The sequence below is a fragment of the Apium graveolens genome, chromosome 2 (genome assembly GCF_009905375.1).
Source record: "Apium graveolens cultivar Ventura chromosome 2, ASM990537v1, whole genome shotgun sequence".
In the NCBI taxonomy this organism is placed as follows: Eukaryota; Viridiplantae; Streptophyta; class Magnoliopsida; order Apiales; family Apiaceae; genus Apium; species Apium graveolens.
This window is the reverse complement of record NC_133648.1, coordinates 313,678,383-313,750,471: the sequence shown is the minus strand read 5'-3', so window position 1 is coordinate 313,750,471 and position 72,089 is coordinate 313,678,383. Positions and strand designations below refer to the sequence as shown.

At 35.9% G+C, this 72,089-nt stretch overlaps 5 protein-coding genes across 5 annotated transcripts; 1 reads left to right on the top strand and 4 right to left on the bottom strand.

Annotated features, from left to right (window-relative positions):
- Positions 1-32,386: 32,386 nt before the first annotated feature.
- LOC141708781 (ADP-ribosylation factor 1) lies at positions 32,387-37,676 on the top strand. Its single transcript, XM_074512557.1, has 9 exons — positions 32,387-32,547; positions 32,712-32,902; positions 33,004-33,042; positions 33,217-33,279; positions 34,532-34,550; positions 35,464-35,575; positions 36,099-36,146; positions 36,668-36,798; positions 37,347-37,676. Exons 2-9 carry the CDS (start codon positions 32,800-32,802, stop codon positions 37,378-37,380), a joined length of 549 nt encoding a protein of 182 aa, XP_074368658.1. The 5' UTR covers positions 32,387-32,547; positions 32,712-32,799; the 3' UTR covers positions 37,381-37,676.
- Positions 37,677-38,562: 886 nt separating this feature from the next.
- LOC141708780 (xylose isomerase) lies at positions 38,563-45,039 on the bottom strand. The gene is made up of 21 exons (XM_074512556.1): positions 44,891-45,039; positions 44,637-44,724; positions 44,418-44,525; positions 44,252-44,326; positions 44,032-44,161; positions 43,858-43,949; positions 43,336-43,386; positions 43,100-43,176; positions 42,964-43,018; positions 42,780-42,881; positions 42,490-42,541; positions 42,045-42,090; positions 41,906-41,961; positions 41,245-41,296; positions 40,442-40,521; positions 40,263-40,333; positions 40,137-40,177; positions 39,780-39,879; positions 39,630-39,701; positions 39,423-39,500; positions 38,563-38,804 (listed from the first exon to the last, which is right to left on the bottom strand). The coding sequence occupies exons 2-21, from the start codon at positions 44,706-44,708 to the stop codon at positions 38,769-38,771; spliced, it is 1,446 nt and encodes a 481-aa protein (XP_074368657.1). The 5' UTR covers positions 44,709-44,724; positions 44,891-45,039; the 3' UTR covers positions 38,563-38,768.
- Positions 45,040-46,442: 1,403 nt separating this feature from the next.
- LOC141708779 (putative lipase YDR444W) lies at positions 46,443-53,673 on the bottom strand. The gene is made up of 11 exons (XM_074512555.1): positions 53,190-53,673; positions 51,825-51,892; positions 50,945-51,015; positions 50,655-50,846; positions 49,467-49,627; positions 49,304-49,359; positions 49,158-49,210; positions 48,947-49,076; positions 48,300-48,397; positions 48,006-48,112; positions 46,443-47,050 (listed from the first exon to the last, which is right to left on the bottom strand). Exons 1-10 carry the CDS (start codon positions 53,501-53,503, stop codon positions 48,041-48,043), a joined length of 1,215 nt encoding a protein of 404 aa, XP_074368656.1. The 5' UTR covers positions 53,504-53,673; the 3' UTR covers positions 46,443-47,050; positions 48,006-48,040.
- Positions 53,674-66,341: 12,668 nt separating this feature from the next.
- On the bottom strand, positions 66,342-67,062 carry LOC141706409 (pathogenesis-related protein PR-1-like). The gene has a single exon (XM_074509174.1). The coding sequence runs from the start codon at positions 67,003-67,005 to the stop codon at positions 66,508-66,510; it is 498 nt and encodes a 165-aa protein (XP_074365275.1). The 5' UTR covers positions 67,006-67,062; the 3' UTR covers positions 66,342-66,507.
- Positions 67,063-68,230: 1,168 nt separating this feature from the next.
- On the bottom strand, positions 68,231-69,949 carry LOC141706408 (flavonol 3-O-glucosyltransferase F3GT2-like). The gene has a single exon (XM_074509173.1). It carries the CDS (start codon positions 69,862-69,864, stop codon positions 68,500-68,502), a length of 1,365 nt encoding a protein of 454 aa, XP_074365274.1. The 5' UTR covers positions 69,865-69,949; the 3' UTR covers positions 68,231-68,499.
- Positions 69,950-72,089: the final 2,140 nt, after the last annotated feature.

Genomic DNA, 72,089 nt, shown 5'->3' with positions numbered 1-72,089 from the left:
ATGATTTTGTCCTTTTTGGCTTGTTAAGGATTGGTAAATTGAAGTCAGGAATTGGTAAGTTCTCTCATTCTATTAGCTCATCCTTAGGCACAATAGGTTCACCATGAATGTTCCTGTAGGGATCCACCACCTTGATATCTTCAAATACCACAGAGGGCTTTGATGCTTGAGTTGTTGTTGGAGTGGATTTCTTGGGAAACTGATTCTCCAATTCTTTATCAACAATGTCCAGTTTCCTTTTGGTTTTTTTAGCCAATTCCTTGATTCTTGGAGCTTTCTTCTGTTGTTCAACTTGCTTATTTGGATCTTGTGATTCAATGATTTCAGATGGCTGAGCAGAGATTTGTTGTGATGAATTTACAGCATGTAACTTGGCCAAGATAGCAATCTGCTCTTTCTTTTGTTTAGCCTTTTTGGCATCTAGAACAGCTTGCTTCTTTTCCTATTTCAATCTAGCATTTTCTTCTCTCTTTGCTTGAGCAAATTGAGGATGACCAAGCACCACACAAATTTCTTTCCCATTCCTGAAAACTTTAGCAATTCTATTTTTCAAAGGTGAATCAGCTGGATCTTTGTAGAAAGCAATTGACCTTGACAGAAGCTTCTTTTCATCAGGCTTAGGTGTCTCATACACAGTATCCAAAGGGTTCTTCAATGATGATTTTGGATAATTCACCCTTGGTTTCAGAATTATTTCAGCCTTTGGAGATTTGATGCAGGATGACTGTCCTCTTTCCAGATAGTTCATGCTCATCTCATTCACAAAAATTTGCTTGACTTGAGAATGATGGATGGCTGACTTTACTGGCTCCTTGACTAGTTCAAATTTCTTTTGTATATCCTCATCGATCTTCTCCCAGTTGAGTGGACTCAACTTCTTCTTTTCAGCTGCTCTAAAGTTGGCTGCTGCTGCATTTATCAGATCTATATTGTTTGTAACTGGTGGCTTTGAGATAGTAATTGAAGGCACAATTACTTTACTGATATGAATTTGAAGCTTCTCCCCCTCACTTGGTCCTTTCTCCCCCTTTTTGTTATCATCAAGTTGATTAGAGGAGGGGGTTTGAGCAGCCACCAATTTTTGAAGTAAATCTGTCTGTTCGGCTTGATGAAGATGGATGGCTGTTAAGGATGCTTCCATGACTGACATTCTTGTATCCGAGGCATCTATCTTGGTTGCAAGATCAGAATTTTTCCTTAATTAGCTTTTGATATCAAGCATTGTGGCTTCTGAAAGCTTAGAATCCATCTTGTCTGAAATGGCCTTCTTCATCTCATCAATGTCACCCTTGATGGTGTTTACATCCCTAGCATGTTGGAAGCCTTGAATTTGTTGAAGTTGCAGGGAGGCTAGATATGCCTGAAGGAGCTTCTTGGTACTGACATTTGTGGTGGTTTGAAGAACAGTGTTTGTTTGATTGATTAGTTGGATTAGGGTTGTCTTGAAGTAGTGCTCATCACAGTGCTTTGAAAATGCTCATGATGGCATACCTGATCTTGAACTGGAACCTACTTCTCCCCTATGTCCATTGCTTCATCTTCACTATCCCCACTTCCATTACCAAAGAAATCAGCTGAACCACCAGTCTCATAATCCACATCACCAGCTGTAGAGGGAAAAGCTGTGATGGCATCCTTAGCTCTTAGCATAGACTGTGTGGTATGCACCCGATTGAGCATCCTTTCTGCATTGCCATTGCCCTGTTCAGCTAGAAGTTGATAAGCTGGGACAGGATGAGTAAATGCCTCAGCATCAAGGGAGATGGAATCTATAACAGCTTAAGGTTGCTGAGATAGTCCCTCCCTGTCTACATCCTGGACATTCATTGACTCACTAACAATGACATTCATCCTTATAGCTCCAGTCGCTGCATTTTTCTCGTTTTCTCTCTTTTGTTGCATCAGGGTCTCACCCTGGCTCCCCACCCTCACACCCTCACCTTCACCATCTAAGGTGGGACTCCTCTCACTTTCTTTTGCCAATCCTGAAGAAGTGGATTGCATAATTTCACTCATTTCCTCTCCTTTTTCCTGGGAGCAACCCAGACTCTCACTCAAAACACTCTTCTCTCTCAATCCTAATAGTGACTGTGCAACCACTAAATCTTCTGCACTAGAGATAAATGAAGTTTGAAGCTGTGCAGAGGTACTCGATGGATGAGTGATATCCATCGGGTGAGTGGTTTGGCTATTCGACGGATAACTGATGTTAAGCTTATCCGTCGGGATACAATCACTACTCGACGGATGAACAATATCCATCGAGAGAGTAGAAATGAATGAACTAGGAATAGAAACTATTGTGGACTCTGTGCTGATTGAAGATATTTTGGGCACAGATGATTCAACAGTTCCTGAAAGAATTGGCAAGTGAGCCAACAAATCATCTAAAAGATGAAGCTCACTTGCACTAGATTTTGGCTTTCCCAATAAAGTTAAAGAAGGGGAATCAGGAATTGATGTATTTATCATATCCACATCTAGTGAGTTTGTGGGTGAGTTTGGTGTTTGAGGTGCTTCTATTACTAGAGATTTTGGCTGTGACTCCACATTTATTGGAGTCACGTCAAGCTGAATTTGTGAAGATGCAGTGACTGTGTCTTTAGCACCAGTTTGCACAGTGTGTGTACCATGTGCATCCCCAAGAGTTTTAGATTTCTTCTTTCTGGCATAAGTGTGGGGTGAGCTTGTGTCCCTAACCCTCTTGGCCTGTGCTCTTGGTTGAGAGCTTTGTTCAATAACTACATCATTTTGGGAGGATGCAGCTAGAAATGAGCTATTATCTTTTTTAAGTACTGCAGTTTGTTGGGAAACTGCAGTGTGGCTAGGCTGGGAACCACTCACCTTTCCATCCTTATCCTTAGGGTTTCTTTTTTTTTCACCCCTTCCCTCACCTGTCTTACCCACCTGCACACTCCCCTCTTTGGTTTTGGTGGATTTTGCAACTGGCATCTTTTGAGAGATACCAGAGGGGGCTTTCTTTGATTTGGATTTTAAAATATTTGCAGGTTTGGTAGCTTGGGTAGGCAATTATTGGGTCATTGACAAAGTTGCCATAGCCACACTAGAACTCAAAGATATTTATGAGGTTGGAATAGTGGTAGGGATAGATGAACTTACCTCACTTACCTGAGGTGCTTCCATTACAGGGAAATAGAACAGTGGCACCTCCTTGTGATGATTGGCCCTGTTCAAATCTGCAATGAGCTTTCTCTCTTGAACCCAACAATCTAATTTGTTGTTAGGGTTCTCAAGCACAATATTCTCAGAGAGATGGTTAGCTAACATCATAAAGAATCTAGCATAATACACATTTTTACCTCTCTTATTTAACTCTCCTAGTTTAAAACCCAACTCAAATAAAACAAGGTCACTGAAATTATAGAATTTATCTGTAACTAGCATGTAGAGCATGTTAAGCATGGAGATATTGACTGAATCAAAATTACTGATTTTACCTGAAAATACCTTAATCACTACATCACATATAAAACTCCATTCTTTCTTAAGACCCAATCTCCTAATATCACTTAACTTAGAAGTAGAAAGTGCATAGTTCATGGAATTAAGCATATTGATTATATCAGTGTCAGTGTGTGGTGAGGTCACAGTGTTATCAGGAATCTTGAAACATGCTTTTATAACATCACTGTTGATACAGAATTCTTTACCTTAATGGTTAGAGTAATGGTCTTATCTATTGAGTTGTATATAACAGTGGTCCACATCTCTTCAACAACTTCACAAAAGATTGTGGGAGATTCGAGCATGGCATGGCTAAGCTTGCAACTATTCACAAAGTCCATCATCTTGTGATAGTCACTAGATTGCTGAATACCCTTGTTTACTAATGCAGTGAAATTGTTCTTCTCATAAATAAACCCAGTTTGAGACATAATCTTGACAACTGGCGCCATTGTTAGAGAATAAAAGCTTAAAGAGAGAGAGAGAGAGAGAGAGAGCAAGTGCTTTGAGAGAGAAACAAATTTGAGCAGTTGATTTGAGAATGATAAAAGAAGAGCAATGAAATGAAATAAGCTTTTATACTGTCTCAAAATTAACTGTTAAAAATAATAAAGTAAAATAAAGTAACCAATGAAAATTGCCTAAAAAAGCCGTTTAAAAATAAACTGTAAAAATTCCACCCATTATCCATCGTGTTATGCTTAAAAACTGTAAGTATACTCGATGGATAATGTGCAGGGAATTAACAGCTGAGATTAAGACAATTCGACGGATGAGGATAAACTGTTATCCGTCGAGTCATAAAATATTCCAGAAAAATAATTAATTTTTATTAGCAAATAGTATACCGACGAATGATCAAACTCGATGGATAAGGATCATCCGTCGAGATGCAAATTTTTACTTAGCCAAAATTTCATCCAAGACTGAAAAGTCAATTAAATTTCTAGCTGCATTTCAACTAGCAAATTATTTCATAAAGATTTAAGAATAATTAAGCATACCTAACTCACTTACCAACCTTGTAAAGGTGGATTCATCCAGTGGCTTGGTAAAGATATCTGCAAGCTGCTTCTCACTTGAAACAAAATGTAGTTCCACAGTACCATTCATTACATGTTCCCTTATGAAGTGGTACTTGATATCTATGTGCTTTGTCCTTGAATGTTGTACTGGATTTTCAGTGATGGTAATTGCACTTGTGTTATCACAGAAAATAGGAATCCTCTCAACTTGCAAACCATAGTCTAGCAATTGATTTTTCATCCATAAAATATGTGCACATCAACTGCCAGCAGCAATATATTCAGCTTCAGCTGTAGAAGTAGAAACTGAATTTTGTTTTTTACGGAACCAGGACACAAGCTTGTTTCCTAGAAATTGACAGGTTCCTATTGTACTTTTTCTATCAATTCTACAACCTGCATAATCTGCATCTGAACAGCCAGTTAGATCAAAACCAGAATCTCTAGGGTACCAAATGCCAAGTTTTGGTGTTCCCTTGAGATATCTGAAAATTCTCTTTATAGCTACTAAGTGAGATTCTCTAGGATCAGCCTGAAATCTAGCACATAAACATGTAGCAAACATTATCTCTGGCCTACTAGCTGTTAAGTATAGAAGTGAGCCAACCATACCCCTATAACTTGAAATATCCACAGACTTTTCAGTAGTGTTTAATTCAAGCTTAGTTGCAGTAGCCATGGGAGTTTTTGCAGATGTGCAATCCATTAGATCAAACTTCTTTAAAAGATCAAAAATATATTTAGTTTGATTAATGAATATTCCATCACTAACTTGCTTAACTTGCAAACCAAGAAAGTAAGTTAGTTCTCCCATCATACTCATTTCATACTTACTTTGCATTAATTTGGCAAACTTTTTGCAAAGTTTCTCATCTGTAGAGCCAAAAATAGTGTCATCTACATAAATTTGAACAAGTATCCTAGAGCCATTAACATTTCGAAAGAATAAAGTTTTATCTACAGTACCTCTTGTGAAATGATTTTCCAAAAGAAACTTTGATAAAGTGTCATACCAGGCTCTAGGTGCTTGTTTTAGTCCATAAAGTGCTTTCAAAAGATAGTAGACATGATCTGGAAAATTTGGATCTTCAAAACCAGGGGGCTGGCTGACATAGACTTACTCCTCCAAATCTCCATTCAGAAAGGCACTTTTGACATCCATTTGATAGACCTTGAAATTGGCGTGGGCTGCATAGGCTAAGAAAATTCCGATGGCTTCAAGTCTTGCAACATGAGCAAATATTTCATCAAAATCTATTCCTTCTTGTTGACAATAGCCCTTAGCAACCAATCTAGCTTTGTTCCTGACTACTATGCCATTTTCATCCATCTTGTTTCTGAATACCCATTTGGTGTCTATTGATTCTTTCCTTTAGACTTGGGTACCAGCTTCCATACATTATTCCTTTCAAATTAGTTTAGCTCCTCCTGCATAGCTAAAATCCAATCAGGATCCAACAAAGCTTCTTCTACCTTCTTTGGTTCTTCTTTGGAAAGAAAGCTGCTATATAGAAATTCTTCTTGAGTTGCTCTCCTGGTTTGAACTCTAGAAGAAACATCACCAATTATGAGCTCAAATGGGTGATCTTTTGTCCATTTTCTTTGTTGAGGTAGATTAGCTCTTGATGAAGAGGCCTCATTGTTGTCTTGATGTGTGATTGAGTTTTGATTGTTAGAAACTCCCCCTGAATTTGTGGATCTTTGATTTGAAAAAGGGGAACTTTCTATTGGTGATCTATCTTGACTTCCTGCTTCTCTTGATAACCCGACGGATGGTAAATTTTGAGTACCGACGGATGAAGCAGGTTGCCTTCCGACGGATAAGGCAGATTGTCTCCCGACAGATGAAGCATTTTGCAATTCGACAGATATTGAATTTTGTGCTTCATTGGTAGTAGATTTTTCTGCATTATCCTTTGATATTGTTTCTTGATCATTTTCATCATCACTGTCATCACTAACCATCTCCATATTGTCAAATTTGAGGCTCTCATGGTAATCTCCATCTTGAAGTCCTTCAATCTTTTTATCATCAAATACAACATGTATTGATTCCACAACAATGTTGGTTCTTAGATTGTAGACTCTATATGCTTTACCAACAGCATATCCAACAAAAATTCATTCATCTGCTTTAGCATCAAACTTTCCATTTTGATCAGTTTGATTTCTCAGAATATAGCATTTGCAGCCAAAGACATGAAGAAAATTTAGAGTTGGCTTCTTGTTCTTGAACAATTGATAGGGAGTCATGCATCTTGCTTGGTTATCCAGGGAAATATTCTGAGTGTAGCATGCAGTACTTACAGCTTCAGCCCAGAAGTATGTTGGCAGTTTAGATTCTTCAAGAATTGTCCTGGCAGCTTCAATAAGTGGTATGTTCTTCCTTTCCACTACTACATTCTGTTGTGGAGTTCTTGTTGCTGAAAACTCATTCAGAATCCCATTTTCCTCACAAAATGCTCTCATGACAGAATTCTTGAACTCAGTTCCATTGTCACTCCTGATTCTTCTAACTTTAAAATCAGGATGATTATTGACTTGTCTTATGTGATTGATGATGATTTCACTAGCCTCATCTTTAGACTTTAGGAAATATGTCCAAGAGAACTTTGAGAAATAATCTACAATTACTAGGCAAAATCTTTTCCTTGAAATTGACAACACATTGACTGGTCCAAACAAATCCATGTGTAGCAGTTGCAAAGGTTCTTCAATTATTGAATCAAGTTTCTTCCTGAATGATGCTTTAATCTGCTTCCCTTTTTGGCAGGCATCACACAGTCCATCCTTAGAAAACTCCCCTAGAGGAATGCCTCTAACCAGTTCTTTCTTTACTAGCTCATTCATGGTCTTGAAGTTTAGATGGGATAGCTTCTTGTGCCATAGCCAACTTTCATCCTGACTTGCTTTACTGAGAAGACAAGTAACAGATTCTACATTAGATGAGTTGAAATCAGCTAGGTACACATTTCCCTTTCTCACACCAGTGAGAACCACTTTGTTGCTTCTTTTGTTAGTTACAACACAGGCTTCTGAGTTGAAAGTTACTGAGTTGCCTTTATCACAAAGCTGGTTGATACTCAACAAGTTGTGTTTGAGACCATCCACTAAGGCAACCTCCTCAATGATGACATTGTCCTTTGAAATCAAGCCATATCCCACAGTATAACCTTTGCTGTCATCTCCAAAAGTAATACTTGGGCCAGCTCTCTCCTTAAACTCTGTGAGCAAGGTAGAATCACCAGTCATGTGTCTTGAACAACCACTATCCAAGTACCAAAGATTCTTTCTGTTTCCCTGATTACTTGAAGAACTTGTTTCTGTTTCATCAGACTTAGCCATTAGGGCTAGATTGACATAGCTGACATCTTCATCTTCATCCAGACCATCAGCTGCCCAGTCATTCTCTTGTGTAATGAAAGCCCTTTCCTTTTGTTTGAGCAGCTCAAAGTATTTTTGCTTATAATCCACTGGCTCAAACTTTTTCTTGCTTGAATCTGGCTTTCTACACTCACTGGCAAAGTGCCCTGCCAAGCCACATTTGAAACATTTGAATTTTGATTTATCCACCATGTTTCTATTTGGCTTGGCTGCTCCAAAGTTCTTTTTGAACTTGAGCTTGGCAAACCTTCTGGAAAGAAATGCTAAGTGTTCATCAATGTCTTCCATATCATCTTGGCTCAAAGATTCTTCACTTTCTACTGCAAGCCCCTTGCCTTTGTTCTCACAGACCCTTGAAGTTGATTCAACAGCTTCCATCTTCATATCCTTCTCCTTATCTAACTCAGCAACTAGTGCAATGGACCTTCCTTTCTTCTTTCCTCTCTCCATCCTCTCATCTTGCTCTATTTCAAGCTCATATGTTTTCAGGATGCCATACAGTCTCTCCAAAGTAAACTCCTTATAATCTTGTGAGTTTCTCAATGAGACTGTCATTGGTTTCCATTCCTTTGGAAGAGATCTAAGGAATTTCAGATTGGAGTCTTTTGTCTGATAGACCCTTCCATGCAACTTTAGAGCATTTAGCAGTTTTTGAAACCTACTAAAAATGTCAGTGAGTGACTCACTTTCTTCATTATGAAAATGCTCATATTGCTGAATCAAAAGCTGCATCTTGTTTTCTCCAACTTGCTCAGTGCCATCACAGATGATCTGTATTGTATCCCAAACATCCTTGGCAGTTTTGCAGTTGATAATGTTGTCAAACATATCACCATCAACTCCATTAAACAGGATATTCATGGCCTTTTTATCCATCCTGACTTGTTCAATGTCAGGATCAGACCATTCATGCCTTGGCTTGGGAACAGATGGCTCATTGCCAGTTGCAGCTCTCATTGGTACATGGGGACCTCTTTCTATGCAGTCCACATAGGCCTCATCTTGAGAAAGCAAATGAAGATGCATCTTTACCTTCCAATGATGGTAATTATCTTTATCCAGAAAAGGAATCTTGACTCCAACATCCTTCTTGTTCATCTTGTTGTGTTGTTTTGATCTTTAAACTCTTTGTTCTTCAAGAGCTTGCTCTGATACCAATTGTTAGTCCCTTAACAATATAACAAGAATTACAGAAGGGGGTTGAATGGAATTCTTGAAACTTTTTCTTGAATAAAAATTGTTCTAACTCAATTATATATATATATATATGTGTGTGTGTGAATTGATTAGCAGAATGCAGAATAGTTACTTGAAATGAATCAAAACACAAGTAATTAAAAATAAGAGTCTTTAAAAACTTTCTGGTGGATTTGAATGATTCCACCAGAGATATATAATATATATCAAGAGAACTCTGTGTGCAAAAAGCTCACAGCTGCTTACATAATGATAACAACTAAGAACGAGAGAAATGCTAAGAGTACAGCTTACAAATGTTTCTCTCTTGGTTGCTAGGTTTCTTAGTTACTATTCTATTTGCTGCTTCTTGGTTTATATATCACCAAGATTACAAAGTAATTAAACAAGATAATAAAATAAAAACTATCAAGTCTAATACAATGCTACTTCATTACTCTATTCCAGCATCTTTGAATATCTTCATAATAGCATGGAAATGGCAATGTTTTTTTGTTCTCGAAAACCCAGTTGAATAGGCTACCACATTTCATTTGCATACACTCGACGCATGTGACTGTGTTGTCACTGTCAACAGATATTTGAATTCTTTATCCGTCGGGTTTATGATCATCCGTCGGGTTGTTGATCATTCGTCGAATCAATTGTTGTTCATTCGTCGGGTAGCAATCAAGCACTTGACTCCATTTCATTTATGCAGAATTACAAGACATCATCTATGTACAATTAATCAACCTTTTCTGCATATCTAGTTACAGTCAACATGACTTAAGTACTACTACAGATTCTAAACAATGTGTATGCAGAAATGTGCTACAGACTTATTGTTACATAAGCTACTCACTCGAAGGATAATAAATCATCATCCGTCGGGACTAAAATGAGTTCTCCGTCGGGACTATTAACCTTATCCGTCGAGTGCTACATTTTCACTAAGTAAAATCTACCAAGGTGTTTTGTTCATGAAATCATCAAGTACACAACATATACACAACATGAAAAAATACAAGTTGCTGAAAGGGCCATCTGGAATTGTTTCAAGCAAAGTGACTTTCTACCTTTAAATTGGTGCATCTCAGATGAAGATTATTTTCAATAACTAGCTGAGGAAATAGTTAGAGTCTGGGTTGTAACACTAAGGGAAGTAAGAATCTATTATGAAGATGGGTCCTTCACATTTCTTGGTTGTACCTTAATGGACTATCTCTCCCCCACAGAAATCAAGAGAGTGATAAGTTTGCTAAAAGATAAGGATACTGCTACAAGAGCATGGAGATCTGTTTTGGATGAGTGCTTGATTGTAAGGGAGGAAAGAAAAGCAAAGAATGAGACTGCATATGAAGAAAGAAAAAGGAAGTATGATGAGGAGATTGAAATGTTCATAAAAAGATCAGAAGAACTCAAGGCAAAAGGAATGAGTAGAATTTCCAAGGATGGAAAAATGTTGAATGTAAAAGCTGGCAGATTTGCAAAATTTAGGATTGATATACTAGATGGCTATCCAAAGCAAGGCAGACTTAAGCTTGTGGAAGCTCTAAGTGGGACTCCAGTCATAGAAGAACTAGAAATTCTTGTGTACTTAAAGGATCTCATTAGAGAAGAAACAGAAGCAAAAATAGTCTTTACCTAAATGTATAAATGATTGTAATTGTGTCAATTTTTATATGTTAGTCTTATTTTCCATTTTAGCTTGGGGTTAGTCTTGTTACATGCATAAATTTGTGATAAGCAATCTTCTCATAAATTGGGGGAGATTGTTGTGTAAGACATGCTTGTACAATAACAAGACTAAGTCAAATTGACAACCCTAAGTAAGTTGTATGATAATCTATATTTTCATTATGTATTGTAATTCTTAAGTCTGTAAAAATGTTCAAGGGCGGACTGGAGTCTTTTTCTGTAAACTGTATCAAGCCTAAGAATTTTATCTGGAAGAAGATCAAGAAGATCATGCCTCAACAGAATTATGAAGAAGCTTGGAGTTCAATAAATCTGTTTTGGGAAAAATATTCTAAGTCAAGTTCTCTACAAGTCACCGACTAAGTATTATAGAGAAGTCATTCAAGAACTCCAGAATGACTTATCGAGAAGTCAGGAAAGCTACTAGAGAACTCAGAGATATCGACAAGCCAAATTGAAGACATGAAGATTGGAGATATCGACAAGTCATTTCTTCACTAGGGAACTCTAGAGATATCGACAAGTCAAAATATCACTAGAGATCTCTGAGATATCGATAAGTCTATTTGCCACTAGAGAACTCAGAGATATCGATAAGTCAAAGTGAAGACATGAAGATGAGAGATCTTGACAAGCTAAATTCTCTTATAGAGAACTCAGAGACCTCTACAAGTCAAAATAACTATAGAGTGATTAGAGATCTCGATAAGCCAATATACTTATCGAGATGTCAAGTTCTCTATATGCCTAACTGGAGATCTCGAGGTAAATCTCAAAGTACAAATTGCAGACCAGTTCAATATTCAAGATTATCAAACAACAAACAATTTAATCAGTTGGATTGACAAGTCTACAAAAGCAGCTTGAAGAGTACAAGATCAATGGCCAAGATTAACTGGCAAAGTAAAGTCACAGGCGTGCAAGATTAGTAAAGATACACTAAGCCAGAAATAGAAAGATTTGATTATCCAAAAATAGGGTTTAGTACATGATGTTGCATGCTGTGTAATAATCAGTGTTTACTGTTCTATAAAGTAAACACCGGATGGTTTGTTAGATGTAACAATTTAGATCAGAAAAATCTTGTATTCTCTTAAGGAAGAAGCTAAGCACTTTATTAACAAAGAGCCTAAAAATTTTGTAGCAAGATATTCTTAATTTTAATATAAAATTAAGTGAGTTTTGAAAGATCTGTGTTATAACTGTTTTATGTTTAAACTTCAGCCTTAACACATTTCACTACAAGGTTTAATTTACTTTGTTCATCGCTATTCATAAATTAAGAAAAGTATAAAAATACTAAAACACATTCACCCCCCTCCTCAGTGTGTTATTCATTACCTAACAATTTCAAACTAAACAAAATATCTTATGAATTGTTAAGGGTACTCGCTCATCAATTAATATCTGAAGTTTAATCATATATCTTATATTCAATCTTTCGAAATCAATTTCGTTAATAATCCAATAACTATATAGATTGATGATATTTTTTTGTTGTTGAAAATTTCATATTTACAAACCTAAAGTTTATTTAAATTTGAAATATTCATACACATACATATGACACATATACATATATGTATATATGTATATAAAAATTTGTTATGTTTATATTTCATGTTTAATTGGCATAATAACCTCTGCGAGGCACGTGCCATTTTCTATATTTTTTTGTACACCATACTATTATTTTTGTAAAATTCTTGATCGTTTCCTTATTGGTAAATATTGTATAACGTTTAAAGTATATCAAATACAAGTTGAGTGTTTATCAATGTGTATATTTTTCATGTAAGTCATTAAAACGTACACAACGTTTCTAATATAACTCATTAATCAAATTATATTTTTTCTTGTTTGTGTCGTGTAACTAGTATTTAAAAAATGAATACAAGCAGTGTAGTCACTGTACGTTTAGAAGGATAAAATTTGAAGTTAATCTGTACAATGTTGTGAGTATGTTCATAGAAAGTAAACTAAAAATCAACATATATGCTTAGAGTCGAGTAAAATATTTGAATTTTGGTTAAATAGACCCTGAGTAATGAGATATTTTATTACTTAAGTCATTACTAATTTACAACTACCTTGCTTAATTTAAAAGGATTAGTAATGCATAACTAAAGTCGTCAAGACCTGCCATTCTAATATTCAACAAAGTAGAATTTACACTACCGTTAATATAAGTTTATTTTATGAAAAATGTTAACATTTATGTTGATTTTATGTCATGTCTAATATATTAATTCATTAAATAAAGTTGACCCGATTGTGTCCTTAGTTTTTAATCTAATCTATTATACAAAGTTTTATAAGATGTCAGATAGTTGTCAGTGTCATAATTCATCAATTAAAATTGACATAATCCACCTAGTTTTTAACACATTGAAAAAAACTTAAATTTAATTGATCATTCTCATTTTCACAACATAATTTTTTTTGTTATTCTATTCCAGTCTATTAATAAATTTGAATAAAACATTAACATTGAATCTTTTAAAATAAGTAAAGATAAAGTCACATGTGCGGGTGTATGTATGTAAATTATTGTTTGTTATATTATTCAGTAAATTATGTTTGTCTTGTTTATTTATGTGATAGATTTCTTAGTTATGCATATGTCTAATCGTTAGCCAATTAATTACTCAAATAACATGAATTTATAATTGTTAAAAAATTATAATTATTTAAGAAATAAATTGCGATTATTCATATATTATAGTCGTAGTAGCACTGACAATCAGTCAATATCTATTTTTACTCAATAGAGCATTAATCATGGATGCGACATAAAAACAATTTATATATCGTAAAGACTAACTACCCAAATTCTCAAGCTTTTTTTCCAAGAATTCGAAGATAATTTTGTACTATAATCGTCATTTAAATCATTTTCAAATTTTTTTTTGTTTATGATTCTAATATTTTTTTTATAATAACTTGATAACATTGTATATTATTTTTTAAAAATTAAATATTTTTCAATACGATAAATATTTTTATATATTAGTTGAACTTGTTAATCCTTTCAAATTATCAACTAACATTACTTTTTTTTAGATAGCATAACATGGATTAAATCAAATGATACAATACATTATAGTTTTAGCCTTTTTCAAATAATTCAAAATATTTGTAGGATATTTTTAATATTAAATATTATTTTCATAAAATTATGACACTAACCTATCTAAATATCTAGTACACTTATATATTATTTATATAAGTGTACCTATTTTCAATATTTTTAAAAAAATAATTATAAGTACAATTTAAATTTTGTATTAAAAATATATATTAAAAATGTAAGAGACGTACTTTTCAAACTAAAAATTATTTAATAAATAAGTTAATGATCCATTTTATGTATTATACTTGACTTTATATCTCAAATTCAATTATTTAAAACTAACTGTACAAATATTTCAGTAATTATGCTTAAAGTTTAATAAATTATTGTTATTTACAATACTCACATATTATATGTATGATAAAATAACTCAAATAACAATGTGGTGTACTAGTAAGAAGGTGTACATGTGAATATAAAGACTCAGGTTTAAATCTCCCAAACAACAAAGTGTAAAGGTAAGTTAGAAATTTCACTGAGAAAAAAAATCTCACTAATTTAATCCCCTTGTTATCATATATATATATAGAACTAGCGTAAAAGCCCATGCGAGGCACGGATCTCCATATATATTATAATATTATCTCGAACAAGTTTGCATTTATATAAAAATAATTTTTTAATACGATAAATGATCATTTTAACTTTTCACTGGATTGTCTTACTTCTTTTTTTATACATACTATTAAAACGGTATTAGATAACTTTATTGGTGAAAACTTATTTTTTATCGTACAATTCGATTTTAACTTATCCTGATATTTTTGAGATATGATATTTATTGAAAGTTATGTGATTTTAATTAATAAAAAAATCAAAATTATATCATCATAACAAAAATATTTGAAATTGTTCGTAGGGATATGCATCAGATCACTTCAGGGTCGGGGATTACTATTCCCGCTGCTGATCCCCGAACACACCTTGAATCCGAAATGAGGATTCTTTTCGTTAACGGTCTCGGCCAGAACGGGGATTCCCACGGGGATGCGGAGAATAACTAAAAATAATAATTTTGTATTTTTAGTATATTTTTAAAGTAAAAAATAATCTACTAATCTGTAATACATAAAAAAATATTGATAATATCTCATATTTTTAATATTAAATCATATTAAACTGATTTATAATCTAAATAAATGATAAATTTAAAATATATATTACATATAATGTAAAAAATAGATCAATAAAATTACAGATTATTTTAAAATTATATATATATAAACAAATCGGGGTTGATTAAGAAAATTTATAAATGTGAAGTGAGTGAAACAAATTGAAAATGAATATGAGGTGAGTGAAACAAATATGAGGTGGTGTCATTTTTAAAATTTTATAATAAAACTACAAAAACTAAATAAAAAGGAGGCACGTAAAAAAATATATACCAACATTTTATATACTCAAAAATTAAAGTAATAAAAACGAACTTAATAAAAAGAGAGGATGTATCTTATCTAATAAAAAATTTAAAGTTAATTCAAGAAATGATGTAGCGCAATGGTAGTGACATGAAATGTTTGAGTAGGAGGTCTGGTGTTTGATTTTTAGGAGATACAATGTTTAATTTATTTTTAACATAAAATATATGAGGATGGTATTTTTATAATTTTTTATAATTTTTCAACATAAAAGGGAAAAATTGTAATTTGACAACCATTAAAATGGCTCAAATTGCCCCTTGTCCTTTATACTAAGACTACAAAAACTAAATAAAAAGGAGACACGTAAATAATATACACTAACATTTTATATACTCAAAAATTAAAGTAATAAAAACGAACTTGATAAAAAGAGAGGATGTAACTTATCCAATAAAAAATTTAAAATTAACTCAAGAAGTGATGTAATGCAGTGGTAGTGACATGAAATGTTTGAGTAGGAGGTCCGGTGTTCGATTCTTAAGAGACACAATGTTATATTTATTTTTAACATAAACTATACGAGGATGACATTTTCATAAATTTTCAACATAAAAGGGCAATATTGTAATTTGACAGCCATTAAAATGGCTCAATTTATCCTTTGTCCTATTATAATATATAAAAGGAGATATATAGAAGAGATTTTTATATTTTATTTCTTTTGCATGACACACACACATATTATATATGCATGACAACGTGGCAAAAATTCATGCGAAAATATGTGCAAAGACATAGTTTTAAATACGTATTATACACAAGGACAAATTTGTCATTGCACATTAAGAAAATGTCTCACCATTTTTTGTGAATAAAAAGTCTAACATAAATGGATATATGGTAACAGTAATATTAAATACGGGGATATTATAGTTATGTTTGAAGTTAATAATTAAAATATTATTGTTTAGTACACTCACATATTACTTGTATAATAAAAAACACAAGTGGTTGTATGATGTAGTGATATAAACATTTATACGTGTATGAATAGACATGAGTTCGATTCTCACTAACATCATTTTTTTTAAATAAATATTAGACATAGGGGCAAATTAGTCATTTCAACTCATGAATAAAATGTCTCACTAATATTATACCTATGTGGTGTATTCAAATGGATAAAAAATAATGCACGGATTTTCATTTTTAATTTTTTCATATTTATCTCTTATGTGTATTAATCTTTAAGTTATAATGATATTTTTATCCTAATAAATTATATTTTACGTGAAAATAATAGATAGTTCATGTTATTTATTCCGCCTTTATCTTGCGTTCCAGAAATCAGATTATAATGATTTTACAACCCACGCAAAATTTATGAACTAATAGTAATTCAATGATGATTTAGGATGCTTTAAAAGTATTATTTAATTAAACTATCCAGAAACTGAATATAAAAGACATTTATAAATTTTGTATTAAGTATTGTGTTCAATTATTCAATTTAGGATAGTTACTTATTTTTTGTGTAATTCATGAAGAAAGCAGCGAGTATTCTATTAAACCTACTTATTTTGGTTTAAATTGTGTAAATATAGAATATTCAATTATTTTAGATCTAAAAGTTATCATATATTGATTTTAATATATAATGGTCCTTATTTTTTAGAAAAATAAATGTACTTGCATTACTCAAATCATATCTTTGTTCAGTACATGCATAAGAAAACAAGAGGAACGTCGTACCATTCCCCTGCGTCTGACATAGAATAGACGACTTTTGCTAACTCGTGCACCACACTATTGGCAGAATGATAAATAAACTTAATTAACACCTGATTTATGTGTTTCAGTAGTTGGATATAATCTCATACTATTGTGCCAAAGTAAGCATCTCCTGGACCTCCATTACACGCAGCTGCAAGCGTCTGAGAATATGTTTTAATGACACAATGATCATTCCTCCTTTCACACACCCATGACAATGCTTCCTCAACTCCGATAGCTTAAGCTCCCCTCGGGGTCCATGCTCCAACCACCTTACGAAATCTAGCACCAATAAATGCTCTTTGTTAGTTCCTCAATCCTAGTCCAATACTTTCATCCTAAAACACAACAACATCTGTATTCACCTTCACTCATTCATTTATTGGTTTCTTCCAGACATGATCACCCAATTCCTCATGCCTTCCACTCTCCCGCTTATCATTATATGAGTCTCTTTCTAATCTACAAGGAAATTTGTAGTTGCATCCTTAACACCAAAAGTAGAGCCAATAATCATGTCCCAGCCCTATTTATTTATTCGATTCCATATGCACCATCTAATCATCCCCCACAAGTACACATTATTCTATGGTCCAGACTTTAAAAACTCGAATAAAAAATATGAATGATGTTTCCTGTGGTACCACTTGCATCATTTGTGGTAACTCTGCACTATACCAAACTATATGTGCAAACTCACATGTAAAGAGCACATGTGTGTCTGTTTCCATTACATTACGACACCACGGACACTGTGACCTCTTGACAATTCGTTTAACTGTTAATGCATATGTAGTTGGCAAGCATCCCTTACACACACGCCAGGGAAATTGAATCACCTTACCTGGAAGCTTTAATGACCATATTTGTTCCAGAACCGCTTATTCAGCATGTCACACTCCCTTTACAACCACCTATAACAACTTTTGATCGTAAATATTCCTTTACCATCTAATAACCAAAACCAAGAATCTCATATGTCATTCATAGGAGGAGGCACCTGTTTGATTAGCTCAACATCCCTACTATTAAGCAGATCATCAACTACTTCAAAATCCCATATCCTCCCTATATCATTCATCAAATTATTCAAAGTAATATCCTTCAGAAGTTATTGGATTGTTGTTGGTAGACACCCATTCTCCACAGTTGGTAACCAAGGTATGTGCCAGACCCTTGTTTTCGTACCATTTCCAATTTGATGTCTCACTCTTGCCTTGACAACATCCATAGCTTCCATTAAATTTGATGTATATTTTCCATGTAGATCAGATTTATTGTAGAAAATTAAATTTAGCTTACTTATATAAAGAATTTAATCGCCAAGAAATAAAATTAAAGGATCGATTTGTTTAGATTGCTTAAAAAATTTAATCACCTACAACTAAATGAAATCTAGATAAGAAAGTATAAAGGAATTAAGCACCGACTTTCAAAGATTTACAAGTATAAACTCACGATTTTAATCTTATCAAATTCTCTGTTTCAAAATATACTCCCTCCGTCCCACTAGGTTAACATTTGAAATAGAAAGTTTGGCACGCATTTTGAGACTCTTATTTAGTATAGTTTCATAATCAATTTTAAAAAAAATTCTTTTTTTGAATAAAAGTTCAAACATTAAACTTTTATTCAATTTTTTTAAAAAAAAATGAATTATAAAACTGTAATAGATAAGAGTCTTAACATGTGTGTCGATCACTCCATTTCAAATGTTAATAATCTAGTGGGACGGAGAGAGTACAATATATGGGTATATATAGGCTAGGCAAATAACCTAAGCCCGTTAGAAATCCCAATCAGATTCAAAATTAGCTAGATAACTAATATTTGAGTCCAACTTGAAAACCTATCCAAACCTAATCCATATAAGAAATTACATATAACCTAATCATAATAGAAAATTACATAAAAACCAAATTCAACTAGAAAATCTTGGTGCTTGAAAAAATAAAAACCCTTTCAAGTGAAAGGTAAAAACTTGTAAGCCAAAATCCGCTTAACATATAATAATCAGCCCAATCCAATAGATTATCACATGTTGGTAATTAAGCTGGCTATTGGTCTTGTAATATGGTCCAACCGGTTCTCACGAATAATAATGAATATAGATCAGTCCAAAGCCATGTTTTTCTTCACGAGAACAAGTACATTAGCACATGATGCTCATGCATCATTCTCCTCTTCTTCAAAAATAATTGTCTTCAATTGATAATAAATGCAAATGAGTATCTTAATGTCATGCTCAGCATCATTCTCCTCTCCTTTAAAAAAACTCGAAAATGAGTTTTATAGAATCGAAAGATCAACACATAAAGATGGGACATATTATAGAACTTGAGAATATTAAATTTTTGCCCCATAATAATTATCTTTGGTAGCAATATTGAAAGAACAAAACTTTGAGTTTGCATTTGCTCTCAACAAGATGTACACGCTTAAAAAATCAATAGAGTTCTTCTCTTGAACCAAAACATCCCCAACACTTGATTTTGTACATGCTCTCAACAAGTTGTCCATGCCTATAAAATCAATGTAACTCTTATCTCCAACTAAAACAACCCCAATACCATATCTGCTTTCAACAAATTGTCCATGCTTAAAAAATTAACGAAACTCTTCTCATGATCCAAAATAACCCCAACATCACTATCTGTTCCCAACAAGTTATCCACGCCTAAAAAATCAATAGAACTCTTCTCTTGTATCAAAACATCCCCCAACACCACTATTTCCTCTCAACATGTTTTTCACGCATAGAAAATTCATGGGAACACTTCTCTCAAACCAAAACAGCCCCAACACCACTTGTATCACAATCTACTTTAAAGGATTAAAAAAATAGGTATAATTAGTGGAGGAATAGTCAACAAATTTTCATTATCCACATGTTCCTAACCATGTTCAATTTCTTCTCAAACAAAAATAAATACTCTTTAGGTGTTTGATGTATGATAAAAGATTCTATTTGAAAATCATATTTTTTTCATGTTGAACTTGTTCCTCTTCTTCATCTATTTCTTCATCAATAAAAATAATGGTTGTACTAATGTCCACAGTGTCATACATATTCATCACCAGGTTACTATGGTAGTCTTCTTGCATATGTTTATAACCCTCACACTTCAAATTAACTATTTGGTCTTTAATTGCTAAAGGAGTTGTGTCATCATCATCTTTCTTCAAGGCATCAAATTTTCGAGAAATTTCAGCACAAGAACGAATTACGTTTTGTTCCTTCTTCTCAAAACCAATTGTGTAGTCATTAAAGGATGTTACATCTTGATTGACACCATGTGATTGATCTACCAATATATCTTGCAAATAATCAGTTGGGAGAAATTATTTTTTCATTATATCCTTAAGTACTTTCCAAAAATCAATTCGTGCCTTACCTTCTTCTCTCCTATTTGATTTTAGAAGTTCATACCACAAATTTGCACAACCTTTGAGCTTCGATCTCGCTATTTTAAATCTCTTGTGATCACCATAATTCTTGTAGTCAAAGATCCATTCAACATGTTTCATCCATTCAACAAAAATTTATGGATCCATGTTACCATCAAAATCTGGAATATCCAAACGCAATCCATTACTATCTTTCTTAGATTTTCGCATCCTTTGTCTTGAGTACTCTTCCAAATCTGATTTATGTGCATATTTGTTATCTTTTTTTACGCGGACTATGATACAATTTTTTTCAATTTAATTTTTCTAAAACCTCATTCAATTGCTCCCTTAATTTGTAGATCTCCATATCTATTCGTGCCTTTAAACCTTTTATAACATTTAGTTTTTCATCAACGAACAAATCAATCATGTTTCCCTTATTATTTTGAAAAAATCCTTCGAATAAGTCTCCAAACAATCATTAAACACATCACCCATGCTACCCACATTTTTCTTGAAACAAACCACTCAAAAACGTCTCCCAACAGCCACCAAATAAACCATCCTTGAGTCCCGCGTATTTTTAAGGAAAACCTTCAAAGAGATCGTCGAACCAAGCTTTTCATACCAAGATGATGTATATTTACCACGTAGATCAGATTAATTACAGAAAAATAACTTTAGCTTGCTTCTATGAAGAATTTAATTACCAAGAAATAAAATTAAAGGATCGATTTATTTAGACTGCTTAAAGAATTTAATTACCCACAAACTAAACAAAATCTGGATAATAAAGTATAAAGGAATTAAGCACCAACTTTCAAAGATTTGCAAGTATAAACTCACGATTTTAATCTCATCAAATTTTTTGCCTTAAAATATTAAAATATAGTGTTATATATAGGCTAAGCAAATAACCTAAGCCCATTAGGAATCTCAATCGATTCAAAATCAGCTAGATAGCTAATATTTGAGCCCCAACTTGAAAACTCATCAAAACCTACTCCATATAGGAATTACATAAAAATCTACTCTGAATAGGAAATTACATAAAAACCAAATTCAACTAGAAAATTAAATCCTAGGTGCTTGAAACAATAAAAACCCTTTCAAGTGAAAGGTAAAAATTTGTAAGCCAAATTATGCTTAATATATAATAATCAGCCTAATCTAATAGATCGGCCCATGTTGGTAATTAAGCTGACTAGTGGTCTTGTAATATGGTCCAACCGGTTCTCACGAATAATAATGAATGTAAACCAGTCCAAACCCATGCCCGTCTTTATGAGAATAAGTACATCAGCACATGATGCTCATGCATCAAAATTCCTTCACAATTAGCTAGGATTTTTTCCTAATTATGCATCCAGAAAAGACGTATTGGGATAATACTTTGCTTTTTACTATCTCAGAGACCAATACATTTGTTTATTGGGGTAATATCCACCCCTGTTTGGCTGGCATAGCCAAGTTAAATTTCTTCGAGTTTCGAACTCATAATCCCCGACATCTCTTAGGCATACACATTTTCGACCACGCCATCCACTTGACCCCTTTCCTTGTTGCTCCTCTTCCCCACATAAATTTATTCATTTTTCTTTCCTTATCTTCACATATGCCAACTGAGGTGAGGAATAGATCATCCAAAAATTAGGCATCAATTGAGGCGCAGATGACAACAATATTATGTTTCCTTGCTTAGATAAATCTTACTAGACCAACTTTGCAATTTTTATTGCACTATGTGCTTCAAAAACCAAACATCTCTGTTTTATTTCTTCCTACACTCATTGGCAAGCCAAGCTACTTCCCCCGTTTCTATGTCTCCTGCATTTCTAGCACTCCACACTTCGATGATCTTTTTTCTAGTTTTGTATTTGGGCTAAAAATAATATTAGATTTATTGTAATTAACCACTTGCCCCGAAACACGTTCATACTTCTGGAAAATGCTTCTCATTGTACCTGCTTCAACTTGTGATGCTTTAAAGAAGAAAACAATCATCAGTAAATAGCATATGAGATACAGATGGAGCACCCCTTGCTATTTGACAGCCATGTATAAGGCCATTTTCTGTTGTAAATTTTACTAACAAATATTGCAACACAGAGGCAAGTGTATAAAGAATTTAGCAAGTTCAGGCCAAGACCATAATCGACAAAACAAAGCATGCATGAAAACAAAATCAGTAACTGAAATAACGAAGAGAGAAACGAAGATGTACCCGAAACCATAGCTTTCAACAGTGACTGAAAATAATGGTGCACAGATACAAAATGCCAAGAAAAATGATCACAGTTGAGTCACCAGGCCTTGCTCGAAGTCCTAGCTGCTCTTGAAGAGAATATTGCCCCCTACCTGCTGCGTTTGGGATGCGTGCAATATCTCCACCAGGATAAAACAGCTCGGAGTTTATGTTAACAGCAGCAACAAAACCTCCACCTCGACCAACACCTCAGTCGCCGGAAAACCAACCTACAGCACTTCGAACTTGTGTTTTTAGGAGAGAAAATGCAGAGAGGGAGAAGAGAAGAGAATGTTGTGTGGTGTAAAAAAAACATTCACTCTAGCCTCTATTTATAGGAGAGGAAAAATGAAACTGTTCCACACTTTAATGTCTGAATTAAACTGCACCATTAATTTAAAAAATCAAAACTGATCAGATTTTGAATTTAAATTATTTGTAACAGTTTTTTCACTTAACACCCACATTATTATCAGATTTAATTTTAATTTATCAGTTACAGATCAGATTATTTGTCCAGGTTCAATGTATTTAGACTAAGCCCACTAACAAAGTGACTTAGCCCAATTCAGTATCAAACCCAGCCCAACAATTTATTATAATAATAATAATAATCCAGTCACCGATAAATAAATTCGAATTAAAATTAATTCTCAAATAAATAAAATCCTCGCCCAGGTCCCCTCCCGTACGCGAGACGCCGAGACATTCGCCCTTCGACCCGACCCGACTCGACCCGGTCTGGTCCGGTGCGGTGCGTGGCGTGGCATGGCGGCGGCGCGCGCGTGTGTGCGCGTGAAGCACACAACAATACAATGGACCATCACACACCTTAGTAGTTGTATACTACTCATGTGGGTAATACCATATAAAGCACACAACCCCTTTATTTATTTCAATGTTGGACAAACATTCTCAAAATTTTAAGCTTTTCCAAGCTACTTTCAACTCTCAATTCATATGGATTTCATTAAGAAATTTTTTAAAACCATACATGAAAATTTAAGTTCAAATATCATTGAACAATTTCCAATCATTAGTTTTTAGGATTAATATCAAGAACATAATTAAATTAAGCTCTAAAATCTTAATTTTCTAACAATCCCAACCTACAGCACTTCGAACTTGTGTTTTTAGGAGAGAAAATACAGAGAGGGAGAAGAGAAGAGAATGTTGTGTGGTGTAGAAAAAACATTCACTCTAGCCTCTATTTATAGGAGATGAAAAATGAAACTGTTCCATACTTTAATGTCTGAATTAAACTGCACCATTAATTTAAAAAATCAAAACTGATCAGATTTTGAATTTAAATTATTTGTAACAGTTTTTCACATAGAACCCACATTATTATCAGATTTAATTTTAATTCATCAGTTACTGATCAGATTATTTGTCCAGGTTCAATGTATTTAGACTAAGCCCACTAACAAAGTGACTTAGCCCAATTCAGTATCAAACCCAGCCCAATAATTTATTATAATAATAATAATAATCCAGTCACCGATAAATAAATTCGAATTAAAATTAATTCTCAAATAAATAAAATCCTCGCCCAGGTCGCCTCGCGTACGCGAGACGCCGAGACATTTGCCCTTCGACCCGACTCGACCCGGTCCGGTCCGGTGCGGTGCGTGGCGTGGCGCGGCGGCGGCGCGCGTGTGTGTGTGCGCGTGAAGCACACAACAACACAATGGACCATCACACACCTTAGTAGTTGTATACTACTCATGTGGGTAATACCATATAAAGCACACAACCCCCTTTATTTATTTCAATGTGGGACAAACATTCTCAAAATTTCAAGCTTTTCCAAGCTACTTTCAACTCTCAATTCATATGGATTTTATTAAGAAAATTCTTAAAACCATACATGAAAATTTAAGTTCAAATATCATTGAACAATTTCCAATCATTAGTTTTTAGGATTAATATCAAGAACATAATTAAATTAAGCTCTAAAATCCTAATTTTCTAACAATCCCCCACAAATCCATACAGAAATGCGATTAATTTTTCCATCATGACTTGTTTTTCAGAGTCGGTACCCTTCCGGGTTTGAACCCTCCTAATTCCTCTACTTCAATGACTATCGGATTCAGATGGAATGTTTCACCTTGAATCTTAATCCGTTTAGTATAACCATATTCCATAGACGGCCACAAGTCAAAGACTATGGTGCCAATCTACGGCTTTGAGACATTAATGGTCATGTCTCGATCCTGTTCGTCGAATATTTCAAGGAATAACCCTTTCCTCTAATTGCGACCACACAATTACATTCACTTAGTTGGGCATCTCCAGAGATATACTGCCTCTATCTCGTCAAATGACTTGACCCTATTCAGAGTTTTAACACTCTTGCTTTTCTAGCAGTGTCAGTACCTTCTAGGTTTACAGGGGATAGACTCAGATACTATAGTATCATCTATGTAGCAAAGGTACTACCAATTCATCCTTACAACTTGTTATTACCCATTGAATACACTTCGAGGGATCTCCTCTCATGTGTATTGGGTTCCCACTGTTGATGAATTATGATGGGTTGACAGTCCCATCCCCAACCTTGACTTAAGGACCACTACAGGTTCCAGTCCTTTAGTAAGAGGATCAGTTATATTATTATGAGTTCCTATAAACTTTATAGCTATGATCCTATAAGTCACTAAACCCCTTATAGACTTGAGTCTAACTTGGATGTGTCTCTTAGTTTTAGCATTATGCTTTTTACTGCTAATCTTGTCGATAGTTGTTCGACTATCACAGTGAATAGCAATAGCAGGAAGCGGTCTGCTTACTACAGGTATTGCAGACATAAGTCCGTGTAACCATTCAGCCTCCGTCCCTGTGGAATCAAGTGCACACAACTCAGCCTCAAAAGTAGACCAAGTAACTATAGTCTGTCTGTTTGACTTCCAGGATATTGCTCCACCAGCCAAGGTGAACACGTATCCAGTCACTCCATTAGAACCAGACTTCTTAGTTATCCAACTTGCATCACTGTACCCTTCAAGCACACCAGGAAATCTCCTGTAGTATAAACTAAGGTACATTGTGCCTTTTAGATATCTAAGTACTCTATCAAGAGCATCCCAATAAGTTCTGTTTGGACAGCTTGTATATCTAGCCAATTTAGACACATAATATGAAATATCTGGTCAAGTACAGTTAGCAAGATACTGCAAGCTCCCAATAATTTGAGAATACCTTAACTGAGACACAGGCACTCCTGAAGTATTCTTGACAAGGGCAACTTTCGAATCATAGGGTGTACAAGCGTTTCTACACTGTGAATAACCATATTTCTCAAGTATAGATTTCTCTATATAATGAGATTGAGTCAAGGTTATTCCTTCAGTGGACTGAATCAGTTTGATTCCAAGAATCACACTTGCCTCACCCATATCCTTCATTTCAAAATGCCTTTTCAAGAATTCTTTAGTGTCGTTAATAATCTCAATATTGGTTCCAAACTGTAAAATGGCATCCACATATAGGCACAAAATAACACACTCGTTACCTTTAACTTTAGTGTAGACACACTTATCACTTTCATTAATCTTATAACTGAAAGGCAATACAGTTTCATCAAACTATTTATGCCAATCTCTGGGAGCTTGTTTCAAGCCATAGATGGACTTGATCAACTTACATACTTTCCTTTCATTGACTGATGCAACAAATCCTTCAGGCTGATCCATATAAATCTCTTCTTCAAGTTCACCATGAAGAAAAGCCGTCTTTACATCCATCTGATGGATGATAAGACCATGGACTGAAGCCAATGCTATAAGCATTCGGATTGTTACCATTCTTGCAACCGGAGAGTATGTATCAAAGTAATTAATTCCTTCCTTTTGCTTAAAACCCTTAGCTACCAGTCTAGCTTTGTACTTGTCTATTGAGCCGTCAGGGTTCAACTTCCTTTTAAAGACCCATTTGCACCCAATAGTAGAACACCCAGGAGGGAGATCAACCAACTCCCATGTTCCATTAGAAATAATAGAGTCAATTTCACTCTTCACAGCGCCCTTCCAGTGCCTTGACTCAGAAGAATCCATAGCTTGTCAGAAAGTTAAAGGTTCGTCCTCGATATTGTAAGTGATGAAATCACCTCCAAAATCTTTGACTACCTTTGCACGCTTACTTCTCCTTGGTTCCTCTAGTTCCTTAGGAATAGAGCTACTACTAGGTTCCGCCCCCATATTTGTCATCTTTTTCACATGATCATGAATAGAATTTGATGTGTGAGTAGGATCTTCCTCAGAAGTCGTTTCAGGTATTCCAGTCTTCATAGGGTAGACATCCTCAAAGAATGTCGCATCTCGAAATTCAACTATCGTGTTTGCCACTATACCATCTATGTCAGATTTTAACACTAAAAATCTCATAGCTGTAGTGGTTTCAAGATAGCCCAGAAAGATACAGTCAACAGTCTTTGGACCTAGTTTCTTTCTCTTGTGTTCAGGAACAAGCACCTTAGCAAGGCACCCCCACACACGAAGATACTTAAGACTAGTCATCCTGCCTTTCCATAACTTCAAGGGTGTTTTATCCATGTGTTTCAGAGGGACTCTATTCAAAATATGGCAAGCCGTATTTAGAGCCTCCCCCACATGTATTTAAGCAACCCAGAGTTAATAAGCATACTATTAATCTTATCTTTAAATGTTATGTTCTTTCGCTCAGCAACCCCATTAGACTTAGGTGTGTATAGTGGAGTAACTTCATGAACTATACCATTGTTTGCACAAAATTCATTAAAAGCATTACTTGTATACTCACCACCTCTATCAGATCTCAACCTTTTAAGTAACTTACTAGTTTGTTTTCTACTTCAGTTTTATATATAATGAATTTACTAAGTGCTTCATCTTTATGTCTAAGTAAATAAACATCATAGTATCTACTACTATCATCTATAAAAGTAATGAAGTATCTAAACTGGTCCTTGGTCAACACACCACCAAATTCACAAATATCAGTGTGTACTAAATCTAACAAGTCTGAATCCCTAACAACGTTAGGAAAAGGTTTCCTTATTTGTTTAGCAGACACACATACTTGATATTTGGAATTCTTTTCTCTGGTATGTTTTGGTATCAACTCTAAGTTCATCATGTTCTTAAGAGCACCAAAGTTTAAATGACCTAGTCTAGCATGCCATATATTCGAGGATTCAATACAGTTAACAGAAGGAATAATATTATTATTCAAATTTCCTGAAACGGGATCCGCATTAATAACAAATAAATCATTTGACAAGTAACCCTTGCCAAAGAATGTACCAGTGTGAATAAGAACTACTTTATTACATTTGAACGAAATTTCAAAACCACTAGAAACTAAACAGCTTCCACTTATTATATTTCTACGCATGTCGGGAACATGATGCACTCTCGTCAGAGATAGAATACGTCCTGAAGGGAACTTCAGATCCACGTTTCCAACTCCATGTACTTGAGCAGCACTAGCATTCCCCATCTTCACAGTCAGGCTATGACTCTGTTGATAAGATACAAATAAACTAATATCAGCACAAATATGTACATTAGCTCCAGTATCTATCAACCATTCATTTGACAGATAGGTAGAAAATATTACAAGGTTGTAGGATACATACCGGTCAACGTCGGTTTCAAAAGCCGTAGCCTCACCAACGACCATGTTCACTACAGGCCCACTTGCGGTTCCAAGCACAACATTTGCTTGTGCTACCTCGGTTTTCTTCGCTTTCTTCGTAGGGCAGTCCTTACTCCAGTGCCCAACCTGCCCACAAGACCAGCTTGGTTTGTTTGCCTTGGATTTCTTGGCCTTGTCCTCGTCACTCTTAGGTTTATTACTATTAGCTTTCTTAGCAAAAGCCTTCCTCTTCTGTCCTACGGTTGCTATGTTTACCTTCGAGGTACCGTGTTCAGTTGGCATCACATGTCCCTGTTTGGACTTGTGTTGTTCTTGCACCGAGATGTCCAGCATAAGGTTGGTCCAGGTGATCTCTCCTTTCTGTCTTTTCAGGGAGAGAGAGAACTCTTCCCAAGACTTCGGGAGCTTTTCAATCACACTCATCACCTTGAACTTCTCTGGGAGGTCCATTCCAGACTCCTTCAAAGAATGCACTATCATCTCGAACTCATGCACCTGCTCAGTCATGGACTTATTGTCCACCAGCTTGAACTCGAGGAACCTTGCCATGGAATACTTTTCTAGACCTTGTGAGTCAGTATTATGTGTCTGGTCCAGCTTCTCCCATAAGAGTTTTGCAGAGTAGATATCAGAAGAATAGACATCAAACAAAGTGTTTGTTAGTGCCGCCAGAATGGCCGCCCTAGCCACTCCATCCTTCACAGCCCACTTCGCAAAAGCCTTAACTGTGTCAGCCTTCTCTTGATCCACTACTAGTTTCTCATATTCCACAATCGGCCACAGACCCTTTATAGTCAGCCACAACTTCATCCTTTTCTGCCAGCGAGAAAAGCCAATGCCACCGTTGAATTTCTCCGGTAAACCGGTTAGTTCAATTGCTTGTGGGAAACTATAGGTGGTCCAATCAATGGCTCCAGCAGTTGCACCCGAACCGCTACCACCACCAATGATAACCTCACTTTCGTTAACCATTATGTTAAATTCTAAATAACTAATATTCTCTTCAAGAATGTTGTAAATTTCACTAACAAATATTGCAACACAGAAGCAAGTGTATAAAGAATTTAGCAAGTTCAGACCAAGATCACAGTCAACAAAACAAAGCATGCATGAAAACAAAATCAGTAACTGAAATAACGAAGAGAGAAACGAAGATGTACCCGAAACCATAGCTTTCAACAGTGACTGAAAATAATGGTGCACAGATACAAAATACCAAGAAAAATGATCACGGCTGAGTCACCAGGCCTTGCTCGAAGTCCTGGCTGCTATTGAAGAGAATATTGCCCCCTACCTGCTGCGTTTGGGATGCGTGCAATATCTCCACCAGGATAAAACAGCTCGGAGTTTATGTTAACAGCAGCAACAAAACCTCCACCTCGACCAACACCTCAGTCGCCGGAAAACCAACCTACAGCACTTCGAACTTGTGTTTTTAGGAGATAAAGTGCAGAAAGGGAGAAGAGAAGAGAATGTTGTGTGGTGTAGAAAAAACATTCGCTCTAGCCTCTATTTATAGGAGAGGAAAAATGAAACTGTTCCACACTTTAATGTCTGAATTAAACTGCACCATTAATTTAAAAAATCAAAACTGATCAGATTTTGAATTTAAATTATTTGTAACATTTTTTTCACTTAACACCCACATTATTATCAGATTTAATTTTAACTCATCAGTTACATATCAGATTATTTGTCCAGGTTCAATGTATTTAGACTAAGCCCACTAACAAAGTGACTTAGCCCAATTCAGTATCAAACCCAGCCCAACAATTTATTATAATAATAATAATAATCCAGTCACCGATAAATAAATTCGAATTAAAATTAATTCTCAAATAAATAAAATCCTCGCCCAGGTCGCCTCGCGTACGCGAGACGCCGAGACATTCTCCCTTCGACCCGACCCGGTCCGGTGCGTGGCGTGGCGGCGCGCGCGTGTGTGCGCGCGTGAAGCACAAAACAACACAATGAACCATCACACACCTTAGTAGTTGTATACTACTCATGTGGGTAATACCATATAAAGCACACAACCCCCTTTATTTATTTCAATGTGGGACAAACATTCTCAAAATTTCAAGCTTTTCCAAGCTACTTTCAACTCTCAATTCATAAGGATTTCATTAAGAAAATTCTTAAAACCATACATGAAAATTTAAGTTCAAATATCATTGAACAATTTCCAATCATTAGTTTTTAGGATTAATATCAAGAACATAATTAAATTAAGCTCTAAAATCCTAATTTTCTAACATTTTCTTCATATCTCCTCATCATTCCACTAAACCATTTTACACACAAGATATATATATATATATGTGTGTGTGTGTGTGTGTGGTGAGATAGGATCTCCCTGTTGAATCCCTCGTTGAGGCATCACATTCCCAAATACCTTACCATCCTGCAAAAAGCTGTAAGACATCGTGCTAATACACTACATAACCCTATTAAACCATATTCGAGGAAAGCCAAACTTCTTAAGCATAAACTCTATAAACTTCTATTCTAGCCTATCATAGGCCTTCGAAATATCAACTTTTAATGGGCTACCCCACTTAAACCTTGCGTTGGCCTTCGAAATATCAACTTTTAATGGGCTACCCCAGTTAAACCTTGCGTTTTTGTGTGAATATAATGATTAACTTCAAACGCAATTAGAGTACTGAGTTAGAAGTCGATTTTCAGTAAAAGCACTTTGTTGCTCAGTAATAATTGTATTTAAGGCCGATTTGACTCTATTTCCATGATTTTAGACAAGATCCGCATCATCACATTACATAGGGAGATTGGACTAAGATCTGCCACTCGCTTTGGTTGTTTCACTTTGAAAATCAAGCAAGCATACAAGTGTTCTATTAATATTTGCTGGCAACTCCCCTGTTTCAAATAACTTCTGACAAAACATGCACACATCCTTTCTTACTATACTTCAATGAGCTTGAAAAAATGAAAGATTCAAACCATTAACACGAGATGTGTCTTATCTTGGTGCATAGTAAAAATAACAGCTTTAACTTCCTCATCATTGACCGGCAACAGAAGTGCTTGCTGTTGTTCTTCGGCCTATTTCTTAAATTGAATTCTATCAAACAAGCATTCCTCCAAATTTGAAGTACGAAAAAATTATCACAATATCATGTAATTCCCTCCTGAATCTCCTATTTTGTTTCCCTCTGAACTCTATTATCGTCCTTCAATTTCTTAACCTTGTTATGTTCCTTTTTTGCAGATGCATATTTATGTAAAAATTTATCATAATTATCAAATATTTACCTTATGTTTATAGAGAGGATTTAACTTGTAATTTAAAAACTACATATAAATTTACTATTTATGTGTCAGGTAAAAGTAATTTTATAAATTAGAAAATATGAAGCAACAACATAATTTTACTTTAATTTAAAATCAGTAAAAATGAAAATTATTTTTTACAATAACATTCCTAGATTCATTTATAGTTAAAACTCGATAAATTAATATTTGATAATTTAATAATATCGATTAATTTAATAATCCTGACTCAGGTCCTTTATTATAAATTAATAATTTGTTAAATTTATTAAATAACATTTTTTTATTAGAACATACAAGTCCCATATCATATATAAATTAATAATTCTATCGTACATCAAAATATATATTTATTCGTAGACATACTTTTAAAATAAGATTGTGACGTAACTTCTTTTAAACATTTGTCATGTATTTGTCCTTCTTATATTATATAGTTATATGATGTTTTTTTTTGAAACCATATAGTTATACGATGTTATTCTTGTTTTAAAGACATTGTTTTGAGAAAGCTAAATAATGTCACCTTTCGTCTCATTTTCATAAAATCATGCTAATTATTAATTCGATCGTCCAACAATTCTGACACTAATTACTTTTGCTACAATAATCAATTAATTTTTTCGGCATACATTGCATTAAAATAATTAATAATCTTCTCGACCTATATATACCTACATATAGATTAAAAGAAATTAAAAATAATATATATCGATAAATTAATTTATCATAGTTTATGTGTAGTTCCAATTCATGTTACCAAACTCACTCGTGTATTTTTCATTTTAATATCCTTTTTTTTTAATTGTGAGTTCATATTTTTACTTCGTGTGATTACGTTAAGTAGTACTCAATACTCAATTAACAAAACAAACACCCCTCAGAACCAGATCACCACCACCACCACCACCACCACCACCACCACTCTCCCCGCAGAACCTCCCCCTTTCCTCTTCAGTAAGTCACCCTTCTATTTTTCTATCTTTCTATCTTTTTATTTTCTCTGCTCAATTTAATTCTTTCCGTTTTTAATTACATAATTTAATCTCGTTTTATTTAAATTCACACTTACACAAATCACAATCTTCTAATTGTAATTGTTGTGCATCAATTATAAACAGGGGTCAGGTCTAGGGTTCTGCTTTAAACCGCAATTACACAATCACACAGATCTGATCTTAAAAACATACAATCACTAGTAACTTATAGATGGGGATAGTGTTTACGAAATTGTTCTCATCACTCTTCGGCAACAAAGAAGCTCGGATCCTCGTTCTCGGGCTCGACAATGCTGGCAAAACCACCATTCTCTGTACATTTCACCCCCTCAACTTTTGTAATTTTATTTAACTGTAGCTCCAATTTGTTAATTGTTTATTGATTAGTTTATTTTCGGGTTTACGTTTTGATCAGATCGCCTTCAGATGGGGGAAGTCGTCTCCACGATCCCAAGTTGGTATTCCTTTCTTTGTTTATTTGTTTTTGTATAAATACGTATGTTGTGGCGTTATTTAAGATGCAAATGTGTTATAATTCGAAGCTTAGTTTTATTGAGAACTAGCTAATTATGTTTTTCTAGCTTAGATGGATATGTTGATTGATTGATGTGGAATGTTTGTGGTGCAGCGATCGGGTTTAATGTAGAGACCGTGCAATATAACAACATTAAGTTTCAAGTGTGGGATCTTGGTATGTACTGCTTCTTACTCGTCTTTTCCTTTTTGTGAATTGGTCTCTTATAGAATTGTATAATGTGTTCAGCAGTATGTTGGTATACTTTGATGTATGATATTAGCTTGGGAATAATATTAAAAAATTATTATATGAGATAAGTTTTTTTATGTTTTCGTAGAGATCAGTTGCGTCTGATATTTGGTATAATACTTGAAATATTGAAAATCATTAATTTGTGACTACTTAATTAAGTAAAATGACAATTTTTTTTTATATATATGATTTTGTGAATATGTAGAACATCTACCATCAAGGGAAAGAAGTTAGCTCGTACTACTGAAATTACCGATTTCTAATTTTGAATTTTTGAAGCATGCAAATCTGCAAGATCCATTTGGGTTTTCTAGTAACGAAGCATTTAAACAGACATATTATGTACCATTTTCAGTTTGAATATACATGTTGCTACTTTAAAGTTTTAGCATAGAAATGGCCTTGTAAACAATAACTCAGTAATTCAATGTTAAGTCTGTGGAGGGTCAAGTCAGATCTGGCTGTCTACCTTTTTTATTGTTTATTTTCAATATTACGATTACGATGCTAGGTTGATAACCATCGAGTCTTCTTTGGTTTTCTCTGAAGCAATTTCAAGCAACAACATCTTGGGAATGTGGACTTAATTTTTTTTCAAAGAGAACTGGACCTTATAGTTTTCCAGTTGTAAAATGACATTATGATTTACTATTCCATTGACCTTGAAAACTGAGTTTTGGATTTTGCAAGTTAGAAGGGGGATAGCTTACGGTGCTTCGACCAAATTGAATCTAGTACTTGCACCATCAAACACATACATATGAAGAGACGAGCATTGTAATACCAATTGTCCGCTGACTTTCTTCTTTAACTAAACAAGTTAGCGGAACTGATGAGATTTCAAAGTTGCAATCCATCTGTAATATTATTGGATCTACTTGGAACCAATTCTTTTGTGCGATCATGTTTTATTCTGTGTTGAATAATTATGGTTTCAGAAACTTATAATCTTTCAATATATTGTCAAGTATCACATATACTTTGTTTGGTGTTTAAATTTGTCTGGTTAGATGCTTATCAGTAAGTGCAGTTGATTTTCATATTATGGATTTGGCAAGGATAGGATAGCTATATAATTGTGGCACTGTCATATTCTACTTAATCTATATCATTTGACTGTTAACTGATAATCTAATGATTATTATTTGTTTTGTTTTGTAAAAATGTGATGCAGGTGGACAGACTAGTATCAGGTAACATTTCCATTAGGTGTTCTCATTGTGCTTTCAGTAATATTTAGCTAAATTAAGTTTATAATTTTGATGCAAATTAATGTATGTTAAGCTTAATGTGCACGTTACCAATTATCATATGAAGTTGAACCGAATATCATTTCACTGAAAACTAACTCATGGAAAAACTAGCTGAAATGTGGCCAGATTGTTCAGATGAGGAAAACAAAATCTAGCCAGTTTATATCCTGTTCGTAAAGTCCGGGGAGGGTAAAATTTATGCAGACATCACCTCCACTTGTAAGACTTGAGAGGCTTTTGCTGAGAACACCCTTGAATTTAACAATGAACACATTCATGCACTTCAATAGGGGAAAAATAGTACCAGGATATTGTACACTAAAATAAAATAACAAAGAAACCCTCTAGACCCAACACCCCTATACTATCATTCCCCTGTCTCTAGCCACAGCTGCTCATTTCATGCTATCCGTCGTCCCTCTCATCACCCCCAGTACGCTCCTCTCATGTTTCCCAGAGTATGGCTGGTATTATAAAATGCATCCTGATTCCTACATAACTAGCCACACTACCTCCTATCCAAAAAATAAATACTTTTTTTGCACCACCGACCCACCATTACTAGGATTGAATTAAATTCTATCATTGCTTGCAGTAGAATGAGATGTACATGCTTGAACAGATGTATGCAATCCCCCTACTGAACTTTTTGAATTATCTGTGCAAGATCTACATGTATTAATTTAGACTTGATAACTTTTACCTGCATACTGGACCCAATAAGATTTAATTAAATTTCATAACATGCTGCATACTAATGTGCTTTACGTCTTTTGAACATCGCATAATGGAATTGAAAGTCTTAGATTTCATCCTTTGACAATTTGATTAGCTGACATTTTGGTTCGTACAGGCCATATTGGAGATGCTATTTTCCAAATACTCAAGCCATAATCTATGTTGTTGATTCGAGTGACACGGACAGACTGGTAATTGCGAGAGAGGAGTTTCACGCAATTCTGGAGGTACTTTAGTTTTTTCTTTGTATCAATTTGTTTTAATTAGCCCAATGGTAACCATCTTAAGCTTTCAGCTGTTTTGTCAATTACTGCCGGTTAGCATGAAAGACTTGAATGTTTTCAGAGCGGTGATACATAAGATAGTTTTGGGTTTCTTAAAAGAAGTGAATACTCTGGAGTCGGGATATAATTCTAAAACTTTCAAGAGAACTTCTTTTCTCATAAAATTGTAAAGACGTTTAAATCCAAAATTTTGCATGTGATGGTAGGTTGAGGTCTGAGACTGACTGATCATTAACTTTATAAGATACTCATAGAATCTGTTATGATCCTTTCTTGAAATGAACATAAAAGGGGGGGGGGAGTCTCCTCTCTTCCTAAACTACTTCTTCCCTAGTTTTAAACTTCATTTGTTGGATGGTAGCGCTGTACTTTTTTTGTTTATTATGTTAAGATGAAAGAGTTAATTTTTAAGCTCGAGTTTGCAAGCTGAATATGTACTATATGTATCCATGTGTTCTATTGGCAGGAAGAAGAGTTAAGAGGTGCTGTCGTTCTTATTTTCGCAAACAAGCAGGTAATCTTACTTTATCTGGTGATTGTTTGTATTGTACGTACCAATATTAAGATCAAATCCGTTATGCACATAGGTTGTCCATAAAATTGTAAGTTATTTTAGCTTCATTTACTAGAACCTAAAACTCGCATTAGTTATGCTGACTGGGCACAGCCAGCTGTGACCAGGGGCGGAGCCACTCATACGCGAGCGTATACGATGGCCCACCTTGAACTCTTACAAGTACCTTTGTTAGCTGCCGAACCGTAAAAATGCGAACATTTAGGCCATATTTTAGTATGGAGTATGTTATATGTATCTTAGGCTTATTGTAATAATTGTAATTATATTATAGCGGAGTTAAATGATTTTTAGTACAGAATTGATTTACAGTTTCACGCCTCAAAAATCTGTAATGAATCCTATCTCCCTGGCACTTGTCCCTGTTAGGCTGCCTAATTGCTAGCCCAATCCCTAGGTGGTAGGTTCTTATGATAATGATGCTCTTATGTAATGAGTCTTTTCTTTATATTGGCTTCCAGGATCTTCCAGGTGCACTTGATGATGCTGCAATCACAGAAGCACTAGAGTTGCACAAAATTAAAAATCGCCAATGGTCTATTTTCAAAACATCTGCCATTAAAGGAGAGGGACTCTTCGAAGGATTAGACTGGTAAGATTAATTTTAAACTTAATTTTAAAAAAGGCACTGTGCCAACCTTAAAATGCTCCTTCAGTTACATCTGGGGTTATTGTTCTGCATTTTATATATTCTTGCTCAAATTTGAAGTACATTTCTCTTTTTTAGCCTGTAGTAAGCATTACCTTTTTTCCTCTCGCTTTGATGATAAGAAATAAATTAGTTACATGTTTTCTTCTGAAAAATGATTTTTATATGGAGCATTTGCATATAATCTTTTATCAGCAACAAATTTCTGCAAGGATATAAGGCCATAAAGGTTGAGTATTGAATCTTTAAATACCATGACTGGGATTCTGATACCTATTACTTTATCCCGTCTCCCACAATAAAACTATACCTTTGTTTGATTTGCTACTTTGGTAATGCTACCAAATCACAACATTGTTATTTTAGATCACAGTATAATCTCTGATTGATTGCTATCACAGTGAAAGAATAGTAGTATTTATATCTCGGATGTTAATATCTGATTATAAAGATTATTATAATGAAATTTATTGTAATATTTTTATACACAGGCTGAGTAACACTCTGAAGTCTGGAGGTGGTTAAATCTTGGATGAAACAAGAACTCGAAGTTTCTTCTGCTTGGAGAAAGTGATGCTACTGTTTGTGATGGGATAGAAAAGCTGAAAAGATGTTTCTTGTGGTGTTAATGATTTTTTTAGTATACTGCTGATAAAATGACATATTTCATTGAATATATAGCATGCATCTGGCGTCCTGGGTCTTCATACTTGCTAATTTGCTCTAGCTGTATCTAGCAAAGCTATTACCTTCTTTTTGTCTGATGTTTTTGTAAGAAATCTTGATTCAGGCCCTCTTTATAATATTATTTCAGTTTTACACTTGTTTTCATAAAATGTGGTCCATTGAAGATATGTTTAATACAATTAAAATATAAATACCCTCATTTCATTATCAAACATAATAGACTAATGAACACATTTTAGGTGTAAGCTTTGTCTTCTAGTAAAAAAATAATGTTTTTATAATCTTACTCTTAGTTTAACTGTCGACTCTGGAGTAAAAATAAAAAATGCAATGGACACAAGTACAGGTTTTGTAGTTTTTTTAAAATATATATCTAATCAATTACTTTTACATACAAACATTCAAATAGAAATATGTAGCTTAGCAAACAATATGCAAGTTACTTGCCCAGAATACAACTGTTTTTTTTAGAATAGAATATAACTGTTGTTAATAAGCCTACTAGATCAGCATGTCAGTTCATTTTTCCATTTTTACCAAACAGTTCAGCCTCGCCAAATCATTTTTCCATGGAAAAAGCTACTAAGCCGGTAATATGTAAGTAGGCATTGCCCCTACTTTCAATAGTAGAAGCTGTTTCCATACAAATACTCAATTTAAATTAATAACCATAACTATTTGATCTTGGCTTGCATGGAAAAAAGAACAATTAGCTAGGTACTAGAGGACATTGGGGTCTTTGTATTGTTGATGAGAATGAGAATCAAGAATAGGGGATTGGGAATGAAAACAATGGGAAATGAGTTACCCAGTTATTGAGAACGAGGTTTGACATTCAAACACACTAATTCTCTCCGCTAAACACCAACATGAAATTAAGATTCCAATTTCGGAAATCAGGGTGAACCAAATGCCCCTAAAGATCTAACTCCGATAGGAAACACTGTTCTCTGTCATTTGCCAAGATACAAAAATGCTCAGCATGGCAAAAACTGCAACATGGCCAACACAACTTCACCATAGGAAAAAGCACATATTGAAAGATGATTTGCACAAAAATGCATAAATCAACATCCAATTTCTTCTTAAGTTCTAGTTCAAAATATTTACTTCACTATGAAAACCACATTGTCAAACCGACGGCTTACAGTTCTGATAGCTAAGCATCGTACAATTATTACTAAACACTATTGGCTCATGCTGGTGGCAGCAAAATTTCCTTTTTTTTACAGTGCAGACTGGAAAATCATCTCTGCTAGTTCCTGCAAAAATATACATAACCTTAGAATCAGCACTTCTATAAGTTGCTTTGTAGTACGAATTTGTTTCCAAAACAATATATAATTGATACATTATCCAGCTACGCACGGCTTTAACTATCTTCAATGGTAACTACTCTATCCAGACAAGCTCACAAGTCACAACTTAGCATTTTTGTATGCCCACTACCAAAGAGCTCAAAAACAAATAATTTAATTTTTAAAAATTACCATCGAAAACTCGGCTGATTGTTTTTGTTTTGACTAAACTTTGATATTTACCAAATTTCAGTATATACAAGACTATTTTTCACACTTAACCTTAAAATACATTTGATGTGATCAATAATCGGGAGGTTGTAAGTTCATATATTGTATTTGTCTATAAATTAAATGACCCACCAACTGAATCAATTCAAATTGATTTTCAAGTCAGATACTTGTCAAATTACGCATAAACATAAGCAGTTACTTCTCAAGCAACATCAGGTGCTCCAAAAGTCATTGAAGTCAAGCCTATGTTTAAGACTGAACTCTAGCACAAACTCATTTAGTTTGATTCAAATCTCAGCAAGTAAAAACTCAGCTAGGGTCACATGATAGAACATGATGAGCTCGTACCTGCTTAGCAGAAGGAACTCTGGGTTCTCCAAACTCCAGGACCTTTCGCTCAAGATACTCAAAATCAGCTTTTCCGGCCTTCAGGGTAAACACATAAGAATCAATAAATTAGTCGAATAAGCAGATTATCTATTACCTGGTGTACTTTTCGTATATATTACACATCTAATGAAGGGGAGAATGGAGGAGGCAACAGACTCAACCTACCTCTATCTGAGCTCCAATTTCAGTGTCAAAGCTCTGATATCTCTTACGAACTAGCTCAGACAAAGAACCATCCTTGTCAAATGCAAAATATCCCAGTTTAGTTACTCACTAAATACAAAGAAACAGTAAGAAAAGAGTAAGAAATGTCACCTCAATGATCTTAGCAACATTTCGCAGACCACGGGCCAGGGTATCCATACCAGCAATATGAGCAATAAACAAGTCCTCAACGTCTGTGCTTTCTCTTCGCCTATTCATGTATACTTATTAGTGTCACTACACTACAGGCATCACTAAGGCATAAAACTTAAAAGTTTTAAAAGTTACAACAGTAAAGAAACGGATAAGGAACCAGTTTTAAGACATGACTAGCTAAATTTGTAAACTAAGCACACCCATCAATCTAACAACAGTGCCATAAAAGAACTTCACATTATAACTTTACAAGGCATATCAATGGATCTGCCACAGTAAAAGAAATCTTACAACTTAGAAAAAGTAACTTACAATTTGGCATCAAAATTGAACCCTCCTGGTGAGAGTCCTCCCTGTAAGAAATAATTACAAAGAAATATATAGTAAATACCCAACTTTTTAAGTGTTTTGCCCAAAATAGGTACATGATACACATACATTTCTAACAACGCTGAGCATAACCAACGTAGCTTCACCTATATCCATTAAAAATTGATCTGTATCCCAACCTGCGATTCAACATTATTATATAAGTGGGTTATTGTTGCAGGCAGCTATTAACTGAGATTTGAGAAGGACATCCCATGAGAATAGACATGCCACAGTGAAACAGTTACCAGTCTGAGGATCGCCAGTATTAGCATCAACGTTTCCCAGCAAACCATTTATCCGTGCTGTTTCAAGCTCGTGATGGCAGCTGCACAAAAAACATGTGTATGCATTTTAATGATTCAGTCTCTGACCTTCAATATTCTTGCCTATACAGAGAGGTAAACATCTACGTCGTTTGCCGCACCACAACTATTAAACCTGTTTGTATGTTTTCAGAAAAAACTACATTTGGGATTTATCTAGTATCTTTAATGTTGCCTGATATTTATAGTTTCATTCTAAGTTCAAGAATCTAGACATCTAGTTGAATTCATAAATGAACATAAAACATCAAAAAATATAATACATGTCGATGGATTTTCTCATTTAAAATTTGAAGTTGTACAAGTATAAGATTAAAGTTCAAAAAATTCTACAATCTCACATTTTATTGTACTTATATGATAGTTTACAGCTTCATGTGTATATTGAAATTTTAATGCACGACTTTATAAATGGCAATAATATATTTGAGCTAAGATACCACTGTACAAACACTTGCATTACCCCCTTCTTTAAAAACTAAATTGTTTCATTTGTCCAATATTTTACCATCAGGAGTATGTCTTATTTTCCGTGACCATCAATAAAGTGTTAGATGTTTTTGATGAACTAAAGATTAAAGTATGCTGTAACATGAAACTCTTTATGTGGAATGGAGGGAATTATTTAATAAATTTATTGATACGACGTACTAAAGTAGGCATTGAAGTTAACAAGTTATTTTTTTTTTTTTGCCAAGTGAAGTTAACAAGTTAACGTCACAAACCTGTGACCTGAAAGGGTGGCGTGGTTGCACTCGATGTTCAGTTTAAATTCATCTGCAAATTAAGAACAAGTGATTAAAATTTTATTCCACTCCTTAATCACAGTTCCTTGCTAGTTGACTGCTAATATGAAAAATACTTATCCTTTTAAACTTCAAGCAAAAAGGGTAAAGCAGGAAGAAAACTCGAGGGAAAAGAAAGAAAGGAGAAAGGTGAAAAGAGATATTTCCTGATCTCTCCGATTGATTTATACAGCACAGCCTCAATCTCGCCACGGGACCAAAAGAAAACGAGAGCTTAAAGCAGAAGCATGTTATGATGCTTATAAGTTTTAATATCTAATACAATTCTTTTTTGAACTCGACCAGAGGAAATATCCTTAGACCATGTCAAACTAAATTAATTTTACTTTTGGAGGTAGAACTCCACAAGGAGTGTACAGACAATAAAATCACTATGACTCAACTGGTATTGCAAAAGGTACATTACTGACGTCTTTTAGCGTCAACACTGAGAAATACTAATTAAAATTTACAATGTTTAATTACAAAAGCAAGCTTCATCAACCTAATGATCTTAAAAAGGATACCCAAAGTTCACAAACTGAATTATCAAATACAAAAAAAAATATACACAAAAGTGCAATAACAGATGACGACTTACCAACAAGGCCATATTTGCGCAAGAAATTCGCTGAAGTTGCAGCATCCCAGTCATACCTGACCCCACCAATATATGTAAAGACTAAAAGGAGAGTTCCTAAAACATTCTATAACACTAAAGAACCATTTAAATCACATACTGGTGTTTGGTAGGCTCTTGGGGCTTCGGTTCAATGAGAAGTGTCCCTGACAAGAAAAATAACAGTAGGAAGAAAAAAGTAAAAGCCTGAAATCCAAATTATAATTTTGGTCGGTAAATTTAATTTGGGTATATATGCCCACACTAGATTTTTTACAAAAACCTAGTAGTACAAGGTTTTACTAATTGTTGCATTAACTAATTTTGTTTGTGATAAAGGTTGTGTGTTCAGATCACAAAGTGTGGATTAATGTTTTGCTGAACTCTTGTCCTTCATGCTATGTAGTTCTTATTCAAAAAAAAAAGTTGCATGTTTCGCGGCAACCCCGGTTTTAAACTTTCTGGCTCTGCCACTGATAATAGTTATTAGCTGTGACATACTTTTTAGTAATTTACAATGCAATTACTTAGTGCTTAGGCCTTGGAATCAGTAGACAGATCAATACCATTAAATCCTATTTTTTTCTTGTAGGCAACAGCAGCTTCCAAAAATCTAGCCTGCAAAATATAAGATGAAAAAAGGTTCAGGTTACGGACTCGTAGACATATAAAATGAAGTCCTCCTTTTAGGAATAAAAGGCATTGTTTATTTGAGAAAGGAATGCAAAGCTTTTACACAAGTTAGAACATAGGATCATTAACAGAGAAGAGATAATACAAGCGCAGAAGTAGATAACTGGAATGCGAATAGGAAATTGCCATTACTTGAGAAGGGGAAAAGTACATGACATCTTACCATATGATTCAGCTCCTTTTCCATATCAGTATTCAAGAGAGATTGATAACCCTCCCGACCACCCCAAAAAACAAAATTTTCTCCCCCCAGATAATGTGTGACCTGTAACAGAGTGATGTTATAAATTCAATGTTATATACAAGTAACAAGACCATCTTCAAGAACTCTGTCCAAAATTACCAACCTCCATAGCTTTTTTAACCTGGGCAGCACCATATGCATAGACGCTCAATTCAGGGCTGTAATTGCGGACACAGATCACCATATTGTAGTTAGAATAGTTCTATGTTGTTAAATCAGGCATTAAAAACCATAAATACCTTGTAGCAGCACCATGCATGTAGCGAGGATGCAAGAACAACTGAGCTGTGCCCCACAGAGGACGGATTTTTGTACCCTAATAGAAACTATGATAAGAACCACAGGTTTTCAAACTAGACACCATTTCGTCCAGTCAGACACTACATTATATATTATAAACTGTATATTTTTTATAAAATTACATTGAAGATTTAAGTGATATGAAAAAAGAAATATCTTCACTGCTGTGCAATACCTGAAGCTCCTTTGCAAGAGCTACAACTTCATCTAGATTTGCATTGGATTCCTGTGACCATCATTAAGTAAATTAATGTCAAAAAACTAGACAAACTATCATTCAACACTTGAAGGTATGCACAGTAAAGCTATTTAGAGAAGCAGCCATTTCCTTTGGGCATGCTAAATATCAAGTCTACGAAAAGTAGTAAAGAGCTGCAAAATGATACTCCCTCTGTCCCATTCAATTCTATACATTAATTTTTGGCACGCTTTTCAATACTCGTTTAAAATATAGTTCCATAATTTTTTAAAATTTTTTTTTTTTAATAAAAGTTTTATATTTAAACTTTTATTCACAAAAAAAATTACAAAAAACATTATGAAACTATACTTTATAGAAGCCTCGAAATGCGTGCAAATAGTGCACGTATAGAATCCGTTGGGACGGAGGTAGTACATTTTAAGAAGTTGCATTTAGTCAATACGGCATTTACTATGAAGCTTTTAGTCAATAAGGCATGAATTGAATACCACTTACCTCCAGTGTTTTACCATCAGGCGCAATATCTCTATCATGGAAGCACCACCTGTCTACTCCAAGCTTCTCCAAGAACTCAAAGTTTGCTCTCACTGCATCATCAATTTATTGATCAACTTCAACAGATAAATTTCACTTTAGTTTGACCAAGTGATTTGTGATTCTCAAACTTACTTCTCCTCTTTGCCATAGAGATGGAGTTAGTACCATCTTCCCATGGCCACACTTTTGTAGGTGCGCCAAATGGATCACCTCCAGTCCCACGAAATGTGTGCCAAAATGCAACACTGAATCGCATCCAGTCCTAAAGTAAAACAAGTAAATATCAACACATTTATAAGAAATTACAAATTCGATCGTGCAATAATATCAAAAAATAATACAATTAACAAACCTTCATTGTTTTCCCCAAAATCTCTTCATTGGAATTATACCATTTAAATGCCAAATGATTCTTGGTGGAAGGCCCCTAAACATACAAAACCACATAAATCTTGAAATGCCATCACACTCTTTGCAATACAAAATCTCAAAACATCATAATCAAATAACCAAATTACCTCATACTTAATCTTCGGAATTCCCGGAAAAAACTCCCCTTCCCATTCATCTGAATCACCACATCCACTACTACCATCAGCAGGACAGGTAGGTGGACCAACAGCAATCTGTACACAACATTTTTCCCAGATAATTAAGAAAAAAAACATCAAGCCCACAACTTTATAATTAAAAATCAAAACTTTTAATCATAACTACAAAAAAGCAAGAATCTTTACCACTCTAAAAGGGATCACAAAAACCCCCACAAAAAACAGTAACAAAACAGCACTTTTCATCATCTTTTTCATTAAAATACTCAAAACCCTGTAACATAAGATAATATAATCACAAAAATGAAGCCTATCAAGAATATTAATGAACATGAAAAAAACCCATTTTTACAAATCAAAATCAAGAGTAAAAAAGATTATAATAATGATGATCAAATTAAGTAAAAACCCATAAAAAAGAATAGGATAAAGATGCATACCAGTGTTGTGTAAAAGTGAACAATGAGAAGTACACTAAGCCCAGGTCACAAGAACCCTGTTTTATAGTAGTACTAGCCTAGTAGTATAATAAGTAGGATTACGAGGGGTTCCTCATTATGAGTTTCATAATACTTGAATAGTTTCTATCTTTTCGATAATAAATTTTGGTATGAACGAGAATCGAATTATAAGGCTTCGATTTGTATTTAATCTGATTTACTTAAATGTAATATTATAGTTATCCATTATCTGCCTTACCTATTATTTTTAATTTTAAATTATAACCGTAATTACACCTCAGCGGCCTTATCTTATCTTATCTGATAATTGTACTTCTATACTCAAATTCTCGATTAATACGTTTGTATAAATTCAAAGCATTTTTCACCTGATGCCAAATATATGTGCATAAATGAATACAAGATTGAATGCCACAAATGAAAATGTATTATCAAAAAAAAATTGCATGATAAAAATTGTAAAAATAATTAATTTTCAGATAATATTTTAATTCTTGTATAGTAATATTTTGTAAGTCTTGAGAAAATATTTTAATTATTGAGTTTTTGATAAGCTGCTAAGGTCTTGTCAATTTTATATTATTGATACTTGTACGCTGTATCTATAGCTTTTCATCCGATGGCAACGTAATTAAGTTTGAAATATTACAGGGTCACTGTCATCACAAAATAGAATGAGCAAGTGTTTTTAATGAAAAAGCTAGTATTTTAAATTAAATTTCAAAATAATTTTTAAATATCATGTACTCCCAGTCTCTCACTGTCCCATTGATTTTTATACATTACTTTTCGACACGCTTTTTCATACTCATTTAAAGCATAAGTTTACAATATTTTTATTAAACTTTTATTCAAAAAAAAAATTTAAAAAAAAATATTATGAAACTATACCTTTTAGAAGTTTCAAAATAAATGTAAATAGTAATTCACGGATATTTTCTAATAAAAGTTGTTACCTTATCTCGTGGAAACAATAAAGAAGAGGTCCCGGCCCCACTTTACGTATGACTGATGTGGCAACACCGCCTTGGGATGATACCCCAATTTTCAGTTTTATCCTCAGCCTCAGCTGGTTACGTGTTCCAGTTTTCACAAACAAACTTAAATATGTAAATATTTTACAAAATTCTTTTTGGATCCTAACTTCAGTGGATTGTAATTGCTATCGACTAATCGTTACAAGAATTCGATCTTTAGAATTCGATTAATTGTTACATATTTTCTTAAATTAATACATTAAGTTTAATAAATTAATATTATTATTTTTTTTTCATATATCCGATTAATATCCCGATTACTCAATTGTTATCCGATTAATCACTACAAGATGTCTTTACCGACTAATTCTGATTCCCGTATTTTAGAACACTGCACAGAGAGAGCGTAATAAAGCAGTAAATTACGAAAATTAGCTGATTAAATATAATATATAAACATGTATTATGTTGTTTCAGTCTTAATCCCCGCCAAAAAGATTACGAAATTCAGCTGATTAAAAAAAGCCAAGCACTAAACTGGACTCAAACCTGGATGACTGAATAAAAAATGTATACCTATTACCCACAAAATTTGAAATTTTCTACAGGAGTATTAAAATTTGTACCTGTGAGAGAACAGGTGAAATAGCTTCACAAACACAGCTAGCTGTGGTATAATAACATCAAGATGAAAGGGGGAAAAAGTTGCATTGCATCAAATTTCTTAAATATCTGCAAGGCTTTGGCATAACAGAAACCTCTCTCTGTCTCTCATCTTGGTAATAAAATTTAAAATGTTGACGCCTCAGTGCATCTGCGCCGCGTAAGCAAAGTGTTGTAGAGTATTATTTGTAAATTGGCCATAACCCCAAAAATAAAAGCCAGACTACTAGTTGAACTACTGTCTGGAATTTCTATATGTTACAACAAAAGCCAGCTTTTCAATACTTTATCTTAAGAAACCCAAGAAGCATAACCAGGTTTTAATAGGCAAGTAACGATCTCACAAACTCAGTTTTTCACAATGCTTGATGTACTTTCTCTGTGCGATTTACCAGATTGCGGACAATCCCACAGATGATTGGTTCTGTGGTGCAGTTCTTTTTGAACTTCTTTTGCTGTTTTTCTACAAGTACAATTTAATGATCATGACCTCATCAACCTGCAAACGAAAGAAAGCTTCATGTTGATAAACAAAGATACAAGTCACAAGGTAAGAAAAAGGGGTTGCGCCAGAGCAGGTAAGATAATTGTATTTCTAGAATGCCCAAAAGATCTAGTAATAATCTTTTCTTATGAAGGTTGTATACTAAACTTTTGCGCAAGTACAGATATGCCCACTTGGAACCGTGCATCCACATTTGCATCTGATGGTCCCACGAAACTGCCAATCCTTACAATATTAATTTCATCTATTTAAGTTACTTAAGCATCAGATTACCTCCCTCAAGTCCAGCCTAACCCCGCCATCAAGTCTTTGGAATAACATCAACCTATTTTTGCTTGTGTACAACGCATAACTTGATATGAAAGGATTGAGAGATGATTAGCCTATGGAATTCTCTAGACTGGCAGAGGTAACTATTAAAGGTATCTCTGAATCCATCATTTCTTTTGAAGATCAATTCATTTATAAAACAAATTATATTAAGCAGTATGTTCTTAAAGAAGTTGCCAATCTAAACTTTATACTGCCAAACCTAACTTTTCTCTACAATATATTTCTTTTAGAATTCATTCCCAACTTAATGGTGCTACCCAACCAAGCATATAAAACCATGTGTTTATTGATATGTCAAATCGTCGACCCGGTCAATTACTCATAAATTACAAGTGCAAAATGTGGCCACATGGATTTTGGACAATGATTTAATTGTCTTGCAGAAACTAATCGAGTTATGAAGGGGGTTCCAAAGCATGTGGCAAAAAAATTAATAGAGGAAAAAGATCTACACAAACTTTGCTAGAGATGTTCAAATCAGCCATTTATTTACTCTTTTTTCTCTAATTTCAATTTTGCTTTAGTTACGGAAAGTCAATTTCATCTCTATGCAATCAAAATCTTAATATGACAAATCGTGCACAAGGGACAATAATATCGTATTTCCATGTCTTACCGGTAGAAGACAAGCCTCTGCCAGATGGATAGAGGCTAAAGATGGAAGTTATCTATCATATGGAGAACCACGTCAGCGCCATCAGAATTTAACCAGTAGCTTTTAACCTAAGCTTGTCATAGCAGATTAAAGATGAGAAAGAATGCAAGCGAGAAAAAATATAGTGATATGCTTCACGAAATTTTTAAACCATATAAGAATAATATTATAAACGCCCAACAAAGTTGGCCAAGTGGTAGGAAAATCGGTCCCAAGGAGCATTAAGATGATACAGGATTCATTAGAGAGACTTGCCTGAATGGTGCTGTGTGCAACATATCTTTGCCTACTCTTACCAAAGCTAACATCTATACGTTCCCAAGGTACTTGAGAAAGACCTCTGATCATCTCCTCTGCATGTGAAGAATACAAAAATGTTTGCATCTTAATTTTTGAACTTACAATGACAGGAGTAATATTTATTTACCACAAAAAGGGAAGTTTTCAACAAAAGATAGTTATTGAGATAGATCAACTTAAAGATCTATGTATTTACTTACCCAAGGTGCATTTCCAAAATTGTGTAATTTAGGAAAAGATCAGGTGGAACCCAAAAAATTAACACTCTAGGAACCAAGTTTAGTATATTTTTTCACAAGACAGAGATAGACTAATCTGGCAAAAAAAAGACAGGGAGAGGAACGGAGTGTTCAATATTCCGCATATAGTTTTATTTCTCGGGCATAGGTGACAAGATTTTGGATAATTTTTGTTCCTTGCTGCAATGTAAAAGGTTCTTTGTCTAAAACAGAATTCAAAATTCACAAGTATCCATATAAGAAACACAATATAAATAGGATACCGACTCCACGAGACCACGGCATTTATGTAAGTCCATGCACATCATAATCTACCAAATAATGAAGATTCCTTATAATTGCATTGAAAATAATTTGAAAAACCTTCTACGTCATCTGTCTGTGTGCTGATTTTGTTGACTGTGGATGATGCCCCCCTCTGGATATTTTCAGTTGTTTCTCGGTTGATATGTACTATATGTGGGTACTTCTCATCTCCGACAAGAAGATCCGTCTAGAAAATGGTAATGTTAAGGGAGTTGATGCAACAAATTATCCCTGTTTATAAATCTTAAGTGGCGCCAAAGAAACCAACCTGTGGAAGTTCATGCTGACGTCGAATTGATGATGTTCTCCACCCAACCACGTCTTAAAATTAGTCAAGATAGACAATAATAAATATTTTGGTTATCCTGTCAAAAGTTCAGGTTTAGTTTAGAAAAGAATATATAAAAAGGATACGGTCATAGTTTGCATTTGCATATGCCACACGACGTTTGAAAGACCGCAAACCTGATCTACAAAAGTTTGGAAACGATAATGTTAACATTCAAGATCCGCAACATTATTATTTGGGATAAGGGAGTCTGTTTGAGTGAAAAGTACTGAAAAAATGCTTGCTAACATGAATTTAAGATCATCAAGGTCATAAACCATTTGGAGGAGGAGAGGCCTGTCATCATCTTTATCAGTTAGAAAAAGATGCTTCCCTGATCTTCCAGCTATCAGGTGTGCAGTTTGAGAGGCTTGTTTCTCAAGAAAAGGAAGACCACCAAGAAATGGAAGCTGTCAAAGCAAAAAAAAAAATTAATGATATAGGGAAGTCATTTTTAAGTAGCAAAAATCACAATCGAGGAAAAGAAAAAAAAAAGTAAAAAACATTGTACCAAAATACAGGATTTATTAAGGAATAACCCACAAAACACGAACCATGAACCACCAAATATGCGATGGCATATAAAATTTTAATAAATCTCGGCAGCTTTAAAGAATGTCTATTTTACCTCCCAAATGAATATAAGTTAACTGTGCAAAAATTCCAAATTTTATACCATTGATGCTCTCAAGAAGGGTGTATAATCAAAGTGTCAATAATATGTGGGGATTACATGACTTATATAGGAGTTAAAAAACCTAATAACAATACTAATGGACCTAGGCCCGCTAACACTTGACTTATTTAAAATAACCTACATAATCAATAAACTACTAACCCCACATATAAAACATATAAACACATAATTTTAATTATCTCTAAACTAAATACATAAAAACTATTTAATAACACATATAGATCTTTTCCACTTCCATTCCTCAACAATCATGTCCTTTTCTTTTGTTCGATTGTGTTGAAAGTTTTTGCTTTCGCTACTTATGCATAACCTTAATAATTAAATTTTTATTTAATCTGTGTAGCCTGTTCTTAGTTCATTTTTTAAAATTTCAATTCTGCAATCCATTTAGAAGATAGAAATTTAAATGAAAAGATCAGTGATCTCTACTAAGTTGCATTTACTTTTAAGTTATGATATAGTACAAATAAAAATCACAATAATGTAATTTCATATTTCAAAGCAAAGAACATATCAAACAAGCCTTATGATTTTCCTTTTAATAACACTTTAAAAACCAATAGCTAAGCTTTCAAAACTACACCCAAAATGATCACCGCAAGAATATAACTTGTTACACAATAGTAATTCTTCAATTGACTCTTGAAAAATGTGTGTAGTAATTTAACACGTATGCTACACATTTTCATCATGAAAAAAAAAGAATAAAAAAATGGAAGCATTTATATAGACCCGCATACCTGTTTATTTCCCCCAGAACCAAGATGTGGTGTTGCTACTGTTATAAAATTTATAGGTTCCAATCCAGCAATTTTAGCTCCGTGATGCTGATAGAGCCTCCCTACAGCATACCTCGCAACAAGACCGCCCAACGAGTGAGCTACAAAGGATATCTTGTTTACTTCAGGCCATTGTGTGACAACGTCCAATACCTACACCATACACAAGATAGTTTATGTATAGGAATTCATACGACTAACTTCTGATTACATAAATCACTTCGAGAACAAATAATATTACTGGGTTTTACCTCTTCAGATAATCTCTCCCCCATTCGGTCTACACCATCAAAAGTCAACCTTAACGAATTGCACTCGCTGCCTGCTCTAACAAAGTAAAAATATTTCGATGCATGATAAACTTACACGTTATCCAACTATTAAGGAGATAGATTTAGACCAGTTGCAAGTAGCAGAAGTATAGCTTGAAAATGAATCAAAATATAAATTATAAAACATATCTAAACGAAACTTCAGTATTCTGGTTAACCACTAGTCCAGTACTGAGTAAATAAAAGCCTAAAATGCAAATTGTTGACTACATACGAGTTACTATAACTATAACCAAAGCAGGACAAAACCATGAATTTTTTTCTTCAAATGTTTACTACAAGATAAGCTGAACAAACCGCCTATATACTATCCAATCAGCATCATAAACTATATTCTGGCATGAATGCTATATTTATTGCAAGTTTCATGCTTATTCATTCCATTTAGAACAGGTTATATGATTTGGATGGAAGCCTACATATTATTGATCACGAACAGTAGGGGGATTATTCAAGAATGGAAGTCAATTTGCTATTTACAAATCCAAAGAATGATACATAAATATACACAAAAAATTTAAGACAAATATTACTTGAAACTTAAGTTTACATGTTATTCTACCAACATTACAAAACAATATTTAGAATGAGAATGTTGAATGTGGATGTTATGGTAAAGAAGTTAAGGTTGCGAGTAAAATAGTACATGTGTGAGGGTGTGTCTGTGTATGAGTGTGTAGTTCTTAATTTTAAAATATGAGCCTTCATTATATGAATCTGAAGCATTAGAATATGTAAGGGAATGCTAAATTTTTAAATAAAAATAGATATGTAAGATGAAGCTAAAACAAGAACTTACGATGAACTACAACTTTGCCATAGAGCTTCTTTACAAATTGCTCAGCTGCATATCTCCAATCTTCAGAACTGAACATATAACAGATGTAAAATAAATAATCTCATGCAGCCTTTCCTAAATAACAAGTCATGCCATCATAAATATCACTTCATCATAAAAGGCATAGTGCATGAGTGTTTGAGAGAGAAAGACTCTAACAAAGCCACAAAGGTATGGCGTATACTCTGGATTCGTAAAAAACAGAGAGTAGGCAATGGATTCTGATGTAACTGCTATTCCAAAATTTCGATGGCCTAATTAATTGATATTGGGGTGGATACAAGTAAAGTTCGTAGTAAAATTTACAAAGTAGAAAGCATATTTTTTAGTAGGTGCGACCCCCCCCCCCCAACACACACACGTTACTTTCCTAAACTAAAACACTCCTCATCACCTCCTATATTACCCATCATCACCACCTACACTCACACTTCTTTTCCGCCTCTCCTATAAATACCTACTTCATCATTCATTATGAAATGCACCAAATTATTTTCTTCCGCTTTATATGTTCTAAAAAGTACACCTAGTAGGGAACTACCTTGTGAGCCATTGCAAATTGTTCCGTGGTAGCAATAGGAGTTTGTTCAGCAGTTGCAACTGCAACTAGGCAAGGGAAGTTCGTCTAGGTTATAAAGTCCTCAGAGTTGTAGCTCAGGTGTTACTTTACAACTCTAAGAGAATAGTGTAACCATTATTATCATTTTAGTAAAAAAAAAATCAAAGTTTGTTCCATGGTTTTGAACCCTCAACTTCAAGAGAGGTTTCCACGTATAAATCTTAGTCTTCAATTCATAAGAGGAATTTCTGACAAGCATTCCATGAATTCAAAACCGAGCAAACAATTTAACTTTGGCTTGTAATATTTTTGGAGATAATATATTTTAAGCTTTTGTAATATTGATTCTTCAATTAACAACATTTTAAGTCTTCTGACAGCACATAAATTTGACACGAAGTTCTTCGCCACATTGACACCTTTTCGGCAACTCATTCACAAAACTAAAATTCTTCCATAATCTGAACAAATTTCATTTATACCGGACCGAAAATTTCACTACAATGCATAAACAATCTAAAACATTTCCAACGCATAGATGATAGAAATGTAAGTGAGATCACAATATCTGGTTAAAATCATTTACCGCAAACTACACAAAACAATTACTACATCTTACATATAAATAGCCTTAGGAAGTTAGTATAAAGTAGGTTCGATTCCCGACAACTACAAACATTAACTTAAATTAATATTACCGTTAAAGAAAGTTAAAATGACTTGATCGTCAAACATAAAAAAGATAAATAAAGTATTTATTAATATACCTTCCAATAATGCCATTGACCATGATGACAAGATGATCGGGTTGTACATCGGAATTCGGGTCAAAAACATCTCGGCCGCCAGAAACAGACTCGAGTCCACCGTTCTGCTCCTTACTGGACCGATCCATAAAGTAACTGCTACTTAGCTTACGAATAAACTCCATATTATTATCAGTCTGGGCCAATACTGATTGGTAGCTTCTTCTAGTTGTTGTTAATCCAGGCCTTACTGGATTGAAAAAAGACAAGTGAGGCCCAAGTAGTGATGGTCTTGCAGTAGGGAGCCTTATCGGAGAATAAGTAGTCAGGGACATGCGTGGCAGATCAAATACTATTAGCCACGTGTAGTGGAAATGAAGAGAAGGTTTTGATTGTTAGAGAAAGAATGGTAGTCGGCGTCTGTTTATGAATACATATCGTAAGATGCTTTTAAGACAGACACGGACTGGACTGGAGATTGGTGGCCGGTGGTTGACTTTGTTCTGGGTCTTCATGTTTTAAAGTAAAGTTTTATGCTCTCACGTGTTTGAACGGATCAGCACGCACTTAAATAATTTTAACTTTAAAAAAAAAAAAATATATATATATATATATATTATTTAAATTTTTATATAAGAAACAAAATTCTAAAAATAAATAATACAACTATATTTCATAGTAGACTTCAAATACAGTGTCAAATGAAAAAAATATGTAAATAATCTAGTGGGACGACGACATTTTAGCTCAGGGGAGGGGATCTGTACTTAATTATGAGTGAAGTATCTTATATAAATTGGGTTTCTACCCAATTGATAGTGGAGTATTCGATCGGTAAAATTGACCACCGTTTTCATAATGATTATTTTGGTTAATTATTTTAAAATTTTGATTATTTCCATCATTTTTTCGTTTTGTACGGCATGACCTCTCGATTTAACCAGAAATTCGATATATATTGCTAAATAGTAGAGGTTTTGATAGATACTTCAAAATTTCATAAATTTTGCAAATTTTGCAAAGATTTTTTAATACATAAAATAAACTAAAAAATGTTTCAAAATATACTACTTAATCAAATAAAAAAATTATGAACAATTTTAAGGAGCTTGAAACCGTTTTCAAAATACTTCTCAAATGATGTGACAATACATTTGTCACGTTTTAATTTGTGAGCACATATTTATGTACGAATGGTCAATAATTTATTTAACTTTTTGCTAATCGATTATACATGTACATATAAAAAATCTAACTCTCGATCTCCCGCATGATGAGTAAGAATTTAACCACTGCACTAATCATTGTCGGAGTCAAAAAAAGTTACCAAATATACACATTACACGTAAATAATTGAGAATGATTTTGGTAATTGCTTGGGACAAAAGTAATTCTAAAAAAGTCATGTACTTTTGAATAAATCAGATTTTAATGAATTTTTGTAATTTAATTTAAATGTCACTATATTTTAATGAACTTTAAAAAATCTAAATTCATGTTTTAATGAATTTTTTAAATTAATTTGAATATCACCTTCTAATGAACTTTTTAAAATTTAAATTAAATATATGTCATTTAAAAGACTTTTTCTAATACAAATTATATTAACCATATAATAAAAGATTTTTTAGAATTAAAATTGAATGTCATGTGTTATGGATAAAAAACTAAGGTTACTATTCGCTGTATTTATTGCTAAGGTTCGGGAGCTCAAGGCCTTTAATGGCTGCTCTCGTGTTTCGTAGCTTAATTCTACCTTTACGAGATGCCTACGTATCTCTTTGAATTAGTGAATCAAGCCAAAAAACGTAGTTATGATTTATAGGGTGAGACCCCTTATATAGATGTTGGTAGTCCTTGAATTGGACTTGATATAGGAGACTTAGTGATCAAGTCTCTGAATTAGAATGGACTTTGGAGTCCTAAGTAGTAGGATACGGATTCCTTATCCTTCTAGGTCCCTTAGAGACTAATCTGCAAGGATTTATGTCCTTATTGGGACTCTTTTCAATAACTAATTTTTCCCTTATTAATTAATTATGAAATTAATATTCAGGGTTTTTGGGCCTTCTTTGTTCCATCAGGCCCGATCTGGTCCATCAGGCCTGATCAATGTGTTAACCTTTTTGGTCTGAATGTCATACATCTTCTTATTGGGCCTAACAGCCCAAATCATGTATAATTACTGTAATATTTAATTACACAATCAGGATTTATTTATCCCTATCATTTGCCCCCCAACTTTTGGGAAACCGTATAAGATTTCGCAAAAGTTAAGTTCGTTCATTCCCTTTCAGGGTATCGTTTTGCGTAAAGTGTGGAGCGACCTACACGTTACAACGATTTGCCTTGTACGCGACTTCAGGGTCGTTTAAAAACTTCCCTTCCTATTTTCTTACCTTCTCCCTATTTTTAGGAATTTTATGGTATTTTTTCAGGAATTTTCCCTTTTTCCCGAGATTTTTCCAAATTTTCTGCAATTTTTCACAAATATTCTCAAATTTTCAGCCCTTTTTCGACCAGGATCCTAGTCGAAATTTCGACCTGGATCCTAGTCGAATTTTGGGCCAGCTTTCCAATCGTGGTCGAAGGACTTCGACTAGGATCCACGACCTAGCTTTCGACCAGGATCCTAGTCGAACCCTCGACCTGGATTTTGGTCGAAAACTAGTGTCTTTCTTTGCTTCCTGGTCGTTTGGTTTCGACTAGGATCCACGACCTGGGTTCGACCAGGATCCTAGTCGAACCTTCGACCTAGATCTTAGTCGAGACTTCTGTGCTTATTTGCTTCCTGATCGTTAGATTTCGACTAGGATTCATGACCTGGGTTTCGACCAGGATCCTAGTCGATTCTTCGACCTGGATTTTATTCTAGGTTTTTGCACCCCAATAATGTGCTTGATTCAGGAATTCGACCTTGATCTTGGTCTGGCTTTCGACCTCAATCCAGTTCTATTATACCCGTAATTTTCGGACGTCTGTTCGAAAGAACCCGAGCAGAATTCACGAGCTGAAATTCGACCTCAATCCTGGTCTATTTTTCCCATAATTTTCGGGTGTCTGTTCGAAAGAATTCGAGCAGAATTCACGACTTGGAACACGACCTCAACCCTGTTCTTATTGGGCTTCCTTCTTATCCAATTTGTATTGGGCCTTATTTTTTAGGGCTTTGATTTGGGCCTTCTATTTTTCCAAATCCTAATTGGATTTGGGCCTTCTATTTTCCAAATCTTAATTGGATTTGGGCTTTTTATTTTTCCAAAAATTGGATTTGGGCTTTTTATTTTTCCAAACCCTAATTGAATTTGGGCCTCCCATTGGGCCTCTTACTAATCTGGGCTTAATATATTAAAACATCTTCTTTAGAATTCTCTAGAATTCTCGGGAATTTTTATTTAATTTCTTTGGAATTCCATGGAATATTCTGGAATGATCCATTTCTGAACTTTTTTCTTTGGGCCTTTATCCTTGCTGGGCTTTTTGTCCCTTCAACTTCACTTTTTCTCCTATATAAAGGAGTGAGTAGAGTATACTGCTCCTCACTTTCTCATTTCTAAATTCTCCTTCTTTCTTCTTCTGTTAAGAATCTCAGAGCAATAACGGTTGGTCGGAGTATTTTAAGCCCCAAATCCTTCTTTAGGAGCATTACTTCAAGTAAGACTTCTCCCTTTACTTCTTGTGCTTGTTTTTGCATAGTTTGCGTTTTAAAATTGTCTTCTTATGTGCCTTTTTTTCAGATGGCTGATAAGAAAATGACCCGTTTGGCCAAGATGAATGTGGCCAGAAAGTCCAATGAATTCTCCATACGGTCAAGGTACACTTCCTTGATTGATATGATCAACACCCGAGGGGACGAGTACCCGTCAGATGCGCATCTAGACGCGCACGACCATATCAGTGCCTTGTGGGATCCAAAGGAGCTGGACAAGTTGAGCGGTTGTTTCAGAATCAAGGATCCTTTCAAGCTAGTTCTTGCAGGTCCGGCCGACAGGGCCTGTCAGTGGAGGAAAGACGCACTATGCGTCAACAGGGATACTTTAAGGGCAGGTATTAGACTCCCATTTCACCCATTCATCCCTGTTTTGCTAGCTGATGTGGGCATCGGCCCTTGCCAACTCTCTCCTAACTCTTGGAGGTTGATTTTGTGCTATCTGTCGCAATGCGCCAATCACAATGTCTCTACCTCTGTTGCTGTTTTTAGAAAGATTTTCCAGTTCAAGTACAGTCCTGACAAGAATCCGGGGTGGGTTTCTTTAAACCAGCGCCCAACCGTTCCCCACATAGTGAATGGGAAGTCCATCCCTGACAACAACTTGGGGTGGAAGAAAGATTTTATGTTCGTCGTTTGGGAGGGTGGCGATTGGGGCACCCTATTTCGCTCGTCTTTTGGGCTAGCCGTAGATGGGATCCCAAACGATATAATTTTTTCTGAGAAGGAGAACAGAGCTTTCAACCTCCTTACGCAAGATAACGAGACTTCCCATTCTTGGGATCTTATTAGGGAGACCGTTCTTGTAGAACGCGGCCTTTCTCCCGTCCCTAAGAAGAGTACGTTTCCTTCTTTATCTAGTTGTTTTCGTTCCTTCTATCTTCTACTTTGCTAACTTCTCAACTTACTTATCTTATTTGTTGCAGTGGCTGAGAAAATTGAGGAGGCTACAAAGCCTAAAGACCTGGAAACGACCAGGATGAAGCGTGCTGGAAAGGTCTTTAAAGACCCGCGCCTTGGGGATCGTTTCCCGGAGTTCCTACTCCAGGCAAAGGAACCAGGCGAATAAGGCCCCAGCCAAGTTTTACGTACCAAGCAAAAACCAGGGTCTTACTTCCAACCTGCTTGGGGAATCCGGGGCAAGGATTCGATTGTTGGCAACACAGCGCTTGCCAAGGAATGGTCTATGCATTCCATTTCCCCGGTTGACTATCAAGACTTTGTCCTTCAACCGGACTTGGAGGCTAACGAGCTTTTCGGAGCTCAGGCTTTGGCGACGGTACGTCTTTTTCCTTTGCCATTCGTAGTTTTTTTGCCTTTTTGATTTTTTCCATTTCTTACCTTTGCTGTGTATCTTGTAGGCGAACGCCCATTTTCAAGGGGAGATTTACCAAGCCAAGGCTTAGAAGGTTGGCCTCGAGGATGCGAACAAGAAGCTGTAGGAGGCCAACCAAAGAATAGAGGCCCTTGAAGCCCAACTTGCCTCATCTACTTCTGACTTGGAAACGGCCCCGACTGAAAATGTTATCCTCAAGGCTCAAAAGTATAAAGCCTTTGACGGCAGGATGAACACTCAGGAGTTCAAGGATTTAATGGTGGAACATGATGCCCTCCTTCATCCAGTCAGCTATAAGGAAGGCTGGGACGCCGCTGTGGAGGCCATTCAGGACGAGTTTCCAGAAGTCCTTGAACAGTCCTCCTTCCCTTGCCCTGTGCGAGTTCCAGCACTTGGGGGCGTTACAGATAAGCTCGCTGATTTGATCAAGGACGGCCCATCGGGGAGTCAAGGCCAAGGCTAAAAGAGGAAGGAGCTCGAGTCCAGCTCTGAAGAGGAGGAATCTTCTTCTGAGGAGGAGCCTGAGCCCGTTATAAAGAAGGCCAGGGTAGAATAGCCTCCAAAGACAGCGTCTCCTAAACCAGCGTCTCCTGCAGCATCCAAAGCGTCCGAAGATAGTTCTGAGGGAACCTCTGCGGAGACTTCCGAGGGACCGACTGAAGAGACATCCGAGGAGACTTCAGATAGTGGTTTCGAAGAATCCCAGCCTTCCAAGGCCTAAGTTTTTATGTATTTCTTCTTTCTTAGACAATATTGAACTTTGTAATTGACTTTTATTGTTTTCAGTCGTATTTTGCCCAAGTATCATCGTATTTTTCTTTCGATTTTTCAAACTCAAGTTTATAACTCAGTTTTATCTTTCACAATGCATCAATCTAATAGGCTAAGATTAAGTCGAAGGCTTTATATTATAACTTGGTATTCTTGATACCTTACATGAAATGGGTTCAACCCTGATAAAATCTAAACATAGCTTCTATATAGAAAAATCCTAAGCAAGCAAAGCTTCAAGGTGCTTTTAAACCTACTTGTCATTCTGACAAGTGAGAATCGTTCTTCAACTGTTTTACACATAGTAAACCTTCAGGTTTTGCGCATGCCAAGTTCTCGGGACTTCAAAACCATCCATAGTCTCCAGCTTGTAGGTTCCTCTACCCTGAACGCTCTTGACTTTGTATGGCCCTTCCCAATTTGGGGCAAGTTTCCCTTTATGTCCTATACCAGAAGCTTCCACTTTCCTCAAGACTAAGTCACCTTGTTTGAAGAACCTTTCTTTAACCCTTAGGTAGTAGTATAACGAAACTTTTTTTTGATATTCCACTATCTTCGCATGTGCCTCATCTCGTACTTCATCAATTAGATCCAGGGCTAACCTTTGCCCTTCTTCATTTTCCTCAGCATTGAAAGCTTGAATCCTGGGGGAGGAATGTGATATCTCTACAGGAACAACTGCTTCTGCACCATATGCTAACATGAAGGGAGTTGCTCCAGTCGTGACTCTACAGGTAGTCCTATAGGCCCATAGTATGGGGAGTATTTCATCCATCCAGTTATTCCTTGACTTCTCGATCCTCTTCTTTTGTCCATCCAGGATTATTCGATTTGCCACTTCCGCTTTCCCATTGGCTTGCGGGTGAGCCACAGATGTGAATCATAACTCAATTTCATTTTCCTCACAATACCTCTTGAATTCCTCATTGTTGAACTGTGTTCCATTGTCAGTGACTAGGATGCGGGGAATTCCATACCGGCACATAATACTTTCCCACAGGAATTGTGCAACCTGCTTAGTTATGATCTTGGACAAGGGTTTAGCTTCAATCCACTTGGTGAAATAATTAATGGCTACAATCAGAAACTTCCTTTGTGTCGTGGCCATGGGAAAAGGCCCCAATATATCCCTTCGCCACATAGCAAATGGGATGGGCGAGTTGATGGAGGTCAGCATCTCGGGGGGTTGTCTAACGACTGGTGCATGCTTCTGACAGCGGTCACACATCTTCACATATTCTTTGGCATCAGCCATCATTTCTGGCCAGTAGAAGCCTAAACGGGTTATCTTATGAGCTAAGGCCCTGCCCCCCAAGTGTTGCCCACATATGCCTTCATGTACTTCTTCAAGAGCCAAGCGAGCCTCATCGGGCCTGAGACATCTTAAGTAGGGAACCACGAAAGATCTTTTATACAGAATTCCATCTATCAAAGAGTATCTTAGTGCTCGAACAACCAATTTTCGTGCTTCAGTAGCATCGTTTGGTAACCAACCGGTTTGAATGTGAGCTTTAATGGGATCAATCCATGATGTCCCCAGACCTATAGGAGCCACAAGCTTAACATCAATGCTCCGTGTTTTCAAAACGCGATAGTATACACTTCCAGAACTTTCTTCCATCTCAGATGAAGCAAACTTTGACAATGCATCTACCTTAGCATTTTCCTCCCTTGGAATGTGCTCAACATGGCATTCATCAAATTGGGTCATCACGGCCCTTACTAGGCGGACATACTTAGCCATCGTATCATCCCTTGTCTCAAACTCTCCCTTCACCTGGGATATGACCAACTTTGAGTCTCCACAGACTTTTAAGTTCTTGACTCTAAGTGTCCCTGCTAAGTCAAGACCAGCTATCAGAGCTTCATATTCTGCCTCATTGTTTGTGGTTGGGAAGTCTAACTTCATGGCATACTCAATTAAGAACCCATCAGGGCTTTGTAAAACCAAACCTGCTCCACTTGAATTCATTTTTGATGCTCCATCAAAATAGAAAACCCAATATTCTTTTTCCTTATTAACCTTCTCTTTATCCCCCTTATCTTCCTTGTCTTGAGGTATGTTATCTTCCTGCCCCCCGACTTCTTGGTTGGGTATGGTACATTCCACCACGAAATCAGCTAATGTCTGGGCTTTTATTGTCGTCCGTGGCTTATACTTGATGTCGAACTCTCCCAGCTCTATTGCCCATTTGATCAACCTCCCACTAGCCTTAGGACTACGAATGATATTTCTCAGGGGCTGATTTGTTAGTACCTCAATTTGATGAGCCTGAAAGTAAGGACGTGGTTTTCTTGAAGCCATTACCAAGGTTAGAGAAAATTTCTTAATAGTTGAATAATTCAACTCAACACCATGCAGAATTTTGCTGACATAGTATACGGGTTTCTGGATTTTCAGTTCCTCCTTAACCAATACAGCGCCTAAGGCACTCTCTGAAATAACTAAGTACAAGAATAAAACTTCATTCAAAGCTGGCTTGGCCAACAACGGGGCCTGGGCCATAAATTTCTTTAACTCCTCGAAAGCTTTCTGGTTTTCCTCACTCCATACAAAGTTCTTAATGTTTTTTAGTGACTTGAAGAATGATAAGCACTTGTCTCCTGACTTGGAGATGAATCGTCTCAGCGCAGCAACCCTTCCTGTGAGCTTCTGAACATCCTTGACATTTTTTGGTGGTTCCATATCCAGGATTGCCTTTATTTTATCAGGGTTGGCCTCGATCCCTCTCTTGGAGACCATCAATCCCAAAAATATTCCCAATCCTACTCTGAAAGCACACTTTGTAGGATTTAACATCATCTTGTGGTACCTCAGGACCTCAAAAACTTCTCTCAAATGGGTTATATGATCAGTCTTTACTAGACTCTTGACTAACATGTCATCAACATAGACTTCCATCGTCTTGCCAATAAGATCTTTAAAAATTTTATTTATCAACCTTTGATAAGTGGCTCCTGCATTCTTCAGACCAAATGCCATAACAAGATAACAATAAACACCAAAGTCAGTGATGAATGATACCTTTGAAATGTCATCCTTGTGCATCTTAATCTGATTGTATCCATTAAATCCATCCATGAAACTCAGCATTTCGTGCCCAGCAGTGGCATCTATCAAAGTATCGATCCTTGGTAACGGGAAACAGTCCTTAGGACAGGCATCATTGAGATCAGTGAAGTTCACACACATCCTCCATTTTCCATTGGCCTTCTTCACCATTACAGGGTTTGCTAACCATTCTGGAAATTGAATCTCCTCAATGAAATCAGCTTCTAAGAGCTTCTCCACTTCCTTTTTTATAGCTTCTTGCCTTTCTGGAGCAAAACTTCTTTTCTTTTATTTCACTGTCTTCCGATTTGGGTCCACATTCAGCTTGTGAGTAATCAGTTCCGGGTTTATGCCTGGTATATCAGCTGCTGACCATACAAAAACGTCACTATTTTCTTGCAAAAATTGTACCAACTTCCCTCTAAGGGGCTCTTCGAGCGTTGCTCCAATAAAAGTTACCATCTCGGGATCTTCGGGGGCTAAAGGAATTGAAACCAAGTCTTCTGTTGGGTTTTCTCTTTTCTCATCATTCTCTCGGATATCCAGATCTTCAATAGGAAGAACCTGTCCCCCAACTCCATCTGCCCTTAAAGAGGCCACATAACAGCTTCTAGCCATTTTTTGGTCTCCTCTCTCTTCTCCGATCCCATCCTTGGTTGGAAACTTCATAACTGAATGGTAGGAAGAAGGGGCTGCCTTGAAGGCGTGTATCCCTATTCTTCCCATGATAGCGTTGTAAGTCGAACTAGCCTTCACCACCACAAAGTCCAAAATCTGAGTTGCTTGCCTTGGTTCCTGCCCTATGGTTGTTGGCAACTTGATTATCCCCTCTACGGGGCACTCCACTCCCGCAAACCCATATATTGGCATGTCGGTTGGGGTCAATTGGGAGTCATTATATCCCATCCTCAAAAAGGTGTCATGGAGCAAGATATCCACTGAAGCACCATTATCCACAATGACCCTTCTCACTGGGCTGTTCCCTATAATCGGGGTTATAACCAACGGGCCGTCATGGGGAAATTTCACACCCTCCAGATCAGAATCATCAAAAGACATTGTTACTCCTGTCCTGGCCCTCTTCGGGGCTTCCCCAACAATATGCATAACTTCTCGGGCATACACTTTCCTGGAGTTCTTGGATAACCCAACAACGGTTGGTCCTCCAAAAATTGTGTTTATCATAGGCCCTCGGGGTCGTGGTCCTCCGAAGATTGTATTTATCACCGGTCCCCTAGGCTGGGGATTCCGCCCCTGATCGTCGTGGTCCCTCCTAGTTCTTTCTTCCATTATTATTCCTATCCCCTCCATCTCCAGTGTATTTATTCAATCTTCCTTTTCGAATGAGGAACTCAATTTCATCTTTCAGTTGTCTACACTCATCGGTGTCATGAACGACATCTTTGTGAAATCTGCAATACTTGCTCTTATCTAGCTTGGCAGGATCAGCCTTCAAGGGCTTAGGCCAACGAATATCTCGATCTTTCTCGATTTCCATCAAGATCTAGCTTCTAGGAGCATTCAGCTTAGCGTATTCAGTGAACTTTTTCCCAGGTCCTCCCTTCTTGGGGGTTGAATCAGGGTTTGGCTCGGTTCTAGGATACTTGTCCTTAGCGATATATTTCAGGTCAGTTTTTCGCTTCTTGCCTCCACTGGGCTCATTTCTCACTACGGTCTTCCTCATGCTCTCTTCCACCTTAATGTACTTCCCGGCTCTATCTTGGAGCTGCAACATGCTTTCAAGAGGGCGTTTCGCCAAAGACATCTTGAAGAATTCATCCCTAGTTCCCTGCTGTAGTGCTATCATGGCTACCTTGTCATCAAGGTCCGGGACTTTCAAAGCCTCCTTTGTGAAACAATTCAGGTATTCTCTCAAGGATTCCTTTGCTCCATGTACAATGCTCACGAGGGATGCTGAACTTTTCTCATGCACTCTCCCACTAATAAACTGTTTAATGAAAGCCTTACTTAATTTTCTGAATGACCCAATAGAGTTTGGGGGCAAACGACTATACCACCTTTGAGCCATACCCGACAGGGTTTGAGGAAAGGCCCAACACTTAATAGCATCATTCACGGGCTACAACAGCAGTGCATTAGAGAATGTCATAACATGATTAGAGGGATCTCCCGTGCCATCATAAGCTTTGATAGTTGGCATCTTGAACTTCCTTGAGATATGGGCATTCATTATTTCTTCAGTGAAGGGCGGAGTAGGATCATCAGGATCTCCAAGAGGAAGAAGATTGCTTGGATCAGCCCTTGGGACAACAGCCCTTCTCTGTACCGGACCATCCGGGTCTATGACAGGAGGATGATTTCTCCCCCTAGGAGGTAATGGGGGTCTGGTGGACTGGTGCGCCTCCAAGTCGCGCCTCAACCTTTGAATCTCAGCCTCGTGAGCCCTGATCCTTTCCTGCACTTCTTGGGGATTCGTCGCTTGGGTGCTCTTAGTACGTTGGCTACCATCAGCCATCGGCTCTTTTCCAGCACGTCTCCTTCTTGGGGCTACTTCATCATCCGAAGATTCAGAGTCTCTCTCAGTGTAAGGACCAGAAAATTTCTGATCCTCAGGGATATGAGCCAAACCTCGTATGTAGGGGGAGATCGCCCTCGTGCTTCACTCCGTCCAGCATGTCCACTTCCTCCAACCTCGGGGTAAAGGGGCATCCCATAAGGGGGTTAGTAGTCACAACAGTTGAATATTCGTACGCGATGGGTCGAGAATTCACAGGTGCATGTAGTTGTTGAACTTGGGGATTCGTACCTTGAGTAACCGAGGGAATCGTCCCTTGTGGCTGAGGTTCAGTTGCCCCTATCTGGGCTTCTCCTTGCGTGGTTGCATAGGTTGAATGAGAAGGTACCTCCACAGTTGACGAAATCACTTGGGTTGTCCCCGTTGGTGTTCCTCCTTCAAGGGCTCTAACCGTTCTCTGTGTTTTCGCCATGGTTGTTGTTGTGCTTTCCCACAGACGACGCCAAATGTTATGGATAAAAAACTAAGGTTACTATTCGCAGTATTTATTGCTAAGGTTCGGGAGCTCAAGGCCTTTAATGGCTGCTCTCGTGTTTCGTAGCTTAATTCTGCATTTACGAGATGCCTACGTATCTCTGTGAATTAGAGAATCGAGCCAAAAAACGTAGTTCTGATTTGTGGGGTGAGACCCCTTATATAGATGTTGGTAGTCTTTGAATTGGACTTGGTATAGGAGACTTGATGATCAAGTATCTGAATTAGAATGGACTTTGGAGTCCTAAATAGTAGGAAACTGATTCCTTATCCTTCTAGGTCCCTTAGAGGCTAATCTGCAAGGATTTATGTCCTCATTGGGACTCTTTTCAATAGCTAATTTTTCCCTTATTAATTAATTACGAAATTAATTAATATTCAGGGTTTTTGGGTCTTCTTTGTTCCATCAGGTCTGATCTGGTCCATCATGCCTGATCAATGTGTTAACCTTTTTGGTCTGAATGTCATACATCTTGTTATTGGGCCTAGCAGCCCAAATCATGTATAATTACTGTAATATTTAATTACACAATCAGGATTTATTTATCCCTATCACCAGGTCAACACATAAAAAATTAAATTTAATTAAAATTTAATTTATAAATTATAAAATTAAATTATAAAATTATTTATATATGAATTTTAAACAAGTTTAAGTAGAGGTTAGTTTTTAATTTTCATGTCGGGTTTTAATCAAATTCGGTCATACTCAACTTGACTCGTTTAAATAAACAAGTTCGGAATTGTGTTCGAGTTCGACTAGGAATTCGAGTTGAGTTCAAAACGAGATCCAGCTCCGAGTAGCTTGGCTTGGATTAATGCAGCTTGATGTCAAATACTGTCCCTTAAGCCCATTAGCTTGCTGGCCCAATGAAAGAAGACCGATATTGTATCTGTCAGCTCAAATAGTAGTTGCTCGGCTAATTTTTCAAACAATAATATTTTGAACATTTTAACATCAAAATTATGATGAAAAAGATCATTTCTCTCGTAAAATCAGCGTTGTAAAAATCGGAAATCGGGGAAGATCGGTCGAGCTACCGATTTAGGATTAATTAAAAATCGGGGATTAATCGGAAGGGTTAATCGGAATAAAAATCGGATGTATTATAATATTAAATTATATTTAATATATTATTATAATTATATTAGTTATTTATTAACAAATATATATTTATTATATCATAATTTATATAATTATTCATTTTTAAATTAATAAAATATTTTAATTTCAATAAATAATTATATATACTACAATAAAGAAAAATTCGTAAAAATAAATTAGATTTCAAATATCGAATTGGTCAGATACTTTGTAGGGGAATAATCGGGGATTTTTAGAACAGTGCATGAGATTGATATATAGCAATCTACTTATAATCCCCTGAATTACTTCATGCCAAAATAAACAAAATTTAAAGAAATACAAAACTTGAAATTAGTGATGATAGTGTAGAAAAATCAGTAAGGCTTCTCCCCAATATAGTTGCCAGGAGGATCATAATTGCAGGTCATAAACACACCTCTACCACCAAAACAATTAACTCTAGCACAACCAACTCTTCTCGTTTGCCTCCACACAATCTGCGTATAATGCCCACATTCCTCCCCTCCGCCGCACGAATTAGACCAGTAATTATACCACCTTCTTTCCTCTACCCATGCAGCTGCAGCCTGGACAGGGCTCCACCTGTTTCCGCTTCCCCAGAATATGTTCTCTCCATAAGCCCCGTTGGAATGCTTCAATGCACAGTCCCAACGCCTCTGGTTCGCGTACCATTGCGCGTACCGTGCAAGTTTTGGATCCCATACTAGCGGACGCATTCGCAATGCAGCTCTTGCTGCATTTTGTGGTGCCAGAAATTGGTTTATCGCGGTGTTTAAGTCCTTGGCATTGGAGGAAGTTGCTGAAAAAATGAGGAGAACAAGTAGGTTGAGGATTGTACTTAGGAGACTCATTGTTTTTTATGGTATAGTACTACTCATTCTTAGTTTCTTACACTTCATGGTTGCATTGGTAAATGGTAATGCAATATTTATAACAAGATGAATGAAGTGGTTAGATTTGTAAGGAATGTGATTAATTGTCAACTATGGGGTGGCACCCATGTTCGATAATGATTACCACAATTTTCTTTTTTGACAAAGGTTTCAACAACCTAAACTTAAACTACCATTAATTTATATGCATTAGTTCTGAATTGCTATCGTTAAAAAGTATAAGATCTTGTTGAGACTTTTCTCTACAACCTTAAAAATTTTTGTGCGACTGGTTACTTAACATTATATAATTTGGTTTAGGGAGGGATTCGAGTTCGGTTTAGGGAGAGACTCGGGTTCGAGTCCTCCCACTCCCATTTATTTAATTTAAATATTTGTTGTTGTTATTATTGATATTGGTATTGATTTTATTTGTCGTTATCAATCGTTTACAACTATTTAAATTAATATTTGTTGTCGTTGTTATTGATATTGGTTATATCTGTCATATTAATCGTAGAGTATAAGATCTTGTTGGGCTTCTCCCTACGATTAGTGCGACCGGTTAATCTTCGTGATTAGTGTATATCCATATGATTGAGGAGGAGCCGCACAAATATTGTCAAATACAATTAATGAGTATTCTAACTTGCACAGATAGATTTAGAGGAAAAAAGTGGTTTTGTTGATTAGCTGAGAACTGTATGATATGCACGGATGTCATGCACACCTGATAAAATAAAATGATAGCACCTCAATCAGCGGCACCTAACAATCATGCGAAATCAATGATCATGGCGGATTTAGCGCATCCAAAGAGTGATGTCATAATGATAAGTAGTAGCATACTGTAAGATGGGCAGGGCTGGCAGGTACACCGAAAATCTGCATATCCTTGAAAAGTTCAAGATACTATGCGAGGAAGATCTTATCTTGATACCATTGTAACCGATTGTATCGATTTGTTTAAGTACTTTGATGATGTGCCAGTAGTTTTTGCTCGTAGATATGTGAATAGTGTGGCTCATTTGTTAGCGAGAGCGGCCCATTCTATGTACATAGGTATTATGGAGTTGTATGCGAATGCTCCCGGGTTTTCTGATTCAAGGTAATCAATGCAACTTCGACTGGTTTTTAAGAAAAATAGTAATTTTAAGCTATCATTAGTGCTAGTTCTCCTTAAATAGTGTACAAATATATGCATTTTCCATTTGTTAACCAAATGTCAAGAGCTTAAGACACACAAATATATGCCTTTTCAATTTGTTAACCAAATGTCAAGAGTTCAAGACTCGGTCAATCCGTATCTATTGGTAATTGGAACACGGACCATTGCAAAGATAAATCCTAAATCCTAGCTCAGACAAGAATTTAATTAGTTCACGAGGTAGGAAGCTAATTATGTAAACCAAGTTACAAAGCTTGATGGAATCAAATTATTCTTGACAGAGTATCATCACATACTAATACTAATTAGGGATTTATAGTTAATCGAGTGGTGAACAGTTGATCACTGAAAGTTTTGAAATTTTGAGTTGAACTTCCATTTGGTCCTGTACTTTCAAGCAAAAGGCTTCTTAGTATACCCACATTGTCTCTCATTTCTTTTCCCTTATCGCTAAACACTATGGTGTCCAAGGCCTTCATTGTTCCGCATTTAGTGAACTTGTCATCCTTCACTCTAATACCAATCTTCCATACTTCCTCCACCAACCTACAATTCATCATATTATCTCCCAACAGAGGCCTAACTATCAAGGCCACGCCGCATAATATGCTCTCCATTAGTGAATTAAACCCACAATGCGTTACATAAACTCCAACAGATGGATGTCTTAGAACTTGCAGCTGAGGAGCCCATGCTACTATCTTTCCCTGTCCTTTTGTCTTCTCAGAAAATCCATTCGGTAGCAGGCTCCTCATTGTGTCCGGAAGTGACCAAATAAATGGGATTTTGGAAGAATCTAATGCTTCTGCTAGTGCTACTATTTCATTTGGCGGTGGGACTAATACATTCCCAAATCCTATATATACCACTGATCCAGTTTCATGATTGTCCAGCCACTTAAGGCATCCGCTTGCATCGTCTGATTTTGATAATAATAGAGGCACAGTTATTGTTGATGGGCCTATGTTAAGTACATTTCTCAAAATTGGCTTTAAATCATTTGTAGCAACAGGCTCGAGTTCTTCAAATGAATTAATCGCAACAGCAGTAGCCCCAGCAAGCTTGATTACCATATCCTGAAGCATTTTTGAAATCGGAGATTCTAAGTCACCACATACCACTCCTTCAGGTAAATCAGCTACACGAATAGCTGATAATCCTGGAACTATCTTAACATTTTCCTCTTTATTTGCAACAGAGGAGTGAGCACGAATGAGATCAGTGTAGACATGAGCAGAAAGAGAGGAAGCTCCAGCAACCCAAAATGCCAGCCAAGGAACAGACTTTTCCTTTGCCATGTCATCCGCAAACCACAAGAATGCATCAGTTAAAAAGCAACTAACTTTCGCCCCTGTCCCTGCTTCCGCCTTTCTTATAATCACATTGAAATTATCGGGGGTAGCCTTTAAGAATATCTCAACCAGCTGTTGAGGTGATTTGGGAGTAACTTCTTCTGACAGTACTCCATCCCACACGTCGTATGGCTTAATGAGACTATGCGTTGATTTAGAGAAAATCTTCGCGTTGGAGGCCTGCGTGCTGAGAAAGGAGAAAACGACTCCAGGTGGTGCAGACGCCGCGAGCCTTTGGGCTAGGCTGAGGAGAGCAGCTGCATGTGATCCAAAGGGGAAAGCCAAGACTGCAATGTGGAATGTTTTAGTCATGCTCATGCCAGTTAATTTGATTAAAATACAAGCAATAAAATTAGAAGATAGAAATAATCAAATACAAAAGCAATCAATATATGCATAACGATCACAAAGATTAAATCACATTAACTAGATGAACATATAACCTGTGACATGAGATCGATACTTCCCTCAATTTGTTCCAACAAACCTGACACACTTTACGAACTCTCCCAGATCATGGCACATTTGCGGTATGTTGCCCGCACTTGTTTAGAGCAACTCGATCAAGCTCCTTGAACTTTCTCTAAAAATAATATAATTTAATTATCTCGTAATCATTTAATCATTTAGGATCTAAACTGTTTTATCATCTCCAACAACATCTCATTCCCTATCTATTAACTTATATTTTATTAATGAATATACTTATTAGTTATTATATTGAAAAACAGATATATGATGTTAGTAAAAAAATTGAATATAATGATGTGTATGAGTAATTAAAGAGAAGACGAGAGCAGAGAGACTCTCATCAAACTCCTTGAACTTTCTCTAAAAATAATATAATTTAATTACCTCCTAATCATTTAACACTCAAAATTTCTTATCATCTCCAACAATATCTCTATCACTACTTTTTAACTTATATTTTATTAATAAGTGTACTTATTGATAACCCATATTAGTTTAGGCCCAACAAGAGGAGCTCAGGGCCCAATTAACAAATGATTAAAGGCCTCCCGGACACGTGGCAACATCCCCACCATCCAGGTGGCCCGGATCTGGAACCTTCCAACGGTCTGGATCCGGAGACACGTTCGTCCATCACAGTCGTCTATCACAGTCGTCCCTGCGTTCCTCAGTCCGAAACTCACCAACGATCCAGATCCAGATCCAAAGTACAAACCCCTAAACCCGAATGTGAAACCTATAAAAGGCTGACCAAAAGGTGTGTTGGGGGTTATTAAATCCTTACTATATACACACCTATACACACACCGCTATTATCTGATAATTCCTATTTTACCTTTTCTTCTCCGATATCCTTTCTTACTCTCACGCCGGAGGTGCCGCGTGGACGTCACCCCCTTCCGGCTCTGTTTTGCATGAGCCCATCCCACAGCTATACCACAAACACTATCATTTCCACAAAAATGGAGGTTGAGTCCGGGTAGAAGAAGGAGAAGACCCCGGGATGATTTGGAGCTATCACTTATGTTAGGAGTTGTCCCACATCATTTGTGGGAGGGGCAGTTTGCTAGAATATAAGCAGCCAGATAACTCCAATTAGTATGAGGCCTTTTGGGAGGTGCCCAAAAACAAACCCGTGCGGGCTCGGCCCAAAGCGGACAATATCATACTAATGTGGAGTTAGGCCTGCTCAGCAAGCCCAACAAGTGGTATCAGAGCTTCACGTTATAAACGGTCCATAACAATCTCAGGTGGGCTCCAGAAGTGACCTAGGAAGAGGCAGATGGGCTTGCCCCAGAATGGGCTCAAGGAAAAGGTAGACGGGCCTTCTAGTAAGGGCCTAGGGGGAGCAGATAGCCAGATGGACTTCCAGTATGGGTCGAGGGGGAGCCTGGTCACACTGAAGAAGGCAGAATCGACAGGTGTCGGGCCCGATGTGTGAAGGGGGAGATTGTTAGGAGTTGTCCCACATCGTTTGTGGGAGGGCAGTTTACTAGAATATAAGCAGCCAGACAACTCCAATTAGTATGAGGCCTTTTGGGAGGTGCCCAAAAACAAACCTGTGCGGGCTCGGCCCAAAACGGACAATATCATACTAATGTAGAGTTAGGCATGCTCAGCAAGCCCAACAAGTGGTATCAGAGCTATGGTTGAAACGGTCCATAACAATCTCAGATGGGCTCCAGAAGTGACCTGGGAAGAGGCAGATGGGCTTACCGCAGAATGGGCTCAAGGAAAAGGCAGGGGCCTTCCAGTATGTGCCTAGGGGGAGTAGATAGCCAGATGGACTTTCAGTATGGGTCGAGGGGGAGCCTGGTCACACTATCAGGAGGCAGATCCGACATGTGTCGGGCCCGATGTGTGAAGGGGGAGATTGTTAGGAGTTGTCTCACATCATTTGTGGGAGGGACAGTTTGCTAAAATATAAGCAGCCAGATAACTCCAATTAGTATGAGGCCTTTTGGGAGGTGCCCAAAAACAAACCCGTGCGGGCTCGGCCCAAAGCGGCAATATCATACTAATGTGGAGTTAGGCCTGCTCAGCAAGCCCAACAACTTATTATATTGGAAGAG

Coding starts and splice junctions, on each gene's coding strand:
- LOC141708781 (XM_074512557.1), top strand. CDS start 32,800: ATGGGGATAGTGTTTACGAAATTGTTCTCATCACTCTTCGGCAACAAA. Junction 32,903..33,003: donor TGGCAAAACCACCATTCTCT/GTACATTTCACC, acceptor CGTTTTGATCAG/ATCGCCTTCAGATGGGGGAA. Junction 36,147..36,667: donor TTATTTTCGCAAACAAGCAG/GTAATCTTACTT, acceptor ATTGGCTTCCAG/GATCTTCCAGGTGCACTTGA.
- LOC141708780 (XM_074512556.1), bottom strand. CDS start 44,708: ATGAAAAAGATGATGAAAAGTGCTGTTTTGTTACTGTTTTTTGTGGGG. Junction 42,882..42,963: donor AGGTTAAAAAAGCTATGGAG/GTTGGTAATTTT, acceptor ACTCTGTTACAG/GTCACACATTATCTGGGGGG. Junction 39,501..39,629: donor AAATTGGAGCTCAGATAGAG/GTAGGTTGAGTC, acceptor TTTACCCTGAAG/GCCGGAAAAGCTGATTTTGA.
- LOC141708779 (XM_074512555.1), bottom strand. CDS start 53,503: ATGTCCCTGACTACTTATTCTCCGATAAGGCTCCCTACTGCAAGACCA. Junction 50,847..50,944: donor GGGAGAGATTATCTGAAGAG/GTAAAACCCAGT, acceptor TGTATGGTGTAG/GTATTGGACGTTGTCACACA. Junction 49,360..49,466: donor CTTGATGATCTTAAATTCAT/GTTAGCAAGCAT, acceptor AAACTTTTGTAG/ATCAGGTTTGCGGTCTTTCA.
- LOC141706409 (XM_074509174.1), bottom strand. CDS start 67,005: ATGAGTCTCCTAAGTACAATCCTCAACCTACTTGTTCTCCTCATTTTT.
- LOC141706408 (XM_074509173.1), bottom strand. CDS start 69,864: ATGAGCATGACTAAAACATTCCACATTGCAGTCTTGGCTTTCCCCTTT.